At 37.0% G+C, this 72089-nt stretch overlaps 2 protein-coding genes and 1 pseudogene across 2 annotated transcripts; 1 reads left to right on the top strand and 2 right to left on the bottom strand.

Annotated features, from left to right (window-relative positions):
* Positions 1-3376: 3376 nt before the first annotated feature.
* LOC102136143 (olfactory receptor 10J1-like) lies at positions 3377-4448 on the bottom strand (annotated as a pseudogene).
* A 20427-nt stretch (positions 4449-24875) lies between these two features.
* Positions 24876-30158, top strand: FCER1A (Fc epsilon receptor Ia). Its single transcript, XM_005541313.5, has 5 exons — positions 24876-24959; positions 25098-25118; positions 26165-26419; positions 27912-28169; positions 29680-30158. Exons 1-5 carry the CDS (start codon positions 24896-24898, stop codon positions 29862-29864), a joined length of 783 nt encoding a protein of 260 aa, XP_005541370.2. The 5' UTR covers positions 24876-24895; the 3' UTR covers positions 29865-30158.
* A 5308-nt stretch (positions 30159-35466) lies between these two features.
* On the bottom strand, positions 35467-50991 carry LOC102135750 (olfactory receptor 10J3-like). Its single transcript, XM_045385089.2, is given in 4 exon segments — positions 35467-35722; positions 35725-36101; positions 36104-36578; positions 50938-50991. Coding segments are annotated over 4 exon segments (1083 nt in total). The 3' UTR covers positions 35467-35545.
* Positions 50992-72089: the final 21098 nt, after the last annotated feature.

Genomic DNA, 72089 nt, shown 5'->3' with positions numbered 1-72089 from the left:
TTCATGCTGTTTTTCCATTTCCTGCAATGAAGCAAAACTAACTCAATTCAAGACTGCATAGTGCTTCTAGGTTTTGTCTCCCTTAATTCAGTTAGTCATTTTTCTCTAATTTATTTTCTAGACCATAGTGTTTGTTAAATTTGCTTTCCTAAGCAAGAAAAAAATAGTTGATTTTACAATGATTAAACCTTTCTCTTCTCTTATGGATCTTAAGAGGAAATAAGTAAATGATAAGTAATTCTATGATCCTAGTGTTGCGGGGGCAGGTAAACAAACAGTGGAAAACCGGTACTGCCTGAATTGGCATACTCGAGCACATGGAATGGAGAAGAAGGCAAGGATACTATCATGGTCTGGGCCATGTGGTTTGCACACTATTCTATTCCTCAGACTTTGCACTGACCACAAGTGTTGGTTCATCATTGCCAAGCCAGGGATCAAGATGAGCCATTAAAAGTCTGTCTAACTTCAGCCACAGCTGTGCCATGGGAGAATCTCAGAATCTGATCAGTGGTGGGAGAATGGAATACTACCCATGACACTCAATGAGTTAGGTATGTTTCGTTTTCTGTGACTGGTGTTTGCTATTTTATCCTGATGAAATCTTCAAGTAAGGTGGAACTGGGAGTTGATACAGAACATCTTTAACTTATCCTTCTAAGAGGACAAGTGGACCAAAATACGACTTTTTAACACTGGTATTTTGCTTACACAAAATATTGGCATAATGCACTTACAGGCACTTTGCAAACTCTAGCATGCTAACCACTGTTAGGAGCCAGCCTAAGGTCCACAGTGAGAGCAAATCCGAGTTCACTAAATTTTTTTACATTATCTTTTCCCCCACAGACATGTGAGGGAAGGCATTTATTTTCCCTCAAGAATCAGTTACAGTCTATGTGTCCCTGTCCGCAAGGTGAAGAAGGCCCTGCAGAACTTCACGCTGTGCCTGAAAACCTTCACAGACTTCACCTGCCCGTCCAGCCTCTTCTACGGCACTCGGTCCCGGGACAATGAGCTGCTTCTCCTTGTCAACAAAACGGGAATGTATCTGCTGTACATTGGAAATGCCATGGTCACTTTCAATGCTCCCACTCCCTGCCCTTGATCTCCTTGTGCTCCAACCCATGTTAGTGTGAGCTGGGAGTTTGCCTCTGGAATTGCTCTGGGTAAATGGGAAGCTGGTGGGAAGGAAGAGTGTATGGAAGGGGTACTCTGTGGCGGCAGAGGCTAAGATAATCCTGGGACGAGAGCAGGATTCCTTTGGGGGACATTTTGATGAAAATCAATCCTTTGTTGGGCAGATATGGGATGTGTTTTTGTGGGATCATGTGCTCCCTCTAAAGGAGATGTGTGACTCCTGTTACAGTGGCAGACTCCTGAATCCACACACCCTGACTCATGATGATAATGGATATGTGGTAACTAAGCCCAAGGTGTAGGCTTAAGTCTCATTCTCTTTGGTCATGATTTGTGTTTTATGATAATCACATACTCTTCGAAATTAAATGCATTGATTTTGTTTTCTGTTTCTGGCTCTGTTACGATAGTGTAAATTATACTTTAAAAAGACAAGGGATAAGTAGGATTTCAATATACATGATTTATTGTCGCAAAAATTATTTTGGGTGAATTGCACCATAATTTTCTGCAGTGCCAAACTACAGGAACTCAGGGGAACACACTACTTTCAGTACTGGGCACCAATCTTACAGAGCCCTGTACCACTGTGGGAGGTCCTATGGGGTTCTGTGCACTCACATTCAGCAATCTATAAAACTGATGTTATTACGGGGAGAGGCTTTCAGAAGTGGGATAATGTAGTGAGCAGGAACCCCAAAGAGGGAGTCTCAAAAGGGGTTTTCACAGGAGCAGGGTTGTGAGAGTATTTCCTTGGTACTCACTGCAGAAAGGACTCAGAGGTGTCCCCGGAAAACACCTAGATAAAGGCAAAGATAAGCTGCCCTGGAGGTTTCTCATTATACCCACTCGGCTTGCTCTCCTGCAGGTAGTGCTCTGAAGGAGCAAATCTTTTACTGTTTCAGGCAATGTTTCATAAACATGAAGGTTTCCCTTCTTGGGCCTTCCACCCTTAGGGATTCCCAGGTCCTTTGTTTTACAGGCACTTTCAATGCATTTTCAATGGGGACACTTGGACAGTTTTGGTAGGTGACAGATACAGTTTGATTCTTTTTTCATCAGCCCTTTATGGACCAGAAGGCATATGGCAAGTTCTGTCTTTTTTTTTTTTTCTCCAGGCCAAATAATTCTAAAATCTTAATCCTTTTCACAGATCAAAATAACTTTTTCCTTTAGAAGGCAATAAACTCCCAGACTCTTGTTTAGAACTGTATTTAAACTTAGAGTTTAAACTAGGTACCTAACTATACACAGAAAATAAGTTCATCCATGTAGAAATGACAAGGGTAAAGGCAAGGCATATATTGCCTTGTAGCATGGATTTCCATGAAAAGGGTAAAGGCAAGGCATGGACTTCCATGTAGAAATGAAAAGGGTAAAGGCAAGGCGTGGATCAGATTATGTTCTATACAGAGAAGAATGAAAATCATGGGCTAATTTCCAGATCTAAGTCAGCAAGAGTTAGCTGGAAGGTGATAAAAATAAACTCAATTACAAAAAAATCCTCAGATATCAGATATCCCCATACTTGTGAATTCAGTATAGCATGTGTTACTCCCACAGAAAGCATATATAAGCGCAGCAAAATTCAGAGACTGGATGTGACCATGTTGCTTACTAGTAACAGAGGCTCACCGACGAAGTAATTCTAATGTGAACCTCAACAAAATTGGAAAACAATTTCATGGGTCTCCAAGGCAGATGAGAATATTTAAAGCCTATAATATTTTTTCTGGAATGTCAAGATCTGCTACTGTTGTCAATGCTCAAAGTAGAAAGTGATGATAAGTGGGAAAGTGGTTTCGACCGTGTTTTGAACACATCCTGTGCACCAACTATGTCCTCTTTAAAGTTTTAGAGCTCAATATCTACATGACATTTAGGTTGACCTGTCAACCTAGTACTTCAAATAGGTGTTATGCAACCACCCTTTTTTCTGCTTTCAACAAACTGATAGCAATCAGCTACTCCTTGCTTGCAATTCCCTACAGCTTTGCACCTGTGAGCAGCAACTGACCACTCCCCTGGTGGTAACTCCCTGTGCAGTTAGTAGAAGGTATAGGAGAATGATGGTGAAAACAAAGTCAAATCATGGGGACTCTTGGTTTCTTAATGCCGCATTACCACCAAATTTCGCAACTCTCTTTGGCTAGAGGATGAATGATAGGATTCAATTTTCATGAGCTTACAAAAATACCCAGGCTATGATTGACTATATGTCAAACTGACAAGGATTCTAGGCAAAAGGTTTTTTGCCAATAGCACGGTGAAGGGCATTCTTGAACTCCTTGTTCCTCAAAGTGTACACAACAGGATTAAGTAGTGGAGTAAAGACGGTGTATGTCACTGAAATTAGCTGGTCCTGATCCCTTCTCTGACTTGGGCTTGAGGTAGGCAATGGAGGCACAGCCATAGTGGATGATGACCACAGTGAGGTGGGAGGCACAAGTTGCAAAAGCCTTTTTCCGGCCCTCAGGAGAGGTGACCTTGAGGATGGTAGAGATGATGAGGATGTAGGAGATGAAGACCAAACCCAGGGGCACCACAATAACCAGGGAACTAACAACAAAATTAATTAGGTCATGTAGAGTGGTATCAACACAGGAAAGTTTCATAACTGGGTGGATATCACAGAAATAATGGGCCACCTCTTTATCACAAAAAGGCAGCCTGAACACAGATGAAATCTGAACTATGGCCATGAGCAGCCCAACGCTGCAGGCCCCACATACCTGCTGGGCACACATTTTCTTGTTCATGATGATCTTGTACCTCAAAGGGTTACAGATGGCCACATAGCGATCATATCCCATGGCTGTGAGCAGAAAGCAGTTGTTGATGGCCAAGGTAATAAAAAAAAACATCTGGGTGGCACAGCCAGCCAAAGAGATAGGTTTGCTTCGACTTAAGAGACTGGAGAGCATCCATGGTACAATGACTAACGTGTAGACAGTCTCTGAAGCGGAAAGCACACTAAGAAAGAAGTACATGGGGGTGTGAAGGTGACGATCAATGCTGATAATTGTCACAATTATGGCATTGCCAGCCAGGGTTAACAGATACAAGGTAAGAAATACCACAAAGAGGGTGAGCTTGTGTTCATGAAAGCGGGAGAAACCCTGGAAAACAAACTCCCTTACCACTGTGTGGTTCTCTCTCTTCATTGGATAAATAAATGGATCGAAAATACAGAGACTTAGGTCAATTAGTCAGAAGACATCAGTGCCCAATGCTTTCAGCAGGTGAATCCTCTAAGAAGATAATAAGGATTCTGTTCGTGGACAGATGCCAAGTTATTGGGGATGACTGTTCACCTATAGATATAGATAGAAAAACACAATAAGAAAACAATTTCATGCATGGCAGTGAGTCTATAAATATATAATATAAATATAAATATATACATTAAATATAAATATATATTATATATAATAAATATATATTATTAAATATAAATATATATACATGTACACACACACACATATATACACGACTAAATAGGGATGAAAAAAATGGAAGAAAAGACACCTGGGATAAGTTTGAAAAAGATTTCCTAGTGACCTAGCACGTAAGTGTTAGAGAAAAACTAGGCTAAAGAAATAGGAAATGCATAGTTAAATTTGAAAGGAATTTTCTTTTAGATTACAGTTTCAGATTTTGTTTACCTGAAACAAATTTTTCAACCTCTTCCACTTTGTTTAAACCACAGTTTCGATTGTCTCTTTAAAGACCTTTCTTTCTGGGTTGCCAAACAAGACAATGCTCTCTGCTCCAACGTAACATAAGTGTTTACTTTCTCCCTGTTGCTCTTGTCTGCATGTTTCACGAACTCTTTTCACAAGTCATCAAACAGCTTCAAACCTGACTGTCCCCCCACATTTTTTTTAGAACAAGAGATGTTCCTCTCTTTTTTCAGTGCTTGACTTGAGTCTCCTCCTCCTCAGAAAGTCTTCTCAGGACTAAATACAACCTGTCAATCCAATTCCCCGTAGTGTTGCTAAGTGTTTCCCAGTAGCTTGTTTCCGTGGACTTTGTTTATTTCTATGCATTTTCTACCTTGTACTTAGATGAGAATTTTCCCAGGTACTCTGCCTCACTAGAGTAAACTGTCTTTTACAATTTCTTCAGAATTTTAAACTTTAGAGAAATCAGTTTACACGTTTCTCTCTCTGTCCCCTATTTGGGGAGTTATTGGTCATCAAAAAGCTCTCATTTTCAAAAAGAGTATAACAATAATAAATAGTTCCTATGGCACTTTTAGTTTATAGAGTTTTTACATGTATTATGTAACGTCATAATAATCCTGTGTTTTAAGTAATTATTATCCCTCTCTTGGCAAGACACCCAGGGTTAGATGATTGCAAAAATTAACTCCATCTTTTAATTCTAAGACTAGTGTGATCTGCCCTATACCACAAGTGCCTAAGCAGCATCATAATCACAAAATAAATGAGAAAGAAGATACTTTTTGTTGTTTTTATGGAAAACAATTAATGCATTTCCCTTGTTCTGAGAATGAGATTACACTAGGAAAAAAAATGAAAAACTGGAGAATCTTAGAATGTTTCCTCTAGATAAATAAATATTATTATATCAGTGACAATCCATGTCCGTTCTTCTTGGCTTGATATTTTCACTTCCAATTTTTATTTTAAGGAAATAATCAGAGATACATATTAGGATGTATATCTAAAGACATTTTTATATTATTTATTGGTGAAGTCTAGAAGCAATGTAAATGAATAAAGGAATAATTGAATTAATTATAAAATATCCATCTGATCAGAATTATGCAGCCATTAAGAATCTACAAAGTGCTGACCTGAAAAAATACACTACATAAGTAGATTGATTGATTGATTGATTGAGAAATAAATTATAGACTACAAGTTTGTAAAAATAAAAAGAACCAGAAAAGAGAAGAAAGGGCAAGAAAGGAAAAACATTCAATGGCACACATGCCATTAAAAAAGTAAATATAACAAAATGCTAAAATTATATTTTTCGAGTAGTATATGGAGAATCTATCATCTATATATCAATCTATCTAATATCTTCTCTATTACAAATAATATAAATATTTTTAATACATACTGATATATTATGAAACTAATATTTAATGAAATATTTAAACATTAAATATTAATGGAAAATTAATAATAAACCATATTGTAAGAAAGGATTAATGCTGACTATTAATTACTACAGTGGGATGAAAGTACTTGAGTGAAGCAAATTTTGGAGTTTTCTTAGTAAAGATTTTGAAGAACCAAAAAATATTTAATAGTTTCAAAATACTGAGAAAAATATGAAGCAAAATATGTGTTAATTTTCCTTGACGATGTAGAAATGGGCCAGTTCTTAACCATTCTTATGTAACTGTAAATGCATTACTGAGCAAGATAAACGTCAAATGTCTACGTAACTAGAAAGTCAATCCTACCTACACTAAGGAGAATGAAAAAAACAGGTGATAGAAGAGAAAAGTTTGCACTAAGCTTGTGCATTCCTGCAATTGCAACTCCTTTCTCATCATCCCCTTAGGAAAACAATGACTCACCAAGATAGCAAAGGTCCCCATGAGTGATAACACTAGATTAGTAGATCATGATAGCCGAAACAAAATGCCAACTTCCTTCTGTGGAATCCTGGTCACTGAGAAAAACAGCATTTTGCAACACTTTCTGTTCCCTTGTATTTTGGATTGTTAGCTAAAAATATCTCTCTACCCCTAAAAATTTTTTTTAAATGTTCTTCTAGAGAAATCATTTTCTGCCTAGACCTGACAATGAATTCTGGGCCAGAGGTTAAAATTATTCATTTCATTTTTCAAGTCTTTCCAATTGGAAGCAAGCTGGAAAAGCCCAGGTGCTTCGTAGTTTTCAGTCCTTTAAATATAACTGAATCATAGGACCTTAGTGTTAGGTGGTAATTTTAAAAGCACAGCATTTCTCATGAACAGCCCCTCAAATTCTGCTTCAGTGCTTCCAATGATTGGAAATTCATTACCTTGTAAATAAGCATTTCCCTTCTTTTTTTTTTTTTTTTAAAAAAAAAAAAAAAAAAAGATACAAACTCTTCTTGAAAAATAAAACCAGGCTTTTTAAATTATAAAAGTGCTCATAGGGGAAAAAACTTGGGTACAGAAGGATATAAATGGACAAGTTCATTTTCTCCTCTACATTTTCTTGGCCAGAGGTAAAGATGATTCATGGGGTTTTGTTGTTGGTATTGCTGTTTATTTCTGTCCAGAAATATTTTATGTACAATCATGCATATTTTCATATCATTTCAATTTTACGCAAATGGAATTAGGCAGTACATACCAATTCACAACTAGGTTTTTCCATATATTATATCTTGACTACTTTCCATAATAGTATCGTGATCTATCTCACTCTATTTCCAATGGTGCATACTATTTCATTATATAGATTAATATAGCTGTACTATCATCAATTCTATTTTTGATTGACTTTAATTCTTAGAAAATATTAATTCCTATCAACTTGATATTTATCTTCTTGCAACTTACCACCTCCCGCATCATTCCACTTTCTATTTTCTCTTCAATATGATAGTATTTCAAATATTTGAAGATCATTATTATGTCTTTGCTAAATTTCATGTCATTCAATCCATTACCACAGTAAGACAAGCATGAAGAAATATAATATTAATGGACATGAGATTCAATATAACGAATCAAATACTGAAAACCATACAGGAAAAATAGTAAGATTTTGAAAAATGCACATGGTATTTCATTTTCATTTACTTCCACTAATGGCACTCACTGTTTCTGACCTTGGCAATAGAAAGGAAAAGGAAGCACTTTCCAGATAGTGATCTTTAAAAGGCATGAAAGGACTGAGTCTACTCAGAGCAAGCAGGTGAACAAACCTTGTATTCAAGAGGCATTTACAAGGGAAGCAAAAATACACAAAATGAGAAAAATCCAGTTCTCTGTAATATCAAAGAGAGCCTCAAATTGTTGCTGTGTTCCTTGAGGCTGGGGGCATTGGCTCATTTGGCCTGAGAATTGGCCCGGGAGAATAATACAGTCTCTTAAACTGCAGATTTCAAGAGCTGTGTATATTTATTTTCCCCAAGGAAAGGAGAATCCCTCTGCCCCAAGTCTCCTGAGGCTATCCTTTTGAGAACTCCTCCAGGCTACTAAGAGGTAAGGAAGATAGAACCTGAAGGCTGGTCTCAAGGGTTTCATTAGAAATGTGGGTCGCTGAGGAAGGAGATGTTTTCATTTGCCTACTGACTGTTGGGGATTGTTGGAGTGTAGAAACTAATACTGCACTGAGTTTTAATAAAGTAAACCACGTGAATACTGGGTAAGTGTACAAAGGGAGGACATGAAATTTCAGTTTCTCAGTGTTGGATAGCAGTTAGCTTCCTGAAACTTATTTATATAAATAAGATCAGGGTAATCAAAAGGTTATAGGGGCTGGGACAGCTCTCGTCCCACTTCAGCCTACAGCAAATTTCCTTGAGTCTCACTGACATACATCTCAGCCCTGCTTTTCCATTTAGGGAGATCCATCACCCACACCACACTGGGAAAGGGCAGAAGACACTGTGCTCCCTTTGGTTCATTCTCTGATCCTGCTGGAGGGAGAATGAAACAGCCATGAACTTCCAATAAGTTTAATTTCTGGCTCAGCACATCCTTCTCCATTCATACAGTCTCTGCACCCATGGGAGATGTTTGAGTAACGTTTCAGCCACTCTGTAAAAGGGGATTGCCACAAGAGCCTTCAACCCAAACTAATAATTTTTTTTATTCTGAATTGGCCCTATTTTCTCTCTGATTACAAACATAATGCTTGTTCATTACAGAAAAAAGAGAAAATGAAAAATAATTAATGTAAATCACTTGTGATTTCCAATTTAGAAATCAACACCATTAACGTTTTGATGAATAGGTTTCGAATCTTTTATGCATTCATATGTGTGCACCTGTCTATACACACACATATTTATGTTTATGGTAAAAATGGGATGATTATTACTTTTGTAGCCTTTCTTCTTTTTAATAATATGAGATCCTGCTATACAAACTTCCTTATATTCAGTTTATTTTTTTTCTTAAAAGTGCATTTTGAACCTTTCCCGTATCAATAAACATTTTCCTACATTATAATTTTTAAATAGTTGCCTTGCTTTTTATTACAGGAATGCTCTTTATAATAATATGATTTGTTTGAATCAAGATTCAGACGAGCACTGCTCACTGCATTTGATTGTAACTCGTTAAAGTTTTGAGTCTAGACCAGGGTTTCCCAACAGTGGCGCTGTTGACACTTTGAACCTGCTAATTTTTGTTGTGGGTGGGTGTGGGGTGAGTTAGGAGGAGAGATAGTCTTCTGTGTTACGAGATGTTTAGCAGGATCACTGGCCTCCACCCACCCAGAGGACAGATGCCAGTAGCATCCTTCTCCCTTTTCCTGCTGTATTGGAGAAAATAAAAAATGCCTCTAAACATTACCAAATATTGCCTGGAGGGCAAGTGTATTTCAACATCCCATTGCCCCAATGTTTTAAAAAGTCTCATTTACACATGAAAAAGCCAGGTCAAAACTTTACTTTCTAGATGGCATTTACTCATGGCATCATTAAATTTGTTATACCTTCTGTACTTCTTATAAATTGGAAATTAGTTCTAAAGGCTTAATTAGATTCAGGTTCAACTTATTAAATTATATTAGCCATATTAGCCTGGATATTCTATAACCTGCAATATAGTATATGAAACTATGGACTATATTAAACTGTATGTAAAAACACATAAAAATTGGCATATATATCAGTTTTATATATATATAATTTATAAATCTGATAATCAAGTTCTTGTCTGATTTAACAAAAATACAGGACATCCAGTTAAATGTTAATTTTAAATAAATAGTATAATTTTTAGGATAAGTATATTACAAATATTACATGGGATATACAAAATAAATTACCGGTTTTTGAAATTCAAATGTAGTGCAGCATTCTGTATTTTATCTGGGAACTCTAACCAGGAGACACACACTGTTTTGTTGTCTTACTCTAAGCGAAGGTGATTTCAAAATACTACATCGTACCTCATAAATAAAAGCAATTATTATGTATCAATTAAAAAATAAAATTTAGGCCAAGCAAGGTGGCTCATGCCTGTAATCCCACACTTTGGGAGGCCAAGGCAGCCAGATCACTTGAGATCAGGAGTGCAAGACCAGTCTGGCCAACATGGTGAGACACAATGTCTACCAAATATACAAAAATTAGCAGGACGAGGTGGTGCGCGCCTGTATTTCCTGCTACTCAGGAGGCTGAGGCAGGAGGATAGCTTGAACCCGGGAGGCAGAAGTTTTGATGAGCCTAGATCATGCCACTGCACTCCAGCCTGGGCGACAGAGTGAGCCCCTGCCACAAAAATAAATAAGTAAACAAATAAATAAATAAATAAAATTTAAATACATGCAAAAAAGCTAATTGATCAATCTTTCAGGTGGCAACAGCTTGTTCCTCCATTCAAATGGATCCCGTCAACCTTTATCATTTAATTTATTGATAACTTTTGTCTAAATCATTTTTTAAAATTAGCAGTTGCAAAACAGTGCTTTCTTAATCATGTCATTTCTTTTACATTTAGTCAATGGAATTATTTTATATAGAAGAAGTTTCTTTCATCATTTAGCTTGGGGTGCAAGTTAAAAATGAGTAAAATTGGAACTTAAGCTTCAATCTTCTAATTCTGATCTAGCGTGTATTCTATTACATCCAGTGAAAGAAGCTATTCTGACTACAAATAGTCATAATTCAGCAAGCCTATGTCCTATAATTAGCAGATACGTGAGATGGCAGGAATATATTATAGGGGGAAGAGGCAGTACCTGCAAACTGAAACAAGTTTATAAGTGATTTCCTAAGTAGAAAAGATTAATTCTCTAGAAATAAGGGGAAAACGATGGTGCCCAAAAGAGAAAAGAATGATGCACATTTGAAAAATCTAGGGCATTTTTTCATTTCCCTCTATTCTGGCCACAAATTCTGAATAACACATTTCAAAACAACCCATGCTTCCAACTACATAGCCATGGATGTGCCATGTAAAACCAAATTGCTTGTGGCTTCTGAGAGGACAAGAGTTTTGGTTCACAAACACACTGTAAAAGGCAGAGGCAGGGCAAAGAAGACTCGCTTTTCTTTAGCCATGTGACTAAGGCGGCACAAAGAATTTCAGCTTCCTTTTTACTCATTGACTTTATTATACTGTATTTCTAGTTAATTAAATTTGCAGTCAAATATCCCGTGGTTAGAATTGTAGAAAGAGTATTAGAAGTCCATCTCTTTCCCATACTTTACATATTCTCATGAGGACTGGCAGGCCATCGGTCATAAAAGAAAATATTCTGTGATACTAATTACCATAGAAATTAACTAAAGAGTGTGTCCTGGATGCTGGTTTTCCTAAGCACAGATGCAAAGACAAGATTGGTGGTTTCCACAAAGGATGAATAATTGGAGATAAAGAGTTGTCCAGAATTCTCTAGCGCTCTTTTAGAAATATATATATAAAAAATGTATATGTAGATATACATATTTATAGAGGTCTATATATACATAGTTATATGTATTATTTCATATATTATATATAAATCTATAATTATATTATATATATGCATATTTATATATGCATGTATATTTATATATAAATATATGATTATATATTATATATATGTGTTACATATGTGTATGCATACAGATAGATAAAGACTTACATCCGAGGAAAGAAAGGATGATTTATTAAGTTGTAACATCTTGATATAATAATCAATGAGTTAATTGCTCATTTGCCTGTCTAATAAATACATATTAAAAGTCTAAGCATGCTCTCCACTGCGCTAAGTATCAGATAAAGAGCAATGAACTAAACTAATATAGTCATTGACTTCAATGAGGATGTGATAAGGAGCTAGACCAGGAAAGATGCAATTCTCATATATTGTGATACACGCTATGATGAGGTAAGAATGGAGTAATATGGGAACAATAAGTAATCTCTGGGCATGCATTTTAATATATGAATTGCTTACATTCACCAGAAAGTGGAAGCCTTATGGAAATGACTGGTCTGGTACATTTACTGTTAAAAATGAATGCATTCACATTCTAAGTTATTTTGTAAGTTTGAGTAATGTCTCAGAGACTGGTCAGCTCCAGTGAGTTTACCATTGAGATCTAGGGCTTGCATGGTAGAGACACAGAATCTGGATCGTGGGGGCTACACCAAGATTTTTCTAATTACCAAATTCATCAGACTGTTCTTGGTGGTTTTCCTGCTTCATAACTGAAACACTTAACCCTATTAATCACTCTCCCTCTTGAAATGCTCTTCAGCCTTGGTTTTCTGACACTACTATCTCCTGGTGTTTCTATTAGAGTTTACTAGATGTGGTCATTTAGCGTGTAGTGTGCATCTGTCCGTCTGCGCTGCAGAGGATATGGTGAATGTCATTTACTCTGGTGATTCAGTTAACCTGGGTTGTCAACAGAGCTCTACTGCACTCTTATCATTTCAGTATGTGATTAACCTAATTATTTTAACCATCCACTCACTGTATCACATCATTATAAGTTAATTCTGTCTGTGTTACTACATGGTATAATTTTTTAATCATTTGTTCACTTTTTACTTGACTTTCTTCCCATGTTGTACTATACTAATCCTTGAGGGCACCTGTTCTCTCATCCTTTCCTGTATCTTCAACTAAAGCAGAAGCAGAAACAACAACAGGAGCCTTATAATTTGGTACTGCATTTTCCACTAATTAATTGCTTAGATATATAATTCTCACAAAGCATTCTGAGGGGTTCGGACTTCTCAATCCCTAAAATGAAGAAATTCAAATCAATTATATCTATGGTCCTTTCCTTTTTAACATTTTTCCTATACTTTAAGACTTATGATGAAAACTGATCAGGAAACTGGAAATAACATGTCTTCCCCAAGTCACTTCTAAAAAATATCCCATGGTTATCATCAGTCCTGCCATTTTTCCACTATTCTGCTTCCAACTCCTTTCTTTCTTCGACTTCCACTTTCAAATCTATCACCACCTCCTGCTGCTCTTTCTTTTCTGCCAGCTCAGAGTCAGAGTCACAGAAGACAAGGTTACTATAGATCTTGAACTGTCAACCTGGCAGGCCAGATAGGAGAATGAAGGACTCATCAACTAGCCAGTAGCAGTCACTGTTCTTTGGAAGCCACCTTAGGACCAAATTGTTCAAGTAACTGAACTGTTATCTTTCCGAACTCCTGCAATTCCAATTGCCAGAAAACATCTAGATGTTGGACCTGCAGAGGACCTTAGCACACTTGTAGTACAACCTTTCCATTTCATACACACAATTGTGTTGAAAGAAGTCTCAACTTGTGAGGTGTAAACATGAAATCATCAATTTTTAAAATTGCTACTACTGCTGTGAACCCATTCTTCTTGGGTAGGAGGCTCCCTTAATGACTTCTTAGACTAATTCTGTAACCTTTTAATCACTTTATGTTACTAAAACAGTCTCATTGGAGTTATTAGACACAATCAAATCTAATTAATTTTGATTTTATAAAATTAATCAATTTAATTTTATCTTCTATTCAAAATTCTTTTCGGTCTCCAGAATCCTCCACCTGTCTACCACTGAGCATAGGTTAAGTTTATGACTCCAGTGGCTTGTTATGTGTTGGGAGGTAACGGGTTATGGCCATGGCCACACTACTCACATCTCTCCCTCTTCCCAAAATCAGCCCCTTCCTTGAGAGTATGAAGAAAGCAACTCTCCATGCTGTGTCGGCTCCCTGTTTTGTTTTAACTGCTATTCCTGTGTGAACACTACCTCAAAAGTGGAGGTCAGATTGTGGTAGTGTAACCTTTTTGCCAGTTGTCACCATTTCTCTAGCATTATTCATTGTTCTTTCTCATTTGCAGTGATTCAAATGTAGGTGCTTTCATGGGAATACCTTTATAAGTTCTCCAGAAGAACTTATGTCCTATGCATCTGCACAGCAAAAAGAATGACCTATTCACTTATGGTTCAATAAATTCTACTTTCCTCTGGTCTCATTGCAGGCCACCCACTCCAGAGCCTCTTGTTATTAGAGTGTCCTCTTTGAAGGAGAGGGACAATATGGCTTAAGTTCTTGTCACTTTCTTTTATGCCCACCTAACTCAGGCATACTTAAGTAAGTGGCACACAATGGAGGCTAACTCCTGGCACCCTCTCTCTCAGGTCCTTCACTTTGCCTTTTTCTGCAAACCCTAGCAGTGTCAGATTCTCTATCAGTACCTTGCCTCACAAAGTTTAAGTCAAAAGATGACCACAAACTCTCAACTTATTGGAGGGAATAATTAAGTAATCCCAAATGTTGTGGCTAAAGTGCTGGAGCACCTTGCTAAATGCCTTTCTTCCCGATGTTTAAGATCCCTACCATTCAGACCTCTAAGCTTCAAATCCTGGCTTTGCCATTCACTAGTTGTATAATCTAAACCTCTCTACCTCGTTAAAAACAAGGATGCTGATAGTACCTATTTCATAGGATTCCTGTGAGTATTAAATAGGATAAAGCCCAATGCCTGAATACAGACAGTGTTCAAAAAATATTAACAATTACCTGTGCTTATTTTGTTATTAGAAGACATCTTAGTTTCTCCATTATTATTCCTGCTTATGGAAATCAAGTTTTTAATCAAGTCATTGTGGTTTGGAGGAAATTCCTTTTTCTGCATTTTTGTATTCTATACAGTATTCCATATATTGTTATGCATATGGCTACTGCTTAAAAAATCAAGAAATACATTGCAGTCTCTCTGATATAATGCATTTTTCTGAAATGCAAATTAGCCTATATGCTATTGGCAAGCCAAGGAATAATGTCAATACAACATTGAAGTTGATTGAAACAAGATTCTTTTCTAGCAAGTTAATATTTTGGACTACCAAGGAACAGCTAACACAAATCTTACTAGCACAGTGGAACATGGCAAGGAATAGAATATTCTACATGGTAACTATTCACTTCAAAGTTTTCTCTTGGCTTAGTTTTACCACAAGTGTATCTTGAGCATGTTTATTCTCTGGTTTCCCCCTGTCTTTGTGTATTTTCTCTTTGTCATCTTCTTCCACCAACCTTTGAAAATGATCAAGTCCTAGATTTATTGTTAATTTTATTTATTACAAATTTAACATATTTTTTAACTGCATAGTTCATTTAGTAGAAATACTAATGTTTATGTTAGTGCTCTGGTTATAGGTTTTGCATGATCTGTAACAGTATTTTTTTCTCTCAAAGGCTTGTTATTTTTAGTGTACTTTTGCAGAATGCAAAACAATTTTAAAAAATAAATATGTGTTACATGTTATGGCAGAAACACCCGTGTTATGTCCAAGAAAGATTTAAATTGAATGAGTGAAAGCCACTTCTCTCTTCTTGATTATGCAAGGGCTTAACTTCTTCAATTATTTAACTTATACTTCCCTTATTCCCTCTCTGCTTACTGAATTATTCCTGTTAGCTAACAAATGCAATCCAGCATCTTATATAAAACAAGAATCCCCCCTTAACTCCACATCTTCTATACCACCATCCCATAGCAAAACTTCTCAGAACATTGTCTGCACATGTTGCCTATACTTCCTCACTTCCTATTCACTTTTCTAAGCCCACTTCAGTTCGGTTTTTATACATATTACTCCACTGAAATTGCCATTGTTAAAGTCCCAAAAACTTCCATATTGCTAGATTCAGAGGATAATTGTATTCTCTATTTTACTTCACCTCTCAGCAAGATTCAATATGACTGACCATTTCCTCTAGAATTGTACTCTCTTCTTAGCTTTAGTGACATAATTCCCTTAGAGTTTTCTTACCTTACCAGCTATTTTCTCTAGTCTCTGTTCTGGGTCTTCTGATGCCCATCTTCAAGATATTTAAATTTCCTAGAGTTCTGCTCTGAGACTTTCTCTGTTGCTTAATTTCTTTTTATCTGTCTTCAGCTGACCTCATCTTACTCAGTGGCTTTAACCTATGCCAGTGATTCTCTACTTTCTCTACTTTGTATATCTAATATAGACATTTCTACTGGTCTCCCAACTTTTTTTGGTAACTGTCTATTTAGCACAAACTCTTAGATACAATAAAGATGCTTCAAACTAAAACACTTCCAAACCGGAACACTTGGTTGATTTCTCCCCCAATTCTAGTACTTCCCTTAAATCTAGTACTTCCTCAGTCTTCACCATGTAATTACTGTCTAGCCAGTAATTACAACCAGAAATTTAGGAATCATACTTTATACTTTCTGTGCCCTCCAATCTGCCAATAAGTCCCATTGATACCACCCCAGTATATACCTGAAACCCATCAACTTTTCTTTATACTACCACTTCTCTAGACCATATGTCATATTTTGACTCTTAACCGTTTCCCAATATCTGCTTAAAAACCTATAGATTACATGACGACATACCTATCTATATATAGATAGATCAGTAGACGTTGAGAGAATGTGTGTGTACACACATATACTATACATACACATGTCTATGGTTTGAGTGTTTATCCCCTCCAAACTTCGTGTTGAAACTTAATTTCCAATATGGCAGTATTGAGAAGGGGGACCTGTAAGAGGTAATTGGTTCACAAAGATTCTACCCTCATGAATGGATTAACCTATTTATGAATTAATAGATTTATTGAATAATGGGTTATCATGGGAGTGAGACTGGTGACTCTAAAAGAAGAGGAAGAGAGTCTACAGCTTACATGCTCAGGCCCCGCCTTGCCATGTGATGCCCTGTGCCACCTACTAAGAAAGAAGTTCCTCACCAGTTAGGCCACTTGACCTTGGACTTCACAGTCTCCAGAACTTTAAGAAAGAAATTTATTTTCTTTATAAATTTCAGTCTCAGGTATTCAGTTATAGCCACAGAAAATAGACTAAGACATACATGAAAAGCCATCAAACTATATTAAGCAGAGGAATAGATAGATGATAGATAGATGATAGAGATATAGATATACATACACACTGTGTGTGTGTGCGCGCGCGCTTTCTTTTGCTTCACACAGTCTGGTGGCCCTTCCTTAGCTTTCAAATAAAATCCCAACACATTTTCCATGTTCTGCCAGGCCCTCATGATCTGGCACTCATGAGTATCTCCAATCTCATGGTATGCCATTGGCCTTCTACTCTCTATGCTTCAACCCTACTGTCCTTCTCTTAATTTCTACAATTCTCAAAAGTCTTTCTTTTTATGGGGACTTTCAACTTTCCACTGCTTGAAAATTCTTATCAAGATAGCCCTTGATAATTCTGAAGTTATCTTTTTCTTTTAAAGATAAATTGGCATCATGAGATTATTGAAATATATAGTTGATTGGTACAAATTCAATTTAGGAATTGAGAATATAAAAAATTTTTACTTTACGTTCTCTACTACAGACTTCTACTTAACTGTTGCCTCTTGGGTCATGCAGAAAAGATTTTCTTCATATATCTTTCTGGAACGTGACTGTGCTATTACCTGTGATAAAGAGGGCTGTTTTGTGTTTGGCAGCCTATTCTAGGGTGGGCCTTGTGTCAGTTCCTTCTTTTGTCCACCTGTCTCTATTTGAACAACATAAAACCCTCATTCATAGGTGCAGCATGACTTAACATGTCAGTCACTAGATGCAGTTGTAAATTGCAAACAAAAAAAAAATGGAAATGTAGATGTTGAAATAAAGATGCAATTTTTGGTTATGAAATGGTCATCTGAATGATCCATATTTATATTCATTTATTTATCATCAGTGAAAAATGTACAAATTTTCTAATTAAAAAACTTATAAATTCCTAATTATAATAAACTCTGCTCTATGGGAATGGCCACCAAAATGTCCCAAATTTTATGTCACTGCATCTATTTCTAATACTCAGTCTAATATTCTAATCACAGATACTCAATATCCATTTGTTGTCTTGAACCTCTATGATAATCTGCAAATGTTTCCTGTTTTGGATGAGACAAAGGAAAAACTGTGATGAATATCACTGGAAACTGCCTATCAGGGCCCCCTATTCCATGTTTCTCTGGACCTTTTTTCTTCTTCAGAATTTAGCAGTAGTTCTCAATCCTATCAGATCACATTTGATAGCATGCATTTATTCCTGTGTTTGTAAGGCATAAACCTGTAACCGTACTACAAACAGTGAGAATATTGCTGTGACACTGCATACTCTATGCACTCCCAACAATCAATAATAGAAAATAAATGGTGACCAATGATGCTGGAGAAAAGAATAAATTATATTTCTAGTTTCTCTGTAAAAATGATATTACAATATCTCTGTCTGATGAAGGGAGATCAAATAGCATGTAACAACAATATTTTGAAAAAGAAGAGGATAGTGGAATATCTATTTACTTTTTATGAGTTTTATAATGTTTATGTCATTTGTCAACTGGTATATTTTGTAATCTTTTGTGATTAATTTTCTTGTCCTAAATAGTAATTCTAATATCTAATATTGTATTCAAAAATTTCTACTGGATTTTTTAAGGAGGGCCTCTTAAATTGTTTAAGTTGCAGGGCCTCAAACTGGATCTATCTCTGCTACCTACACACACATATATTTTTTAAATCAGTAAAATTCCCAGTTTTAAAATAAAGAAGAAATAAAGTGAAATAACTTTATAATAAGAAAATATGTCCTTGATGAATATGAGTGCTACGAAAACAGACCGACGCGAGAATGAGGTATTGGTGACACAAATATCATGAACAGTGTAGCTACAGGTGATCTGGTTTCGTGAAACAGTGAAATATTCAAGGATGTTTTTCCAGTAAAAGCCAAGAATAATCTTTCCTCAATATACATGGTAGTTTCTTTTCTGTAAAATATAGTATATATGAGAAGTGCCAAAGATGATTTTGTGTTTATTTTTTACAGTCGTGTTTAAGGCTTAGATAATTATAAAATATCTGGCTGCACATTGAAAAGATGTGCAGAATCAGGCCAATTATTTAGGATGCAAGTCTGCCTTCAGTATTGCAGAGCATTTGTTTGCCTGCTGATGCTACAAATGTCTCCTGTATACCCATCATTGAAACAAGCAACCCTCAATACACATACACACATTCTCACGTATAAACTCACATTTCCTAAAGGCCTTTTGTAGGTAGTAACACAGAGTATGATTAGAAAGGTTCAGAATGCCTCCTGCCCCTCCCACTGTTCCCACGCTCACTCGTACCCTCTCTCACCCACTAGAAACACACGGGTCACAGAACTGTTTAGCCAGGGTCCTGAAAAATTAGGTCTTCAAAAGTTGCTTATTAAAATGCAGATGTCCTGGTCTGGGCTAAGAGCTCTCATCTTTATCTGCTAACAGCCTAAAAGGATTCCTTTAAGAGATTTCTGTTTCCATTTTGTAACTGTGTAATTCTGTAAGGAAGCATAAAATAAACCTGGCCTACACTACAGTTGGCTTGAGGGCTGACTGCACAATGGGGATTTCTCTGTCTAGTACCACACCTGGAAATGATCTTCAAACTTCCTAACTCCACTTCTGCAGCCATGCGTGCATTGGAGGTGTGGGTGTGGGTATGTGTGTGATGATGTCTGTCTCATTGACATGACTACTGCTGTGTGATCCTGGCTGCATCCTGTGAGAACACGGTTTTGCCTTCTGGACCCACCAGTGGCCTTCCGGGTTCTTCATCCTAAGGACAGACCAGGAGGATGGGAAAGGCTCTCTCTCTCTGCTGTTCTCAAGTTTAACTAAAGGCTTCTTGCAAAATATTTATAATATTCGTGAAAACTAATATATGCTCTGTTCTAACCACTTCACCACATTAACTCATTTTGTGCTGACAACTACCCTTAAGGTAAGTACCATTACTATTTCCATTTTACTGACTCAAACTTGAGAGCTTATTCCTAGCCTGGACTCTTAATTAATCTTGCACTTAATTTCTTTAAATTATCTGTGGGTAAATTTTTATTTTTATTCTTTTAATTTTTAAAAATTTAGTATAATATTACGATATTTCTTTAAAACTTTTTTAACTGGGTATGGTGGCACATCCTTGTAATCCCAGCTTCTTGGGAGGTTGAGGTGGGAGGATCACTTGAGCCTGGCAGTCAGAGACCACCTTGGGCAGCATAGTAAAACCCAGTCTCAAAAAAATGTTTTTTTACAAAAGGAAAACTTTTTTATACTACGACTTTCCTTAAGGATCTTCCTCAGAGGGTTTATAATATTGTTCTTCCCATTCTGAAGAAAATGTCAGCTCACTTAACATCTGTATCCGTTGGAAGACATGAAGGTAAGTTTGAAGCCCTTTGGGCTTCTTGGCTGGACTATACTATTTATAAGGCAGAGGTCATGATCCATTTGTTTGAGCCCACCTTATGGTTCAGATTGTACCCTTAACTACAAACACCACAAAGATGCTTCATCAGCAAAGTGTGAGTGGCTGATTACATATCTTGAAGGCAAGCAACTTGATATCTAGATGCCCACACCTATGCATTATAAAAGAGTGTACATTATGCTCAGTGATATACCTTGGATGTTCTGTGCCCTCCAAATCTCATGTTGAAATGTGGTCCCCAGTGTTGGAGGTGGGGCCTAGTTGGAAGTGTTTCGGTCATGGAGGAAGATCTCTTATGAATGGCTTGGTGCCTTCCCCATGGTAATGAGTTCACATGAGAGCTGGTTGTTTAAAGGAAACTAGAAGCTCCTTTTTCACTCTCTTTTTTAGTAGTCCTGAGATTTTCCATTTATTTCCTTTGGATTTTTTACTTTTAGACCCATTCAGGTCAAGAAAAGAAGTAAAAAAATATTAAAGCCACTGACTTTCTTGTGAAAATCTAACAGGCAGTCAGCATCTGCTATCGATGCTCTCTCTTGAGCAGAAACTCCTGTTCAGGGTGGCAAAAGAAAGTAAATGCAGCTGATATCCTCCTGGCCCTAATAACATAGAGGAAAAAGGAAAGAATCCCTCTCTCCTTTCTTCTTTTTAGGCATGTCTATGAAATATACATAGCTAACATGCCAACAGTACCAACATTGTGTGGCTGTGAGTTGAGATGTCAGGGCCTGAATCAAGAAAGGGAACTTACAGAACAGAAAGTTGGTTTACATCAGTGATTTCTTATTTGTGGGTTATGGAACCTGGGAATCCAAGGAATTTCTGCATGAGGACTATTAATCCATGTGCACTTAATCACAAAGTGAAGACTCAATGAATAAAGATATCTTTATCTATCTGTCTATCTGTCTATCTATCTATCTATCTATTTATCTATCTATCTATATATCTATCATCTATCTGGTCATGAGCATGGGTTCTTAAGCCATATTGCCAAGTTCAAATTCTAATTCTTTACATAGCAACTGTGTGCCCTGGGACAAGGTACTTAACCTCTTCATGTTTTGATTTCCTTATTCTTAACTACATAGAGTTGGTAGGAGGACGAAAATAGCTAAGACATGTTGCATAGTTAGCCTTGTATTTGATCCTCAGGGAGCGATCAGCATTTATTAGGCACATAAACATCATGAGCAGACAGACATTCTGCACTTTCATCATTTCATATTCAATTTCGTATGAACCTCACCTAGTTTTAGAGAACTTTGAGAATGAGAAAGAAGTCAGCAGATTGATTTGGTTTTTCTGCTTCCCAATTTTGGAGAAGGGCACACAGGCCAACACACTGTATAGGCTGAGCCTTGATCCTCCTTCTGCCAGCCATGTCCCAAAACACAAAAGTTCCTGCCAAAAGCCTCTCACACTGGATCCAGATGCAGGGGCACCTCACAGTCCTCAAGCCCTGTAGCTCATGCACATCCATTTGTTTCATTTTTCCACTGCTGCAAAGTGAAATATAGATTAAAGTTTCCAACATCAAATAACAAGTCCACATTTGGGGATAGTGATGTTCTTTATGTATTGAGCATGCCTGTACCCAGAATCAGAAGCAAGAAGTGAAATTTAGACACACCCTACTGATTTCAGCGAACACATGTTCCTGATGTGGACAGGCTGGGTATGAGATATCAACAGCACACTCCACCCACATAATGGATATGAAACTTGAAGGACATTTTTTTGATATAGAAGATAAAAAACCTGTGGAATTCAACTATGTATCAGCCCGTTCTTCCAGGGAGGAATAGAACTCTTGTTTAATCTTAGTGTTAATGTGTTCCTTCTGAGTTCTTGTTCTGTTCTTTTGGGTATCTGTAGTTTTATGCTATGGAAATTAGGGTATGGCTTTTTCTTTCTGACTTTGTTAATGGTTTGCTTTTTTTGGGGTGGGGGGTGTGCTGGGAAGATGGGTAGTTTGGTTTGCTTTTTAGGCTTTAATGAGCTGCTTTTATTGGACTGCTACATTTTTGCTGTTACTGCTACCAAAGCACTTCCTTTATTTCAATACTGGTCACTTAAGCAAAAGTTTTAGAATGATAAAGCCAAAGCTTCAGAAAGCTTTAGAAATGAAAGTGGCCTCTCTAACTCCAAAGCTGATACTCTCCGAACTAGGAATAGTACCTCTCGGTGAGCCCTGCTCCTTCTCCCATCTAAATAGGAGCTATTTAGACAACGACTTCAGAGGAAGCCTTTAAATAGACTATTTGAATCATGGTAAAATGACTATCTCTGAGAGACAATTTGATTATAGGTTCCATGTCCTAGGAAAAAGGAAACCAAAATATCCCCTGGACAAAGTCTCAACAAAGTGGTAAAGTAGAATCTTTCCCCATCTCTTCCAGGGCTTAGGGCTTCAAATATTGCCCGCTGACAGCACCTCAAAAACTGCATCTTCCCTATTTCCTCCTCCTTCTCTTCTCCAATCCTATCCAACAACTTTCTGCATTCTGTTCTTTCCTGATTATGCTCTCTTCTTCGTGACCATGGAGAGGATTGAGATTGTGTAGCTATATTAAACTAGCATAAGATGCTGTTTATCAAATAAAACATACTATGTAGTTTTATTTATACTATGACAATAACTTTAATCCAGTCAAAATTAATACTTCTCCTACAAGTCTTTAATAAATAATGGTAATAAAGAAGGCAGAAATGTGTTTATTGACCATCTTTTACATGCCAGATGCTGTACGATGCATTTTATTTCTTTTTTGTCTTATTAAATCCCATAATATAACCATGACCTGGATACCATTATTGTCCCTATTTTACAGGTAACCTTCAATCACATAAAGATTAGGAGCATTTGAATTCAGAACTTTAAACACAAACAACTTGTACTTTTCATAGTAACTTGCTGTTCCCTTTAAGGTCTGTCACTAAAACATAGCATGTCCTGGGCTCAGTACCTAACCTTTCTTATCTGAAACTTAAATTCCTATTTATTAACCTTTTTAGCCCTATATTTTCTAATTCCACAGAAAGCTAAAGGTTTTGGTTAGATCCTCATGTGGAATGACTGGTTTCATCCAATAGACTTAATTCAGCAGTCTGTGAGGAAAATCAGGGTATTTGGTTCCTCAAATACCCGGGAATGGTTCCTCAAGTGCTTCAGATGTGAAGTGGGTATAAGTCCGTTGTCCCTGTCTTCTTCAGAGTTTTGGTAAAGATAAAATAGAACACTCATGTAAAAGCAATCTTTGCAAATGACAAACCACTATAGGACATTAATAGAGTTTTCATCTCCAGTATCATCATTGATACCAGATCCTAGAAGAAAGTTCAGCCTTGACCTAGAGCCAAAAAACAGAAGTAGTAGTAAAGGAATCCTGCAGAAAGGCCCTGCTGTGTATTTAAAGGAGAAAGGGTGATAGTGTTGGAAAATTACAATATTAAAAGTAAACAAAAGCTAGGAAGTAAAATAAAATAAATTGTATGGCCTAGATCCCTGTAAGTAATGGTTTAACGTCTGCCTTCCTGTGTTCTGAGCCAGATTAGGGCACAGTAGAGAAAAAAGGAGTCTCTGAAAATGATTCCAATTTGGCTGGTCAGATAGCGGATCATCAGTGAATCAGATGAAAATTTGTGGATTTGTGGACTAACTGATCAGCAGGAAATTAAACAAGAAAAGTGTTGGTAACTCTGGTGAATCCCAAAAGAAATCAGCAGTTGCTAGCCATGCTCCTGAATAATAGTACATCATATGACTAAGAATTTGACTTAGGGGTTAGATTTTATGTGTTTGAACATTTAATAGCTGGCACCCCAAGAAAAGTTACTTAACCTCACTAAGATTCAGTTTTCCCATTTATAAAATACACATAGTGATGGTACATACTTTGTAGGATTATTATGAAAAATAAATGAAATATCAAATTTATTTAGGATAACACCTGGCATATGTTTGGTATTCAGTAATTAGTTGCTGCTGTTTTATTCTGCCCTCCCTTGCAACCCACTTTTCTAAGTTGTAAACTAAATAGTTGTATACTGATTGACAGATTTAAAAAAGCTTGTGATTGTGCTATACCCATGCCTCTCTCTCACCAGATTCCAGGTGTATATGTGGAGGGGGGATAGGGAGTGGAGTAAGGGGGTAAATATTAAAATTGCCCAGTTTGGCACCATCCTGAATATTATCTCTAAAGAAAGAAGCAAAACCAGGCACAGATGATGGGTTAACCAGATATGATACAGAAAACATTTCCTTCTGCTTTTTGGTTTTAAGCCTATATTTGAAGTCCTAGATCTCTCCAGCACAATCAGCACCAGGAGCTCATGAAGAAGATGGCTCCTGCCATGGAATCCCCTACTCTACTGTGTGTAGCCTTACTGTTCTTTGGTAAGTAGAGATTCGATTACCCCTCCCGGGGTCCTTAAAATTTCATGTATGTAGATCTCATCCCCACATCCAGATTCTAGTCCTCTGGCAATAAAGAAGACTGCTGGACACTAACTTATCCTTTCTGAACTTTTGCAGCTCCAGATGGCGTGTTAGCAGGTGAGTCCTCTGTTCTTGTTCCCTTGGTGTTTCAACATGTCTGGGCATTGCTTTTCTCTCACTATTTTCTTCGTCCCATCACTTCTGCTTTCTAATGAGTATGAATCTGTTCCTTGGCCAACCTACTTTCCCTCTCCACCTTACCTTGTCTTTCTTCTTTTCCCTGATTCATTGCATTCTCTCAAGTCATTCTCTCCTATGTCTGTTGCACATATACATGTCTCATTCTCTCTCCTAGACACTTTGACATAATCTCACTCCATAACTGCATTATTATTATTGCCATTTTATAATTGAATATGCTGAAACTCAGTGATTTTGTGGTGGTTACCTGGCTAAGGAACTGGATTCCAACATAAGTTCCTTGGATCTAAGTCCAGTTCTCTTCTGACTATATCACCCTTTTGTTATCACCATTTATCTACTTCTTTGGTCTCTGTTCAAATTTGCACTACATCCTCTTGTTCCAGGAAGCCATTCAAGACTGACTTTCTTAGTGCCTCTCACTACTTTCTGGAACTGACATATGTTTTTCACTCTGTGTATACTTACAATTAAATCGTCATAAATATTCAGAACTTGGAGAAACCTTATATTTCATCTAGTCCAATAACTTTACCCATCCAGAATTCACTCATTCATTCACATAATAAACATTTAATGTAGCAATGGTTGAACATGGCAGATAGTGTTTCTACCTCAAAAGAGATTGCAGTCCTCATTTACAGATACTGAATTGAAATGAACAGAGAAGTAGAGTGAGTCAGCTCAAATCACATAGCGAATTGGTTTCTTTGTTTTTAAATCTCCTGCATATGTGTCCTGCCTTTCTCCCTGTGTTGGGCATTCCCTGGGGCCACAATACTATTTTCTCAGTTCTTTAATCCTTCCCCTAGAAATTAAAACAAGGTATTATCACCAACAGTACAAGTACATGTTGACCACTGATTGTCAGAATATTGCTACATTTGTACTTTTAAGCCTGGACAGTTTTCAATGACTTTTTTCCTCTCTACATCTCTTTTCCTATTTTTATCTTCTTGAAGTCCCTCAGAAACCTACGGTCTCCTTGAATCCCCCATGGAATAGAATATTTAAAGGAGAGAATGTGACTCTTACATGTAATGGGAGCAATTTCTTTGAAGTCAGTTCCATGAAATGGTTCCACAATGGCAGCCTTTCAGAAGTGGCAAATTCAAGTTGGAATATTGTGAATGCCGACTTTGAGGACAGTGGAGAATACAAATGTCAGCACCAACAATTTGATGACAGTGAACCTGTGCACCTGGAAGTCTTCAGTGGTAAGTTCCAGGGATATGGAAATACAGATCTCTCATGTGAGTGTTGGCCCATCTGAAGACGGAAAAAAACAGGTTATTCCGAGAGTTAGGACACCAGAGTGGGATTCAAGGTCTCTCATTTAAGACCCCTGCATGTCTCTTCTACCCCCTTTCCTTTTGATTACTCGTACGCCTTCTTTCAATATTCTAGTCATCTCTCGCTATTATTCCGCCACCCTATTTTCCTCTGTTTTTTCTACCTAGATTCAGGTACATATTATGTGGTCAAACAGCATGACATATATGTGAACATTTCAAAGAGTTGTGTGTCTGGAATAGGACCAAAAGGTTTGACTTAAAGTTTTGCTCTGCATAATCCATATGTCATGACCTGAATATTATGTTGTACTCTTCATTATGAAACATATTTGGGTACATTTACTCATGTCCTCTATTGTTACTTAAGAACACATATTTCATGCTTGTTTCATCTTTATCACTCTCCTACTACCAACAATTAGCATAGCATGCTTAGGCACATGTGGCTTAATCAGCAAATGTTGAATAAACAAGCTAATAATTTTGAATAGTGACCAATAGGTCTCTTTTATACTCTATATTTTTCTCTTGAGTGAAAAAAAATGTTTCAACCTCCATATATAAATTCCAAACACAAACTAAAGCAATGTAGAATAGCTTATTTCCTTGAGTAGGTTCTAGAGAAGTCCTTAAGGATTGGTCCTAAATTAAATATGCTTATTATGCTAGCGATATTTCCTTCCAAAATTCTCCTTTAATTAATGCCTTTTAATTTTTACAAAAACATTAACCATAGAATGTGATTCTTGTCTTTCACTGACTCATTAGTGACAAATATTCGTTGAGTACTTACCAACTCCTAAGTATTGCTACCAATGCCTAAGTATTGCTACCAAGTCCTAAGTATTATGTTGGACATTCAGAATAGAATGTAGAACCAGATAGGACCCCTGACTTCTTGGAGCATAGAGCTATATGGGAAGAGGACATTAAACAAAAAATTACACAAGTAATTAATTTAAATTGTACGTGTTTTGAAGAAGTTTTTGTGACAACTATAATTAACACTAGAACTGGGAAGTTTCTGTAAGGTAAGAGAGAACAAAATAGATACTCTCCCAAGCTAAAATTCCTAAGAAAGACTGTTTATTTTCCCCTAACTAACTAGAACTAGCAACAGAATATCTGAAAGCAATTCTGGCTTTCAAGTATTCCATGTATGGACTCAGCAGGGAGGTCCGAGAGGCTTTGTGGCCCCAGACTGACTTTTCAGAAGGAGAAAGAATTTATCAGTACAGAAGACAGGCTCTAAGCATTATTTTGTGCCCTTGAAAAATCCACTTTATGAGCCAAAAAGTGGGTTAATGACAATTCATAGTTTCTGACACATGTTCTATGCATGACTGTCTTTTATCTATTCATTCTCTCCCTCTTCATTTATTGTTAAATAAATAACATAATGAATGTTCTTCAGACTGGCTGCTCCTTCAGGCTTCTGCTGAGGTGGTGATGGAGGGTCAGCCCCTCTTCCTCAGGTGCCATAGTTGGAGGAACTGGGATGTGTACAAGGTGATCTATTACAAGGATGGTGAAGCTCTCAAGTACTGGTATGAGAACCACAACATCTCCATTACAAATGCCACAGTTGAAGACAGTGGCACCTACTACTGTACGGGCAAACTGTGGCAGCTGGACTGTGAGTCTGAGCCCCTCAACATTACTGTAATAAAAGGTGAGTTGGTAAAGGAAAGGAAAAGCATCCACAGCAGGGGAAGGAAGAGAGGACATCTGAGCCTGAGTGGGTGCAGTTTGTAGAAGGGGGGCACCTGTGATACACTGGAAAGCCTACTAGACTTGCAATGAGGAGACCTGGGTGATAGTATATATCTCAATCTCTGTTTCAAAGTCTTGACTTGTTAAATGGTGATAGTAATACCTGCTCACACTATGAAATTTGTATGAAGATTAATGTAGTGATGTTTGTGAAATGACTTTGTAAACTGTTAAGCACTACCCAAGCATAACAGATTGTGATTACTATTTTGATCTCAAAGTCATCTGTTGCTCCTGGGGAGAACACTTATATTTATCAAATTGAAAAAAAGTTTCAAAGTTGAATGAAAAAAAGATGTAAAGAGCTTGAGGAGCCCATTCCAGCTTAGGAGGGCTGGGAAAGGAAACCAGCAAGTCAGTAAGTTGTGTGCCTGTATATTGAGGGAGAAGGGAATGGACTTGATATGGAGAGGGTAGGCAGGTGGACTACCTCTATGGCCTGCAAGCAAAACTGCTCTCTCCAAACTCTGTATAAGAGAGGGAGCCTGTGAAGTATTCACTTTCAAAGGAGAAAATTAGACTTTTCCTTCACACTGTACATACTAATGTCTAAAAAAGCATGAGGTCAAAATACAGAATTAAGCCCTAACAGTTCTATGTTAACTAAATTGAGATCTAAGTGCTATGTACTTGCCTCTAGGCTTCCAGTATCTTCATCTGTAAAACAGAAGATTTGGTCTAGACTCCATTAGAATCATTTGATGACTTAAAAAAATATATTGATGCTCATGTCTCATTTCTTGAGATTCTGATTTAACTGGCTTGGAGTGCAACCTGGGTATCTGTATTTTTCAAAGGTCTTTCACATAATGGCAATGTGTAGTCAATACTGAGAATCACTTGTCTAGGTGATCTTTAAATGATTTCTGGATGTATTGGATTCTGGATGTATTCTGAGGCTCTATAACTTGAGAATAATCACAAAAATCAATGCAGTTTATAAACAGACTAACAGAACCACAAAATAATAGAACTGGAAGGCAATTTAACTAGTGCAATTTCTTCATTTTGCCTAACAGGCATGTAAGAAATGATGACTGATAATTGAATAATAGGCATTGATGACTCCTGCCCTCACTTTGTCTCCTTTCCACCCCTTAATTATATGTGAATTCTGGTCTTGTCATTTCCAAGAAGGGGTTTATCATTCCTATAATCTTCCCCACTGGGCACACTGGCTACTGGAATTATGAGGAAATGCTCAGGACTCCCTATGGCTCCAGGGAGCACCAACAGAGCAACTCAACCTAGTGCTAATCTGAGTGTTTTCTCTATGCTCTGGATGCCACATCATGCTAAAAATGAAGGACAAAGCTTGGTCTTTCTCTTAGGGAGGATGAACCTCTGAACCTCATTCTTCAGTTCCCAATATGAATTATGTTTCTCATTGCATCTGTTTTCCACTACAGCTCAGCATGACAAGTACTGGCTACAATTTCTTATCCCATTGTTGGTGGCGATTCTGTTTGCTGTGGACACAGGATTATTTATCTCGACTCAGCAGCAGGTCACATTTCTCTTGAAGATTAAGAGAACCAGGAAAGGCTTCAAACTTCTGAACCCACATCCTAAGCCAAACCCCAAAAGCAACTGATATAATTACTCCAGAAATATTTGCAACATTACTTTTTTTTCCAGCACCAGCAATTACTACTCAATTGTCAAACACAGCTTGCAATATACATAGAAACGTCTGTGCTCAAGGATTTATAGAGATGTTTCATTAAACTGAGTGAAACTGGTTAAGTGGCATGTAATAGTAAGTGCTCAATTAACATTGGTTGAATAAATGAAGAATGAATAGATTCAATTTATTAGCATTTGTAAAAGAGAAGTTCAATTTCAATAAAATAAATATAAAGCCATGTAACGGAATGCTTCTAAGTATTCAAGGCTTCCTAGTTTGTTTTCTTCTAAAGGCAAGAACCATGCAGTTCTAGATTGGAAATATCCTTTCTTGACTATTGTAAGTGTGATCTAGGAATGAAAAGGCATAGGAGGATGCCAGTGAGGTGGATCATTTTTATGCTTCTTCATCAGTTTACTATATATAAACTTTCAGTTCTTGGCAGAATCAGGGACAGTCTCAAGACATAAGACTCTCAGGATGAAGTTCAGTCCAGGATTCCTCTGTGATTGTTTTGCCCCTCCCAAATTTATATCTTGAACTTATATCTTGTATCTTTATACAGCATCTGAACCAAGCATTTTGGAGAAATTCCAGCATATAATAATAACCAAAACCCTCAGCTGTGAAAACAGTCCAGGACTGAATAAGATTTTGGGCAAAAGAACTAGACAGTTTTGGTTTATTTTCCTTTTCATTTTATGTCTTCATCATATTCTTTGGAGGCTCATTCTTCTGTCATAGAGTAAATGGGATTAAGTTTTTACCTACGATTTATTTTTTAAATTTTTTGTAGAGATGGATTCTTGCTATTTTGCCCAGGCTGGTCTCAAACTCTTGGCCTCAAGCGATCCTCCCACCTCAGCCTCACAAAGTGTGGGATTACAGGTGTGAGCCACTGCACCTGGCCAAGTTTCTGCTTATTATAAAGCTATCCATTAGAAAGAGACTAAACCATACAGAAAAAGACATCAATTCAAATCCTGACTCTTCTACTTTCTAGATTTGTGATCTGGGAAAATCTTCTTATACCTCCATGGACTTCAGTATTTCATTTGTGAAAAAAAAAAACATAATAATCATCCTGTCTACCTCTTAGAGTTCTTCTGAGAATCAAATAAGAGTCTGTATTTGAAAGTTATTTGTAAATTGCAAAAATTTATACAAATTTAGGAACTTTTAGCACCTACATGAGACCCAGTCTTTGCCACCACTACCCCCTACCCCCATGACCCTGACCATAGAAATGTTTATACTCAGGGCTTAGAGAAAGCAGTAGGGAAGATGGGCAACATATTGCTGGTGCTGGCTGTGGATTCATGGAAATCAGTGAAAGATCAGAGTGCCTGTAGCTTGTCCATGCCTTAGAACAATTAAAGTATGAGGAAGTGTGGCTGGGGAGAAAACTTTTAAATATCCATGAGACCTACAAGTCCCATTTTTTCCAAGGAATGTTTTTGGGCCAGAAAGAACAGGGAAATTACTAAAACATTTTTTTCTTTTTTTTTAAACTTTGGATAAGGATCTGGTGTTGCCTTTCTTCACACTCTCCTCCACTTAAAAAAAAAAAAAAAAAAAAAAGTCTGGCCAATGGAGAAGAGATTTCTCCTCAGCAACAGGCCAGGCAAAGTTTCCCTGGGAGACTCCCTGATGTTGCTTCAGAATGCTTCCTCTGCCACCTCCCCAAGGTCTATCTTATGTTTTAGCCTTGGGACCAGGCTTTCCACCACATTCATTAACCACACCTTTCTCCCCAGTGCTCTACATAGCACATCAGCATTTCAGGCATCAGGCTAAACAGCAATTTACCCCTTTATTTCAGACAAGGGATTGAGGCCAGTGATGCAGAGTTCAAAACTGAGAGATTTGATATGGATAAGAAAGTCCGGGCTTGATCAGCTTGAGATACATTTTCTGAGAGATTTTCTAGGTTCTTGAGTACCACATTTCACTTTTATCTTCCCTTTACCCTCACTGCAAGATTAAGGGGACTATGGATAGAACACAGGTCTGGATATCCAATCTGTTAACTAGCTGTGATTGGGCCAAGTTACTTGCCAGTCTCTGAGATTCTATTTTTTCTTTGTTAAAACTAGGAGTCTGGTGGAGGTGGTCTCTAAGGTACCTTAGAGCTCAGATATTTTGTAATTTATTACTTTAAGTTCATATGTAGTAATTATCCAGGCACTAAGGCTCAGAATGCATTCCCCAAGAAGCTCCAGTGTAAAATTTTCCTTCGTCCTCCATACATTGGTCTTTTCTTTCACTGTGCTCTTCCGTGTACAGTATCTAAATTCCACATTTGTGCCAGACCTGTCTGGGTTTCTACTCATTTATTTCTACCCATTTTCTTCTCGATAGTCATACATGTCTTGCTCCAGAGGGAATGTGGAACATAGGGTCAGGGCTTGAGTATTTTGTGGACCCCTAAAATATGGCACTTATAAAGATGTCTTTACCCATGAAACACTTTTTACTATGCCAGAGATGGAGTACATGTGTTATAAAGATGATTGGAATAGAAATAATTCACTCTAGATTCACCCTTGTCACCCCCTTTATCACTTCCTTTCTCTTACCAAATTGGTCAAGCCCAGTTCATAGGGCAAAATTTGCTACCCCATGAATTGCTGTTCCAAATTGGCAGACAAAAAATCATCATGAATTCACAATAGTTAGGGGCTGATTTTCTGAAAAGCAAGTCAGTAGCTTCCCACTGGTGGCCAATGGAAGACAAACTCCTGTGACCACCTTCAGAGTGGAGACTCAGACAAATGGTACACCTTGTCAGTATATTGGGGAGTTGAGTACTTGAAGAAGGACTCTGATCTTTCCCTCTTCTCATTAAATGGGAAATGGTGACAACCTGGAGATGGAAGTTTTATGCTGAGGATGGCAGAGGCACCTGCCAGCCTGGGACTCTAGATAATCTCAGAGAGTCGGGCTGTCTTCCTGCCATAGCTGATCTGCCCAGCTCTGGACAGCTACTTACCAAGCAAGCCCAAGTCTCTATCTGGAACTTCATCAATCGCTACAACATTCCCACCACAAACCTTTTACTCTATCAATGTGCTCACCACAACAATTCACTTATATATTTCACTTATGACAATGACACTCTTCCCCTTTTTGAAAATTAAATGGTGTAAGTCCACTTTCAGTCTTTCCTGTTATTTCCAATTTTCAAATATCATTGACAATGGTCAGCAAGTTCTCTGCAAGGTACTAGCATCAGGCTGCAATGAAATGGTGACTGCTCACAGATAATTTTTTGAAAAGAAAAGAATGACTTCCTGTGGATTCTGAGAAAAGTTCAGATTTTAATTTTTTAACTAGTTTCCAAGAAGATAATACTGCACTGCTGCCAACCAAATTGAATCACAGTAAATATAGTTCAATAAATGGAATAAAATTATTTTAAATTAAAATACAGGAGCCACTGATCTGCATTTGCTAGAATATATCAGGGCTGAAAGTTTGAATTCTACACTTACGTTAATGGCTGTTTTAGAAATGAGATCCTAAAATGTTGCAGGTTGAGGTCCCCGGAAAACAGACACTGAGACAGAGATTTGAACACAGCATGTTTGTTAGCTCTCAGCATGTACACTTGTGAAGAAGTGAAGAAAGCAATATTGGACAAAAACAAAAAAGTTGAAATGTGATGTAGTCAAGAAAAACCTCTGGAGCTGGGAGAGCCCTTCCTACTTATCTTAAGGCGAAGCAATACCCTAAATAGACAAACCACTGGAGGTAGTATATCCCTGGGAAGGGAGCATGACCTTGGAACAAGCAGCTGTTTAACAAGGACAATTCTTGAAGAGGAACTCAGCTGAGAGCCATTAGCCCAAGGCACTCCCAGCAGCTGCAGGAATGCTTGTGTGGGTCCTGAAGGAGTGCAATCCAGGTGATGTGCCACAGCATTCACCAAATACAACTTCAGACAGCAGACAGTGTGACATTGGCCAGCAGACCTTTACCCAATGGCTTCTAATCAGACTCAGCAGAACTACTAAGCAAAGATTTAAAAATTGTCTCTTGACCAACCTCACAGCAACGAACTATATCATTTCTAGAAATCTGGACACTAAAACAAAGATATCTTTTATCACCAGTCAGACTTCACATGACAATTTGTGGCAAAGCAAGACAACGTAAACTTGACTTAAATAACTTATTTCCAATGAATTGTCCCATTTTCAGCATCCAGCAGACTTTACGACACTATCAGAAGTGTTGTCTTGCCTCTACGGGATCACCCCACTGGATTGGATGGATTCTGGATACTGTAGGACTGTATTTGAAACTCAGGGTATGCTTGTTCCTCAGTATAGAAGGCCAGAGTGCAATGGAAAGATGAGAGAGAGAATATCCTTCCTGGCACCAGTACATATATTTTCACCTCCTGTGATGCTCAGGCATAAAATGCTGTTTATAACTCAGGTTTAAAGTTGGGAGTATAGAAGAAGAAACTTCTGAAAATTTACCCCTGCAGGCTTAGGAGCTCACTGGAAAATTTTTAAGTCATGCATCAGATTTCTGTTCTTTAATAATTCTTTTCAGAAATTGTAGTTAAAGTGCTTATGTTTATAAAACTATTTCAGAGAGTTTAATGTCAACCTGGCAAGAGGAACTATACTTTTGCTGATCCTTTCAACCTGCATCCTTTTTACTCTTGTGCTGAGTGTATGAAAAGTCTTAACCTTTTCAGCATGTTCTTCTTTTCAATCTGAGTTTTCTGATCTGGGCATCTCAGGAATGTGGACAGTTCATGTCTGTGTTCTCAGTAGCTGATACTTTTTTTGCTTTCCCACATCTGTACTCTTTCCTAGGTTAGTTAGAGCAGTTCCATCAACTTGGAAGGTCTGCCTCTAGCTTTTTTTTTTTCTTTTTTTTCTTCTTTTACAAGAAAACTTGCAGTGTCCACAGAAATTCATATATGTGTGTAGTATCTTCTAACTTATTTGCTTAAAATGTGGCACAAATTATTCTGACACCCTTAACAGTCAACTGGAAAATCTTTCTGAGGTGGTTTCCAAACATTTTGCTCATTAGCTTTTTAGAACCCTGCTGGACTTTATGTTTTTTTGTTTTGTTTTGTTTCCGAGTCTAGCTCTGTCGCCCAGTCTGGAGTGCAGTGGTGCAATCTCGGCTCACTGCAACCTCCACCTCCCAGGTTCACGTGATTCTTCTGCCTCAGCCTCCTGAGTAGCTGGGATTACAGGCGTGCACCACCATGCCCGACTAATTTTTGTATTTGTAGTAGAGACGGGGTTTTACTATGTTGGTCAAGCTGATCTCGAACTCCTGACCTCGTGATCCGCCCACCTCAGCCTCCCAAAGTGCTGGGATGACAGGCGTGAGCCAGCGCGCCTGGCCAGACTTTATGTTTTAATGGAGTTGTATAACTCAAAATATTCTCAGGGTGTGTGTAGCTGTGTGCATGTGTATGTGAGTGCATAATTCAGGCGTGCATTTTTTTTCCTACATTCATAACCATATGCTAAGCTATTTTGTAAATGTTCTGGAGCAGAGCATAGACGATCACAACAAGCTCAAACAGAAACCTCCAGTTTTAGTACTCAGTTCAATTTAGTCTAGTCTTCTTGATCCCATACAAAAGGGCATTATTGAAAGAGCATTAAAAATTAATACATATTTATAAACTCAAAGAAAAAGGCTTCACAACCTCTCTTCGTAAAGGAGACAGGGGCTTTTGCCCCATGGCTCTGCACAGAGCATCTCCTTGTTTGCCCCATGGCTCTGCGCAGAGCATCTCCTTGTTCCTCAGGCTGTACACAACAGTGTTCAGTAGGGGAGTGATGACAGTGTAGATCACTGCGATGAGTCTGTCCTGTCCCAGGGAACTCTGGGACTTAGGCTTCAGGTAGATGATGGAGGCACAGCCATAGTGGATGATGACCACCGTGAGGTGGGAGGCGCAGGTGGCAAAGGCCTTCTTCCGACCTTCAGCTGAGGCAATCGTAAGAATGGTGGAGATGATGAGGACATAGGAGACAAAGACCAGGTCCATAGGTAGGACAAGGACACAGACACTGACAACAAAGTTGATGATCTCATTGACAGTGGTGTCTGTGCAGGCCAGCTTCAGCAGGGGTCTCACATCACCGAAGAAGTGGGAGATGACAAAGGCATCACAGAACAGCAGGCCAAACACAGATGTTACTTGGACAATGGCCATGCTAGGCCAATCCCCAGTGACACAGAGGCCAGTTGGATACAGGCCCTTTTACTCATGATGACTGAACACCTTAGGGGGTTGCAGATGGCCACATAGCGGTCATATCCCATGACTGTGAGCAGGAAGCAGTTGTTGATGCCAAAGGTGAGATAGAAGAAGAGCTGAGTGGCACAGCTGTGGGTGGCAACGGGCTGGTGAGGATTCAAGAGACCAGAAAGCATATAGGGAACGATGGCCACAGTGTAGCAGGTCTCAAAGATGGATAGCATGCTCAGGAAGAAGTACATGGGGTGGGGAGTGTGGAGATGATGGTCCAGGCGAACAATGGTCATGATAATCACATTGCCAGAGAGAGTCAGCAGGTACAAAGTTAGAAAAACAACAAAAAAGACAAGTCTGTACTGCCACCTGAAGCTGGAGAAACCTTCAAAGAGGAACTCAGTCACAAAAGTGGAATTGGCTTTGGCATCAAGGTAGGTCTAGGTTTGAAAGGGCTGGGCAGAGGAAAGGAAGATGTGATGAGTTAATCATGAGAGTAAGCTGGACCAAGGCTTTCTGTGAAAAGCATGTCCATCCTCTGAGCAATGCCCTAGACCTGTTGTCTACTTGCTCAGAATAATCACCTGTCCTCACCCCCTTCTTTGGAAGCGTAGAAGGGTACCCTAGGACTCTGGGATTGAGAGCAGAGATAGTGATCAGAAGGTGGTAACAAACTGAAAGAGATCTGTAGAAATAACTCCCTGGTTCTTTTTTTATTATTATTATTATATACCCAGAGGTATATGATCCAGAGGTGTGCTTGCTGGATCATATGGAGGTCAGAGGAACATCCATACTCTTTTCCACAGTGGCTACATCATTTTACGTTCCCACCCACAGTGCACAATTTCTCAACATCCTCTCCAACACTTGTTATCTTTTGATTATAGATTAAAAAAAAATACTAGCCTCCCTAACTGTTATGAGGTGATATTGCACTGTGGTTATGATTTGCATTTCCCTGATGGTTAGTGACACTGAACATGTTTTCTACACCTGAATTAAAATAAAAATCTAGAAGAGATATTTGCATTCCCATGTTCATTACAGCACCATTCACAATAGCCAAATTGTGGAAACAACCCAACTGTCCGTTGACAGATGAATGAATAAAGACAATGTGGTATGTACATAGAATGTAATGTTGTTAAGCCTTTTTTAAAAAAGGAAATCCTGCCCTTTGCAACAACTGGAGGACATTGTGCTAAATGGTATAAGCCAGTCACAGGAGGACAAATATTGCATGATTCCACTTAGATGAGGTATTTAAAACAGTCAAAGTCATAGAAGCAGGGAATAGAATGGTGATTACTGGGGAACAAGAAAGAGGAAGTGGGGAGTTGTTGTTCAATTCATGTAAAGTTTCAATTATGCAAGATAATTAGTTCTAGAGAGCTGCTGTACAGCATAATTCTTAAACAATACTGTAATATGCACTTAAAATTTTTTAAGATGGTATATCTCGTGTTATGTGCCTTACCACAAAAAACAAAAAGCAAAGGGACACAAGGAAGTGTTTAAAGGTGATAAATATATTTGTTACCTTAATTATGATGATGATTTCACAGGTGTATGTATATGGCCAAACTCCCTAAATTGTACACTTTAAATGTATGTAGCATATTATATATCCATTGTACTTCAATAAAGCTGTTTAAAGAAAGAAAGAAACAACTACCTGGCCATTGAAGGAGTGGGCCTACGTCAAGGAAGAAGCGGGTGGTACATCAAATGTGCCTAGCTCTAGAGTTCCTTCTCAACACACTCCTGAATTACTTCCCAAGGATCCAGTGAGGAATAGTGAAGAATAGAAGATGTGAGACTGATTGATATCCTTTTCACACTGTCAGCAGTTTTCTATGCCAAAGGCCCTGTGAGAGTCCTGAGAATGCTTCTCTTCCTCAGAACCCTAGGTCCTGATCTTCACTTATCTAAGCCCTGCATCTAAAATCCTCAGTGACCATTGAAGAGTAGAAAAGGGAACACTTCTACCGATGACTTTTTCTAGAGACCTTGCAATAAATATCACCTAGGATCATAAAAAATGGTTTGATATGGTGTTGCAATATTTAGATTGTCTCCTTGAATTCTAAGGAGAATTTTGCCATCATAAGATGGCAAAATGAATCTGAGGGTCATTCTTTAAGTAGGAAATAGATTTTTCTAGTATGAGAGCAAAGATAATATTCATTTAATCAGAGAAACAGGAAGCATCCTATTTTTTTACTTCAATTTTGCATATTCCAAGCTATGTTGTGGATACAAATAAGCTGATCCACCTTCCTTTTGTCTTACCTCAAGTAGACCCAACATGAGAGATTGTACTGGCGCAGATGAACCTTGCTCCTTATACCCACATCTACTCCTGATAAATTCTCACCATGTTTAACCATTATCTCCATTCAGAAAGCTGAGGACTGTCCTGACTACCACCCTTCCCTTTTCCACACAAAGATAGTGCCTCCTGGAATTCTCTCTTCCTGTCCCCTCCACTTCATGCTTTCTACCAATGCCCAACTACTGACTGCCATCACCTTCCTCTATGATCACCACAAGGCCTCCTAACAAATCTGTCTTCTTTTGGTTGATCTTAGTCTAAGTCTTCCTCCTGGATGTTACCATTAACTTTTTTCAAAAACCTGTTCATGGAGCTCTCCTGCATAAATTCCTCAATAGCTCCTCGGAATCTTAACCGTCATATTTAACTCATTTGTAAGTTGAGTATGTTAATATTTCATAGAATTGCCATGAAAATTAAATGGGTTACTTGTATGAAGAGTTTGACCTAGCATTTGACATATAGGAAACCCTTAATAAATGCTAGTGTTATCAGATGTTACAGTTATTTCTTTTTCATTTTCCCCAAATTAGCAAGTTTAAATTTCTAAGAGGATCAGGGGTAGGGGTGGAGGGGCTTCAATCTAATATTTCTGGATTTGTAAACAAGTATGCGATTATCCTAACGTTAACTTTGTAAGTGTTGTAACTTCCCTTCCAGTTGTTCAAATGGACTTTTTAAATGCTCTTTTAAAATCTTTCTTGAAGTGCATTGACCAAATCCATGCACTGCTGCATGTATTATACTAACACAGGTGTGGATTAAGTTGAGTATAATTTTCGGTTTTGCCTCTAATCCTCTAATCCCTTTCCTGAAGATGCTCAATATTTTACTTCTCTCTTGGGTCATAGTCGCTCATCCAACTAATATATCTAGAAACAATCTGCAGTGACATCTAGATCCCTTGCCTGGGTTATAATTGATAGTGTGGAGCCCATTGTTGTAAGACCACAGTTTCCTTTACACATGCATACATTAAAATTAATTCACATTATTTTCATAATGTAATTTTATTTTATTAACCAGAAGATCTTATTCAGGTCTGTGGCCTTGAATATTTGCCTCCCTCTCTTCCAGATAGTTATTTAAACTGGTAACCCTCCCCCAAAAATGTTATCCCAGCTCCATCTAAAAGAATAATCAGTAAGGGGATGCAGAGTGGAATGGGGAAATTTAAAATGTAGGCAAGGATAGGATTACTCATCTAAAGTCTAGGAAGTATAGGTGAGGAGGGAAAAATGCGAGATAAAAAAGTGGAGAGGGTACAGACAGACAGAAACCTCAAAATTCAGGTAATGTCTTTGACTTTGGAGTTTGTATTGCCTTTCCTTGCTTTCAAATAAATTACAAAAAATGTGACACAGGCCTGTTCCTGGCCCAATCCTAGATGAGCGTAGTGTTTACAATTTTTCCCTGGAGAAGAAAACTTACTTATCCTTTTGTCTCCTGAATCTTTAAAAATCTCCTGTGCATTTTCATTTTCTGCATGGACCGAAACATCACATGTGCCCTGTAAATATGTACAACTATTATGTATAAATTTTTAAAACGAAATAAGCCAGGCACAGAAAGAAAAATATCATATGTTCTCACTTACATGTGAGAGCTTAAAAAGTTGATCTCAGGGAGGTAGAGAGGAGAATGATGGTTACAAGAGGCTGGAAATGGTGAGGTTGTGGATGAAGAGAGGCTGGTTAACAGGTACAAACATATAGTTACAAGGAATCCATTCTGGTGCTCGATAGTACAGGAGGTAACTAGAATTTATTTTATATTTCAAAATTTCTAAAAGAGAAGATGTGAAGTGTTCCCACCACAAAGAAATAATAAATGTTTGAGATGATGGATATTCTAATTACTTCAATTTTATCATTACACGTTGTATTAATGTATCGAAAATCACATGCACCACATAAATATGCAGAATTATATATTAATAAAGCAACCTTTGAAATCTAAAACAAAAAGTCTCCTGTGAATTTCAATTTGCTTAAACTACAGTTGTGCTTGATTTTACCAACAACTTCTTCAAGAGTTCAATGCATTGGGAAGTCACAAAGTATAAGTACTGGCGCTAGTGCTAAGAAAATAAAGATGACCCAATTGGTCTTTTTTCTCCTGGAGCTTAGATTCTTGGACAGCATTAGGTATAGGATCCAATTACAGTCTTCCAAGTACTTTATGGCCCTTTTCTCTACATTAGTCTATTCATCTACATTTCCAACTTCTTAGAAATCACATTCTTTCTTATGAGAACCCATGTTCCCCCTTCCATAGACTATCACTGGCTATGCAATAACAGTATATACTATCAGAAACATTCCCCATCCCAGCAGTTAAGGAAGTGAAACTCATCAAGTAGCATGTTTTTTGAGTCTTCTAGGGAGTTGTGCTTATGCCTGAATTATATCCACCACTCTGGAAATTTGACTGCCTACAATCATGTATTATAGATTTCTTTCTTTCTTTTTTTTTTTTTTTTTACTGATAGTTATACAATGTTTCCCAGATTTTTGTCAATGCCTTTTCTAAGATTATTTAAAACACATCAGTTATTTAACTAACAATCACTTTATGGAACTAAGGTATTTTACTGAAGAGCCTATGAATTTCCTTAACAGAAGGTCACTAATGCCATACTGAGCAGAGCTATAGTTTTTCCCCCTTTTCTGGCTAATCTTTAGATAGCACCAAGAATGTGATAACTAAAGGAGCTATTTAGAGAGGAAGGAAATAATGCCTGTCTCAGTCTTCCTGTGTCTGACACCAGAAGTGAAGCCACACTAAGTTCCCCTAGATTCTCACATGCCCGTCCACTGGAAGGATTTCAACTTTGGGTCACAAAGCATTAACTTTGGCTTAGGTGTTTTTTAATAAGGTACAAATTGTCTGTCCCCAGTACTAGATGTCTCTGTCTCCAAAACAACACTTACTACTCCCAAGTGATAATGGCAGAAGACACAATCCAAACAGCAGAGCATCTGGAGAACTCATTACTAATGCAGCTCGTTTCCTAATCCTGAGAATAACACTTTGGAGAACAGAGTTGGCTTGGCTATTACGGACAATCTCTGGGATGAAAAGGCTTATTTCCCTTATTAGCATGGGTAATAGTCCTGCTAAAATCCATGTCAGATTTTCTGTCCATTTCTCTGGTGCCAAGGGAGGGAAGCTTAAGGCCTTATAGAGTAACTCTTCATACATGAGAGAATAGAAGCGACAATTATTAAGCAGGGTTTATGCATGGGGCCCTCATACAGAGGGCTGACCTTCAGATACTCTGACATTTGAAGCACTTTAAAGTCTCTGGAAAGAATCAACAACCCTGTTCCTGAATTCTATTGTATGAGCTTTCATACTTTTAAACTGAGCTTTCTCATCTCTCAGCTTCTTGCCACACACCCTATGTTTCATTTTGGAGCCCTCAGCTCAGTTTGTCTCAAGGCCTCAGCCTTGCCAGGGAACCTTCTGCATATTAAATCCATCTCATTATCCATAGCCCAAACATATGGTAATGAGTGTCTATAGTTGAAAGATATGTAAAAGTTGGCACTCAATTGTCACACATTTTTAACTAATTATTTCTTTGCGTTGGTCTTGATTGCTAACTCAATTGTCAGCTCCTTAGATATAGAGACTCTCTGTCATCCATCTTTTGTTCTCTCAGTGAACTTAGAGCTGCTACTTCTAAAAAAAATACCTATTACATGCTCTTATTATATGCTAGGTACTAAACTATGCAATGCACACATATTAACTCATTTAATCTTAAGAATGAAACTACAAGATAGCACAATTGTACCGCTTTTTAGGAGAAAACAGACACAGAGATGTTATATAATTTCCCATAGGACACTGAACTGATAAATGGGAAACTAAGACTTAAACAAAGGAAATCCAGCCTTATAATTTGGGCTATATTGGTAATATTGAATTTAATTTGAATTTGTGTTCAATAGTGGTACTGCTAATGGTAGCAACCTAAAAAGACATCTTGGCAGTGGTGAAAAAAGCATTAGATTAGAGATTTGGTTTACCTAGGTTTTAGTTCCATAGTTGTGACTAACTTGTCAAGTATTTAGACTGACATGTATGTGGGCCTTGGTGTGTTCATCCATGAGTGATGATATAATAATATGGTAGTGGTGATGCTGCTGCTGATGACTTTGCCTCCTACTCTGCATCCATCACCTTATTTTATGTTACCTCACAATAACATGATAAAGTAGACATATACATCCACACTGTTATCCCTAGTTTACAAATGAAAAAACTGAAGACAAGTGAGAGAACTGGAATAAGTGACTCCTTACCAGGATTCTTTTCACCCTGCTACTATTCATACACAAAATTGAAGGGTACAATTAGTTCTCCTACACCTCTAGAATGATGCTATAGTGACCGTAATATATGGATATAGCTACTAAGTCAGTGAATGGTTGAGAAGCCAAGATTCTAGAAAGAAAGAATATGCAGATGTGTTAGCTTGACCCTCAATTCTTTGCAGTTTCCTTGAAGAATTGTAATTTGCTGTTTGTGGTCTTTGGTCAAAACAACTAATATACTGAGCAGAGTATCTAGAAATTTCCATATGCTTAAGGGTTATACTCTCTGTGAAAGGGTAAAGTGGAAATAAATGAACCCTTCACAAAGACTAAAACTTCAAATTAATTTAATTTCCAGTTAGATTAATATGATCTTGCCCCTAGTCTAACTACATGTGGAGAAGCAAAATAAAATATTCTCTAGAGGAAGATAATAGAATCTAGAGTACCAATTTGTCTTTATAATTTTTTCTTATAGTACTGGAGTAGGAAAACTACAGCCCATGAGCCCACTACATGTTTTTGCATAGGCTGCAAGGGATATACTAGTTTTTACAATTTTAAATAATTGAAAACAAATTTAAAATCTACTTTGTGACATGTGAAAACTATGTAAAATCAAATATCGGTAAGCACACACAAAAAAATGAAATTTTTTGAACCACAACCCCACTCATTCACTTATGTATCATCTATGGCTTCTTTTGTGTGACTATGGCAGAATTTAATAGTTGGAACAGGGACTTATGTATGATCCACAAACCTTAAATTATTTATTACCTAGCCCTTTTCAGGAAAGTGTGAGGATTTCTGATAGAGAGTGTCCAAGATGTAATAAAAATGCACCAGACATACCAGGATAAAAAAACAAAGATGAAAGACTCAAGAAATTTCTTTAAAAAAACACTCAATGCAAACAAACCCATAAAATAATCATATTAAAGTTACAAGATACAAATTTAAGATAAACATGACTGTGGCAGACACATTCTAAGGTGACTTATAATGAGTCACACCCATGTATTCCCTTTCTTTGAGTGTGGGCAGAACTGTGACTTGCCTCTGTTCAATAGAATATGGCAAAGATGATGATACGTCTCATTCCCATGCTTATATAACATTATATAAGAATTTATCATAACAGAATGGAGCAAGAATACTAACTTGCTGACTTTAAAGAATTAAGCGGCCATGTTTTAAGAGGATTTGTAACAGGGTCATGTAGCAAGGAATATAGGCAACATCTAGGAACTAACAGTGTCAGCTGAAAGCCAGAGAGAAAACACAACCTCAGTTCTATAACCACAAGGGGCTAAGTTCTGCTAACAACCACATGAGTTTGGAAGTGGAGGCCAAACTCCAGGAAGGAATACAGCTCTGCTGATGCTGATTGCTGGTGTGTGAGATCCTGAGCAGAGAACCCAGCTAAGCCATGCCTAGAACACCTGTCCAGTGGAAATGTTGTGGCATTTTAAGCTACTAAACATGTTAATTTGTTATGCAGCAATAAAAACTATTATAATTATTACTATGTTGAAAAAATAATATACAACAAATTTTCAAATCACAGCAGAGAATGAGAAATAGTATTTAAAAATAAAGTGAAAACACCAGAAGTATAAAATATAAGAGAAACTAAGAACTTAATAGATGTTTTAACACCACATTAAAAATAACTGGAGATAAAATCAGTGAATTGGAAGATGTGTCAGTAAAAAATATCTAGATTGAAGCATAGAGAAAAAAAAGTAGTGTAATATGTATAAAAGAGTGTAAGAAGCATATAGAACCCTGGAAAAAGATCTAGCACAAGTGTAATTAGACTACCAGATTAACAGGAGAGATAGAATGTATCAGAAGCAATATACGAAGAAATAGTGGCCATGAATTTTTCAAACTTGAGGAAAACATTAAGACACAAATTTAAGAATCACCCTGAGTTACCTACCAACAGGATAAATACATATTCACTGATACATAAAATACATGTAGACATATCAAATAAAACAACAGAAAAAAGAAAGAAAGAAAAAGCCTTAAAAAGAGTTAGAGTAAAAAGACATTATTTTCAAAGACTAACAATAAAGCTAATAATTGACCCCTTAACAGCAGGAAAACAGAAATTAACGGAATGACATTTTCAACATACTGAAAGAAAACAACTGCCAAGCTAGAATTCTATCATCAGGGAAAATATGCTTTCAAAAGGAAGACAAAAACAATAATAGCTTTAGATATGCAAGAAAAAAAAAAAGAGAGAGAGAATTTGTCACCAGCAAACCCAAATTAAAAGAAACATGAAAAGGAGTTAGGTAGAAGGGAAATTCACCCTAGATGGAAACAGAAATTTAAACAAACAAAAATGACTTTTAAAAAATCAGAAAAGATAAAAATATGGGTAAGTAAATTAATAATTTATATTGTATACACTAGCAACCATAATGCCTTGTGTATTTAAAAATATTTATAAGTTAAAATACATAACAATAAAAGCATTGAAATGAAGATAAATTAAAATTTTTTACAGTCTTTACATTTTCTTTGAACTGTAACCTCTGAAATAATCATTAAGACAATGTATACATAACAAATTGACAAAAGAGAAACAAAAAATAAAAAACAATCTAAAATAAAGCAAAAAGAGAAGGGAGGTATACAAAAAATGGGAAAAAAATAAAACAAATTCTAACATAATATATTTAAACTCAAATATATTAGTAATTTCATTAAATGCAATGAATGTAAAAGAAATAATAGGCCAATTAGTAAACAGAGTTTCAGATTGAATAGGAAAAAGGATTGTTTACAACAGACACATTAACTATCAGCATACAGAAAGGTTAAAAGAAGAATGGAAGTTAGTTTTTTGAAAAAAATTAATAAAACAGATAGACCACTAACTAAACTAAAAAAGAAGAGAGAAGAATCAAATAGACACAATAAAAAAAAGATAAAGGGAATATCACCACTGATCTCAGAAATACAAACAACCATCAGAGTGTACTATAGACACCTCTATGCACATAAACTGGTAAATCTAGAGGAAATGGATAAATTCCTGGACATATACACTATCCCAAGCTTGAAACAGGAAAAAAGTTGAATCCCTGAATAAACCAAAAACAAAACCTGAAATTGAGGCAGTAATAAATAGCCTACCAACCAAAAGAAGTCCAGGACCATCCGATTTACAGCTGAATTTTACCAGAGGTACAAAGAGGAGTTGGTACCATTTTTTTCTGCAACTATTCCAAACACTTGAAAAGGAGGGACTCCCTCGAACTCATTTTATGAGGCCAGGGTCATCCTGATACCAAAACCTGGCAGAAATACTACAACAAAAGAAAACTTCAGGCCAATATCCCTGATGAACATTGAGGCAAAAATCCTTAATAAAATACTGGAAAACTGAATCAGCAGCAAATCAAAAAGCTTATTCACCATGATAAGGTCGGCTTCATCTCTGGGATGCCAGGCTTGTTCAACATATGCAAACCAATAAATGTAATTCATCATATAAATAGGACTAAGCACAAAAACCACACAATTATCTCAATAACTGCAGAAAAGGGCTTCAATAAAATTCAACATCCCTTCATGTTAAAAACTCTTAATAAACTAGGTGTTGATGGAACACACCTCAAAATAATCATATACTTTTATGAAAAACCCACAGGCAATATCATGCTGAATGGGCACAAGCTGGAAGCATTCCCCTTGAAAGCCAGCACCATACAAGGATGCCCTCTCTCATCACTCCTATTCAACATAGCATTGGAAGTTCTGGCCAGGGTGAAGTGGAGGATCTCTTCAAGGAGAACTACAAACCACTGTTCAACGAAATCAGAGAGGACACAAGTGGAAAAACATTCCATGCTCATGAATAGGAAGAATCAATATTGTAAAAATGGCCACACTGCCCAAGGTAGTTTATAGATTCAATCCTATTCCCATTAAATTACCATTGCAATTCTTCACAAAATTAAAAAAAAAAACTACTTTAAAATCCATATGAAACCAGAAAAGAGCCCGTATAGCCAAGACAATCCTAAGCAAGAAGAGCAAACCTGGAGGCATCACACTACCTGACTTCAAATCATACTACAAGCCTACAGTAACCAAAACAGCATGGTATTGGTACAAAAACAGACACATGGACCAATAGAACAGAATAGAGAACTCAGAAATAAGACCACACATCTACAACCATCTGATCTGCAACAAACCTGACAAAAACAAACAATGGGGAAAGGATTCCCTGTTTAATAAATGGGTCTGGGAGAACTGGCTAGCCATATGCAGAAAACTGAAACTGGACCCCTTCCTTACACCTTGTACAAAAATTAACTCAATATGGCTTAAAGACTTAAATGTAAATCCCAAAATTATAAAAACCCTAGAAGAAAAGCTAGGCAATACCATTCAGGACATAGGCATGGGCGATAATTTCATGATGAAAACATCGAAAGCAATTGCAATAAAAGCAAAAATTGACAAATTGGATCTGATTAAACTAAAGAGCTTCTGCACAACAAAACAAACTATCATCAGAGTGAACAGACAACCTACAGAATGGGGGAAAGTTTTTGCAATCTACCCATCTGACAAAGGTCTAATATTCAGAAACTACAAGGAACTTAAACAAATTTACAAGAAAGAAACCAAACAACCCCATTAAAAAGTGGGCAAAGGACATGAACAGGCACTTCTCAAAAGAAGACATTTATGTGGCCAATAAACATATGAAAAAAAGCTCAACATCACTGATCATTAGAGAAATGCAAATCAAAACCACAATGAGATGCCATCTCACATCAGTCAGAATGGTAATTATTAAAAAGTTAAAACAGGACAGGCGCAGTGGCTCACGTCTGTAATCCCAGCACTTTGGGAGGCTGAGGCAGGTGGATCACTTGAGGTCAGGAGTTTCAGACCAGCCTCCCAACATGGTGAAACCCTGTCTCTACTAAAACTACAAAAAAATTAGCCAGGTGTGGTGGTGGGTGCCTGTGATCCCAGACAATTGGGAGGCTGAGGCAGGAGAATTGCTTGAATCCAGGAAGTGGAGGTTGCAGTGAGCCAAGACCATGCCATTGCACTCCAGCCCAGGCAATAAGAACGAAACTCCATTCCCCCAACAGAGTCAAGAAGCAAAAGATGCTGGCAAGCCTGTGGAGAAATAGGAATGCTTTTACACTGCTGGTGGGAATGTAAATTCGTTCAAACACTGTGGAAGACAGTGTGGCAATTCTTCAAAGACCTAGAATCAGAAATATCATTTGACCCAGCAATCCCATTACCGAGTATATATGCCAAAGAATGTAAATCATTCTATTATATAACCAGTCATGCACACATATGTTTATTGCAGCACTATTCACAATAGCAAACACATGAAATCAACCCAAATGTCCATCAGTGATAGACTGGACAAAGAAAATGTGGTACATATACACCATAGAATACTATGCAGCCATAAAAAGGAATGAGATCATGTCTTTTGCAGGGGTATGGATGGAGCTGAAAGCCACTCTCCTCAGCAAACTAATACAAGAACAGAAAACCAAATACTGCATGTTCTCACTTGTAAGTGGTAGCTGAACAATGAGAACACATGGGCACAGGGAGGGGAAAAACACACACTGGGGCCTGTTGGGAGGTAGGGTGTGGGGGGAGGGAGAGCATCAGGAATTACAGCTAATGCATGCTAGAATTAATACCTAGGTGACGGGTTGATAGTACAGCAAATCACTATGGCACATGTTTACCTATGTAACAGACCTGCACATCCTACACATGTATCCTGGAATTTAAATAAAATAAAATAAAATAAAAATAAAATAAAATTTTAAAATAGCAAAGGATGGAAAAATATATCATGTGAATACTAACCAAAAGAAGGCTGATGTTTTATGTTAAAATAAGGCAAAAAGATAAAAATGTATTTAGGCTTATTTTGTGGCCTGACATATGGTATTGCCTGGAGAATACTCAAAAAATACTTGTAAAGAGAATGTATTCTCTCTTATTTTAATGGAGTCTTTCATAAATATCAGATCTGGATGGTTCGTAGTGTTTGTTCAAGTTTTCTATATCCTTACAGATTTTTTTTTGTTCTACAAATTACTGAAATAGAATCACTGAAATCTTTAATTGTTGACTTGTCTATTTCTCCTTCCTAATCTATATTTTTTTCCTTCAGGAATTTGGGGAACTGTTCTCATGTGTATATACACTTATAATTGTTTATTTTTCTAACATGTTGACTCTTTTATCACATCAAAATATATTTCTTTGTTTTTCTTTTTCCAAAAAAAACCCATAAATCTTTACTAAAATTATCAAGCATTGTCACAGTGGTAATTGTCCTTGGCTAGTACTTAACCACACTTTTGTTTTTATTTCTTTTTTTTTAATTATTATACTTTAAGTTCTAGGGTACATGTGCACAATGTGCAGGTTTGTTACATACGTATACATGTGCCATGTTGCTGTGCTGCACCCATCAACTCATAATTTACATTAGGAGTTTCTCCTAATGCTATTCCTCCCCCAGCTCCCCACCCCCAGACAGGCCGAAATATATGATGCCGCCCTGTGTCCATGTGTTCTCGTTGTTCAACTCCCACCTGTGAGTGAGAACATGCAGTGTCTGGTTTTCTGTCCTTGTGATACTTTGCTTAGAAAGATGGTTTCCAGCTTCATTCATGTCCCTGCAAAAGACAGGAATTCATCCTGTTTTTATGGCTGCATAGTATTCCATGGTGTATATGTGCCACATTTTCTTAATTAAGTCTATCATTGATGGACATTTGGGTTGATTCCAAGTCTTTGCTATTGTGAATAGTGCCACAATAAACATATGTGTGCATGTGTCCTTACAGCAGCATGATTTATAATCCTTTGGGTATATCCCCAGTAATGGGATGGCTGGGTCTAATGGTATTTCTAGTTCTAGATCCTTGAGGAATCGCCACATTGTCTTCCACAATGGTTGAGCTAGTTTACAGTCCCACCAGCAGTGTAAAAGTGTTCCTATTTCTCCACATCCTCTCCAGCACCTGTTGTTTCCTGACTTTTTAATGATTGCCATTCTAACTGGTGTGAGATGGTATCTCATTGTAGTTTTGATTTTTTTTTTTTTTTTTTTTTTTTCCCGCAATGGAGTGTCTCTCTGTCTCCCAGGCTGGAGTGCAGTGGCATGATCTGCCCTCACTGCAACCTCTACCTCCTAGGTTCAAGGGATTCTCCTGCCTCAGCCTCCCAAATAGCTGGGACTACAGGCACCCACCACCATCCCTGGCTAATTTATATATTTTTAGTAGAAATTGGGTTTCACCATGTTGGCCAAGCTGGTCTCAAACTCCTGACCTCAAGTGATCCACCCACCTTGGCCTCCCAAAGTGCTGGGATTATAGGCATGAGCCACCACACCTAGCCTTATATCTTTGTCTTGTAATATTCCATGTCTGAAAGTCTATTTTTGTTTGATGTTAATACAGTTGACCCTTGAGCAATGTGAGGAGTAGGGGCATTGATCCCCGCACAGTCAGAAATTTGAGTATAACTTTTGACTAACCCAAAGCTTAACTGCTAATAGCCTAGTGCGGACCGGAAGCTTTACCAATAACATAAACATCTGATTAATACATATTTTTGATTTTATGTGTATTACATACTATATTTTCACAACAGGGTAAGCTAGAAAAAAGACAATATTAAGAAAATCATAAGGAAGAGAAAATATATTTATTATTTATTAAGTGGAAGTGGATCATCATTAAGGTCTTCACCTTTGTCTTCATGTTGATTAGGCTGAGGAGGAGAGGAGGGATTGGTCTTATTGTCTCAGGGGTGGCAGAGGCAAAAGAGGTGCATGAAATAGAAGGAAAGGCAAGAGAGACAGGCACACACTGTAACTTAACAGAAATACACTGTAATTTATCTCTGAATCTTCCACTTTATTTCTCTAAAAATGTTTTTATATGGTATCAATTCCTCTTCCACCTTTGCTTTAATTTCAAATCTCCTATTATCCATGTTGTTTAAAAAAAAAAAAAAGGCAACCTTGAATCATCAGAACCCTTCTGCCAGATTGTCTAATGTCAATATGTTTTCTGGCACTAATTCCTTTACATCTTCTTCCACGTCTTCTTCCTCACTGTCTGGCACTGGTTCAGAAACACTCATCTCCATTAAGTCATCTTCTTAATGGAAGACATTAATTCCGTTAATTCCTCTGATATGATGTCTATTATTTCTTGAATTTCTCCGAGATCTGTACCTTGAAACCCTTTACCCTCTACCTTTTTAGTTTTTCCATATCCACAATCCCTTTCAATGATTTTCTTGATTGGCTCTGTCATAAATCATGTGAAGTCATGCACATCATCTGGACACAATTTTCTCCTGCAAAAATTTATTGTTTCAGTCTTGATGGGCTTTCATGACTTTTTCTGTAATAATGATGGTATCTTCAATGATGTAAGCCTTCCAGACTTTCATGATGTACTCTATATTGTGGTTCTCTCCCATAGCATTGAAAATCTTTTTCATAGAGTACCACATGTAGTGAGCCTTAAATGTTCTTATGATCCCCTGATTTAGAGACTAGATGCTGAATTAGAGATGTTGTGTTTGGGTGCAAGTTGACCACTTCTATGCCTTTTGTGTTGAAGTCATGGCATTCTGGGTGGCTAGGGAAATTGTCCAAAATCAAAGAATTTCAAAAGGCAGTTCCTTACTGGCGAGGTACTTACTGACTTCAGAGACAAAGCATCAATGGAACCAATCCAGGAAAAGGGTTCTCGTCCAGACCTTCTTGTTATACAATCCGATGACTGGCAGCTGGTATTTATATTTTCCCCAAGTCTCAGAAGCTAGCAAGCTTTATAGATAAGGGCAGTCTTGATTATAAACTCAACTGCATCTGCACAAAAAATTAGAGTATGCCAAATTCTTCCTGCTGTAAAAATCTGGTGTTCACTTCTCTTTCTTACTAATAAATATAATTTGTGACCTGTTTACAGAATAGGGTACTTTTGCCTATATTAAAAACATCTTCAGGAAGGTATCCTTTCTACTCAATAATTTCCTTAATGGCATCTGGGAAATTGCTGCTTCTTTGTTAGCAGAAGCTGTTTTTCCTATTGTCTTGATATTTTTTAAGCAAAACTTTTTTTGTTTTGTTTTGGTTTTTTTTTTTTTTTGAGAGGGAGTTCTTGCTCTGTCGCCAGGTCAGAGTACAGTGGCGTGATCTCGGCTCACTGTAACCTCTGCCTCCTGGGTTCGAGAGAGTCTCATGCCTCAGCCTCCTGAGTAGCTGGGATTACAGGCACTCGCCACCACACCCAGTTAATTTATTGTATTTTTACTTGAGACGGGGTTTCAACGTGTTGATCAGGATGGTCTCAATCTCCTGGCCTTGTGATCTGCCTGCCTCGTCCTCCCCAAGTGCTGGGATTACATGGGGGAGCCACCATGCCCAGCCCCAAACTTCTTTCTAAAAGTATCATACCATCCTTTGCTGGCATTAAATTCTTCAACTTTAGATCTTCACCTTCCTTTTACTTTAAGTTGTCATATAATGACTTTGCTTTTTCTCAAATAGTATTAGAGTACATAGGTATGCCTTGATTATAATAGCAAATCCTGCCATTTCATGAAATGAAAAGCTGCATTTTCAATATGAGATTAAAAAATATTTTATGAAATGTGCAAGATTTTCACACCTGCTGGTGCAGCTGTAGCAATGGTTTCACTAATTTCCTTTTCTTACAACGGTCCTTACACTGGATTCATTTATCTCAAAATGGTGGGCAACCACAGCTGCAGACCTCGATCTATGGTACACAGCAAACAGTTAAACTTTTTCTTTAATGCTATGGCTTTTCTCTGTTTCTTGAGAGCACATATAGCGTTGCTAGTGTCACTTTGTATGGGTCCCATGATTAACTATATTACTCTAAATATGATGAAAAATACATAAGAACCATGAGATTTTACTCTTTACTGTGTTATACAGTTTACTGGAGAAATAAACTGCTCACATGGATATGATTAGTGTCACAGGGCATTTTAAGCAGATACTGGTAACACTTGAGCTCACCACAAAAGCAACAGGAGGTGGCTATGAAATTATTACAATAGTACGGTATATACTATGGTTAATTTTATACAGTTATGACTTAATACTGCATATTTTCATTTGTTTATATTTCTTTCAACTGCAAATTGCAGTTTGTGTGCATAAGTTTTGATGCATTTTAACTTTTTATAATAGGTTCATGTATATTTTATGGTAGTAAATGATAAAATAAACTAGCATTTGCATATGTTTTATGCATTGATGACATAATTAACTTTTTCTTAGTTATTGTGATATTTGTAGGTCACATGGTTGGTGTGCTTTATGAAGTTGCCACTAATCTCCAAATAATTTTACAATATTTTTATGGGAATACAGAAAAATTCCATGTATAAGTGGACCCACAGAGTTTGAACTCATTTTGTTCAAGTGTAAATTGAATAGCCACTTCAGCTCTCTTATGCTTACTGTTTGTATGATTTATTTATTTACAATCTTTCACCATAAAAGTATTTATGTCTTTGATTCTAAAATGTATCTCCTATAAACAAAATATAGCTGGATACTGTTGTTTATGTAATCCAATCTGGTAATCTCTCTCTTTTAATCAGACTATTTAGTCCACTCACTTTTAATTTAATTACTGATATGATTGAATCAATATCTTCCATTTTGTTATTTGTTTTCCATGTTTTGTATATTTTCTATTCCTCTGTTCCCCTTTTACTGCTTTCTTTTCTGTTAAGCATATGATTTTTAAATTAAATTAAAGAAAAAATAACAATGCAATACATACACATACATTTCTTTATAATTACCTACTTATGTTACATAGGTAGTGTGGTGTTAAATTTTATGTGTCAACCTGGCTGAGGTAAGAGATGCCCAGATAGCTGGTAAAACATTATTTCTGGGTGTGTCTGTGAGAGTGTTTCTGGAAGGGATTAGCACTGGAATCAGCAGACTAAATAAAGAAGATCACCCTCACCAATGTGAGTAGGCATCATCCAATCCATTGAAGGCCTGAAAAGAACAAAAATGTGTAGGAAGTCCAAATTTCCCCTCTGCTTGTACTGGGACATCCACCTTCTCCTGCCCTTAGGCATGAGTGATCCTTGTTCTCAGACTCAGACCACAACTTTCATTTTGGCTTCTCAGATCAGAGGCCTTAGGACTTGGACTGCATTACACCACCAGCTTTCCTGGTGGTGCGGCTTGTAGACAGCAGATCATGGAACTTCTTTGCCTCCATAATGTGTGTGCCAACTTTTGCAATATATGTCATCTTACTTTATACATGTAAATACATAAAGTACACACACACAAATACACACACATATATATTATATTGCTTCCACTTCTTTGAAGAAAACTTACTAATATAGTTAGAATTTCTGTTTGTTGTTGTTTTTCATTCTTCTTGTAGATATGAATTGATGCCAGTTTTCACTTCCTTTCAGCCCGAAGAATTCCTTTAGTATTTGTGGTAAGGTAGGTCTGCTAACAACAAATGCTCTCAGTCTTTGTTTATCTGGGAACATCTCTATTTTGCCTTCATTTTTGAAGGATATTGTTGCTAAATGTAGAATTATTTTTAAAAATGTTTTATTTTTTCCTTCAACAACTTGAATGCCATTTACTTATCTTCTGCTGTTAATGTTTTGTGTGTTCAAACATCAGCTGTTAATTATATTGCTTTTTCTCTGTACATGATGAGTCTGTTTCTCAGGTTGTTTTCAAGATTTTATCTTTGTATTTAGCTTTCAGTGGCTTGACTGTGATGTGTCTATATGTGATTCTCTTTGCATCAGGATTTTTGGAGCTTCTTGAATCTATGTTTTTTCATTAAATTAGGAAGTTTTCAGGCATTATTTTCAAATATTTTTCTACCCCTTTATTCATTTTCTGGGAATCCTTCTACATCTATGTTGGTATGTTTTAGTTTGGCTTACGAATCTCTGAGACACTTCATTTTTCTTCATTCTTGTGTTTGCCTGTGTTTTTGGACTAAATAATTTATATTGATTAATCTTCAAGTTCATCATTCTTTCTTCTGCCATGTCATATTTGCTGTTGATACCATGAAATAAAATTTTCACTTCAGTTAATTTATTTTTTAAGTGTAGAATTTGTATTTGCTTCCTTTTGTAGCTTCTATTTGTTTTTTAAAAGTACAGGCCGGGCGCGGTGGCTCACGCCTGTAATCCCAGCACCTTGGGAGGCTGAGGCGGGCGGATCACAAGCTCAGGAGATCGAGACCATCCTGGTGAACATGGTGAAACCCCGTTTCTACTAAAAATACAAAAAATTAGCTGGGTGTAGTGGCGGGCACCTGTAGTCCCAGCTACTTGAGAGGCTCAGGCAGGAGAATGGTGTGAACCCGGAGGGCAGAGGTTGCAGTGAGCCGAGATCGTGCCACTGCACTCCAGCTTGGGCGACAGAGCCAGACTTTGTCTCAAAAAAAAAAAAAAGTCCAAAATTTCTGGATCATTGTCATGATATTTTTCTTTTAATTCGTTGAACATAGTTTCATTTAATTCTCTAAACATTTTATAAAATCTATTTTCATATCTCTGCCTGCTAAATCAACATATGGGGTCATTCAAAACAATTTCTATTGACTGTTTTTGTCCCCTGAGTTTGACTCTCACTTTTCTGTGTCTTTACATGATTTATAATATATGGTTAATAACAGAACATTTTGTAGCAACTCTGGATTTTGTTTTATGTTTTCAAATATCACTCTTGTTGTTTGCCTTTTTTAGTTACTTTCTCCAACTTAAATGCAGAATCTGCTGACTGTGGATGCTAGTGTAGTCTTGGTTTTTAATTAAGTTTTTAGCCTAGAATTCTAGGATTTTCCCTTTGACTATATTGCTTAATGGTTAACTATGGGACAGAGATTATAAACAAACACCTAGAGCCCCTGAGGTTGCACCCCCTGTTGATCAACTTGTGTCCAAGCTGTGAATGTGGCCAAAGTTCCAGCCAGTTCTCAGGTCTCACCTGGCTTTCATTTTTAATGAGGCTTTCTCAGGTGGTCTCTTTTGTTTGAAGCTGGACTTTCTCACCCAACCCCTGCTGCAAATATAGATTGACTTTTCTGACACCAAAGCTGCTGTTTTTTTACAACCAACTTCAATCAGATAAAACCAAAGTTTCTACCCACTGACCTGGGGGCATGAGGAAGACTTTGGGAGCATCCCCAGACTAAAAAAACAAAAACAACATCGAAAACAGAAACAACAACAACAAAAAGCAAAAAAACAGACTCTTGCTATTCTTATCTGAGGCTCTAGTTATTTTTTGAGCATAAATGTTTCTTAATTTCTTATCTGCCTTTCATCAATTTCCAGTGTCCTGAAATGGTTGTTTATGATAATTCCATCCATTTTATATTTGTTTTGTAAAAGGGAATTGATGACCTTTTCTGGCCACCATTACTAGAAACTCTGTCCACTTCACTCTCTCTATGGCTCCATTGCCTCCTAATCCAAAACTAGTGTCAAGTCTCAGAAGACCCCTAATTCACAGTATCAGAAACCTGGGAAACGTGTGTAAGAATTGATTCTAAATTTGTTAGACAGAAGAGGAAGAAACACAATATTGATATAGGCAACGTGTATGGACGTGTGTACTTAGCCAGAGATTCCAGGCCCAATACATCTGATCAAGGAGATTAGAATAGCTGTTGCTGTTCGCTCAGTTGCTGAAATGTGGACTCAACCAGGGGAAATCTTAACAGTGACTATTTTCTACCAACTATAATTGAATATGTGAGACGTTGCCATTGAATGGTTCACTGATTTCAATAGGAAGAATGAAATTCCATTAAGAACAAAGTGTCACCATGTACCTACTGGATAATAAAGAGTATATGTGATTAATAAAATGGGTAGCAGTAGTCTTTAGAACTGTTTGCTTGCAGAACTCTTTGGTGCTACATAATTGACTATGGCATTCCTGAGACTGAAATAGAATGAAAAATAGATCCATATAATAGTAATAATGTTTTTAAAATCTCTGGGACTGACGAGCATAATCCTGACTTGAGTCACCATAATGAAGAATTATACCTCTCATCTAATTTCCAGACTAGCTCAAGTTTATCTTCCCAGGACCTCTTGAATGGTGATACCCTTTTGAGGATGCACCCTATGACATTGCTGTACATACATAATATAAATTCTTTTTGTGATCTTGCCTAAAGGAACCTGCATTCATTCACCAAGGTAACTGATTATAAAGAATATATTCACACTTTGGAGAGATTAGTAGACACTGCCTCTGAACTGACACTTATCCATGGATACCAAACACAATTGTCTTAGTCCATTTTCTGTTGCTATAACAGAATACCACAGAATGGATAATTTTATAAATAACAGAAGTTTGACCCACTGTTCTGGAGCCGAAGCCCATGAGAATGGCACTGGCATCTGATGAGGGTCAGCCCATGGTAGAATGAGGAAGCAAGCATGCATGTGAGGCAGAGAGAAAATTGGGCCACATTCATCCTTTTTATCAAGAACCCATTCCCGTAATAACTAATGCACTTTGCTGATAACAGTATTAGCCCATTCATGGGAGTAGAGTCCTCATGACCTAGTCACCTGTTAAAAGTCCTACCTCTCAACATTGTTACAATTACAATTAAATTTCAACATGAGTTTTGGCAGAAACATTCAGACCATAGCAACGATGTAGCATAGAGGCTCAGGAAGGTCAACTAAAATTAGCAAAGTTTGTTCTGAATTTATTTCATAACATGTCCAGCCATTCCCAAATACACCTTATTTATTTCCCTATTTCTAAATGTATTATTTGAAATAGATACATTTTGCAGTATATTACACATCAGCTACTTCAAACCTTTTCCTAAGTAATTCCTGATACCTTCAGTTTTGAGTAGGGCCCAAAACAAGAGAAGGCTCTGAAGTTAGTCAAGAATACAATGCAAGCAGCTCTACCATTTAAGCCTTACAACTCAGTAGATCCCACGTAATCAACCAGAGTTTATTTTTTATAGTGACTGGTATGTGTGTTTAAAATATTTATTTGTGGCAATATCACAGGGTCTGTTCTTAAAGGTACATGGCCAGCTCTTCATTCAAGGACTCTAGTCTGAAATTGGGTGAGAGGCTATAATGATTCTCCATGTAGAGAATTAAGTTGGTATTTTATGAAGCTACAACAGGAGTATTATAATGCAGGCCCTTCAGACTTCTTTAAAAAGTTGCACTTTCTCTAGAGAAACATCTTCTGATAAATGACTCAAATCACTGCTAGCATTGGTAAAGGCAGGTCTCTTGACCATGCATCGTAGGATGACTATTGTGAGCTGGTTCTATGTGTCCCAACAAGCCAAAATCATCTTCATGTCTACCACCCTAGTTCCAGCTCTCATCATGTTTCCATTGGAGAACTGCAGGATCTTCCTAATTAAATTTTCTGCTTCCAAATTTGCTTCTCCAATTCATTTTTCTCGTTCCAACTAGACTTTTTGAAATGCACATCTGATTGTGCTATTCATGGTTTTAAAAGCTTTGCTGGTTCCACATTGGCCTTACAAAGTGGCACAAGACTCTGTATGATCTCATCCCCTATTACCTTCTAACATCATCTCTCCCTCAGACGGTGTGTACAATTTTGCCTTCTATCACTTCTCAGAATGAGTTATTATCATTAATCTCTCAAGTCCTTCACTCATGTTTTTCTCTCTATCTTAAAATTTCTTTCCTGGTTGACCTGTATCTATCTTAAATATTCCTGCTTGAACATCATTCCTCAGAAAAGTATTTAAAGTCTTCCCAGGCTGGGACAACCTGCCTTGTCTGTTGTATACTCTCATAATGACTCATACCTTTCCTTATAGCATTTATTTTTGTTCATAATAATGCATTTACTTGTGAGATGATTTATTTGAAATATGCCTAGGTGCAAAGGCTATTCACTGGACAAGGACAAGGATACCTAATCAGAGAGAGAATGAGGGATAAAATCCAGCTCACAGTCCACTTGACAAGCCATGCATCCTGTTATAGATCTCCCTCTGTCTATAAGCAGGAGTGCCCTTTTACTAATTGTATAAATATAGTCTCTGCTCACCAAGGAGTGTGTACATTGGCTGCATCTACACGAAGAGTCTCCTTTTGCCAATTTGCACAAAGATAATGGATTAGCTATAGTTCTCTATGCCTCCCTCCTTGATAGTCTCTATGAGAGCAAACACTATGACTGTTTTTGTCATGCTTGTATCCTCAATACTCAGCATAATTCCTCTCACATAAGTAGATCTCCATTAATATTTATTGGTTTAATAAATGAAGAAATGATTCTCAAACAGATAATAAATAGACCATTTTATTTTGCAGGTTTCTTCTGGGTTCATTGGTTTGTTAACAAAATAGATTTTACATTCTAAGATGCAAGCTGCTTCCGTGAGTCAATAACCACAGGCAATGAGTTTTGTTTTACTAATTGCCCAAATTCCTAATCAGATTCCCGGGACAGAGTCACAAACTCTGCTTTCGTCTGTGCTCTGGAATGATTCTCAAGGGGAAGTCCTCAGAATTCTAGATCAGATGAAGTTGCTTCTTTTTCAGGAGTAAACAGAGTTCCTGGATTTGGGGTTGCAAGAGATTTCAACTCTACAGGAAGACTTTCCCAAGCCAGAGGAGTCAATGCTCTGGACCTTGAATTAGTCACCCTACTCAAAGTTTCCTTCTGACACTCAGGAAGTGCTGATCATCCAGGCTTGAAGCTTTCAGTTTCTCCTACTAGACCTTTTGGAGAGGGTCTAATCTCAGGGTTTGTTTTGTTTTGTTTATTTTATTTATTTATTTATTTTTCATGTTCAAATATACCAGCTAAAAGGAGAATTTCTCTCATTTCCTCTTCCAAGTTTGCAAAAAGTAAGTGGTTATGATAGAAAAAATAGCAGAGGAAACTTGATTTTAAATTTTCTGATATACTTCCTTTTTCTCTTCGGTTTTCTGATTATTTTTGTGATATTTGAGTTTCATAATTTCCTTGTGTCTTGTATGATGGCTGATTGAGACCTGATGACTTATAAAGTGAAATATAGTATTCTTATAAGTTTTATGTTTAAATAATAAAATCAGCTGCAGAAAATCGTGGACGGAAGAGTAAATAAGACAACTCTCGTAACTCCCAGAATTGTCATCAGTTCCTGATGTCCCTGGCATCTTTTGAGTCAATAAGGCTGAGAGTTAGGCATTTTTCATACAGCTGTTGTCTCCTTCTTCTCTTACCTGAACATCTTGCCTGAAAATTCATTCAGTACGGCATTGATTTGATGGAAATGCATGGGATTTGGGGTCAGAAATATCTTTGTTTTACACCTGCTACTGCCAATTACTAGATCTGTGAGTCCGACTTAAATAGCTTATCTGACTGAGCCTCAAATTCTCCACCTATCAAATGGGAATATTTTATTTCCTTGCAGAGCAATCACTAGCTTTTAGGCTGGTGTACGTTAACCAAATGTTAGTTTCTGCATTTTATTTTCTAACTCCTCAGCCATTTAGAGTATAAGGGTCACCTTCATTTTTCCATCAGCTTTGAGAGTCTCTATGCTAGGTTGACACCCCTTATCTATCATGTACAGTCCTGGTCAGATTACTGTTTCTGCCCCTTTTCGGCAACATTGCATGGGGGCATCAGGATCACTACTTTCAGAAAAATGTACTCAGCATAAGTGTGTGTGTGTGTGTGTATGTGTGTGTGTGTGAGAGAGATAGGTGGATGTGAATTAGAATGAGGCTAAGGATTCTAGGCAGATAGATACTAGACTTGCCACAGCAGAGAACAAATAAAAGTAACACCATTTTCCTCTGAGCCTCACCCTCCTATCAGATGTTAGTAGCTACGTCAGGAACTATGAGGAAATTGGGTAACACTTACACAGTCCATGTTCCTGCCGCTTCCCAGAGCCATCAAAAGCAACTCAGAATAAGATACAATGATTCCTTTTTTTAAAAAATGTCTTCCTAAAGAAGGTTCATTCACTTCTGTATATCAGTGTTTCATGTATCAGTATCTCAGCTGAGATAAAAATAATTTTTTCTTCCAGTAAGACATTTTTTAATAGCAAAGGACTCAGTGTTCAGGGTCAAGAGAGTCGAGTTTCCAAGATAGCTCTGCCATGAACTAAATGTGTGATATTCCTTTTTCCTTTTTGGAATTCAGTTTTCTCACATTTCTACCACATAGTTATTTCTGATAGATTTATTATGACTTTGAAGAATAAAGAAAACTGTAAAATGCAAAAAAAAACCATATATGTTTTTGCCATCTTTTTAGAAAAAAGAGCTAGTCACAAAAACTTAATTTAAGAATTGGAAAACTAACTCAGAATAATTGTTCATGTCCCTTCTTAATGGTTTGTCAGCATTCAGTTTATCTGTCCATCTTTTCCTACACTGCCGTTTCATGTCTTTTAGTTCTAGCAGTTTCTCAGCTTCTGCAACTTAATGAGCTCTGTGGATTTTATCCTTTCCTATCTATCTGTATGCCCGTTTCTCTGTCTTTCTTTTGCTTGGGTGCTTCATATGCTCCACATGCCTGCAGTTTCCCTAAAGGAAGAGACCATGTTCTCTACCTCTCACTGCTCTATAGCTCTGTAGTCGAGATTCTCACTTAAATACATTTCTTGATTTCTGTGAGCCCAAATAAGTATTTCTGTGTATATCTGGCAGAGGTGAGGGTCTCCTTCAGACTGGAACTATCTTAAGAGCATTCCCTTATTCATTAGTTCATTTAACACATACTTATCAAAAACTTAAAATACGTCAAAAATTAGGACAGCTTTAGCGATATGGAATTGAGAATGATCTCTGTAACAAGAAAGCTTAAAATCTAGTTGAAATGTCAGATAATAATTTCAATTGAAGGTGACAAGTGCTATAGTAGAAGGAATGAAATGCAAAGAGAACCAAGAAGGGAGGGATATCTAGATGGAAATATGGTTGAGAGAATGACCTCAAGAAAGGCTTAAAAAGTTGAACATATCCTCAAACCCACTGCATAAGTAATACATATTTATCATGGACACTTGGGAAAAATTAGGAGATGGTAGACACCCATAATTACACCATGCAGAACCATGTTCTACTAACATTTAGATGATTTCCATTCAGCCTTTCTCTATGTAGATATTCGTATAATTGAGATTATTCTGTATATACTATATCATATCCTGCTTTTTCACTTAGTGTTTTCCACTGAATTATAAAATTATCATGTGCATTATGTTTAAAGCTGCATAATACATATTTTAAAAATAATGTTGCATTACTTTTTGTTTATAAATGTTACATATATTTATTTATGAATCCTCTGAGTGTTTTTTCTATGTGCACATATTTACATATATATGGATATATATCTTTCTTTTGTTTACAGTATTGGGATCATATGACCTTTACTGCTTTGTAATATTTCTTACATTGAACAATATCATGAACACTTTTCTAGATGTGTAACATTATATGTTTTATTGTAAAAAATGATATGTGTATAAAAATGTATGCAAAAATGTACATTTTAAGAGGAATAACAAAATAAACACTTAGGTCCCCTCTACCCAGGCTGAGAATTAGAATATCATCATGAATCTAGAAGCCTCATAAATGCTTCTTTCAAAAGCTTTAAATATATGTCAACTAGTCACTGTCATGAACTTTAGGTTAAAGCATTTCCATATTTTTAAAAACTAGGGTATCCCTAAATAATACATTATATAATCCTGCCTTCCTTTGAATGTTAAATAAATGGGATACACACACATGATGCATGCACACACACGCACCATATATAATATATTGAATTTATATATAATTGCTCAATCATAATCTCTCTATATGATGTATAAATGATTTGCTTCCATTATTCAACACAATCATAATAACTTTGAGATTAATTCATGTTGATTTGAAAAAATGTTATTAGTTCCTTTAATTATCTTTAATATGAGTCAGCAAACTTCTTCTGTAAAGGACTAGTTAGTAATTATTTTAGTCTTTGCAGGCCATGCAGTCTCTGTTGCAGCCACTCAACTCTATTATAGTATGAAAGCAGCCATACACAATATATAAACAAATTGATGTGATTGTCCTCCAATAAAACTTTATTTATAAAAATATTTGACTGCTCTATAGGCTTTGGTGTGCCCACCCTTCCTCTATAGTAATTCATTCAATGCTCTATCACACTTCATTGTGAAATTTTATTTCAATTTAAATGTTGTTTCTACTTCTGAAGAACATTTGACTTGTTTCAGTTTTCCTTTTTTTCTTTTTGTTTAAACAAACACAACTGTAAACTTTGTGCATTTGTCTTTTAAGGTTTTCTGGATTAAATATCTAACAGTAGAATTCCTGGTTTATAGAACATGTTTGGTTTCAACTGTAGCAGGTAATATCATACCGTTTTCCAAAATGATTGTATCAATTTACTCTCCCACCAGTAGGAGACTGGAACTTCCCTTGCTCTATATTTGTCACAATTTTGACTATTGACCATCTTATGAGAATGAAATGGTCTATGGTCTTAATTTTTGGAGTGTGGTCTTATTTTTCCCTGGATACTAATGATGTTAAAGACCTGTTCACACGTTTATATGCATTTGTGCTTCCTCTCATATGAAATTCCAATTTATTCCTCTTATCTATCATTATATTAAACTGATTTTTTCTCTTTGATTTCAAATCTATTAGATACTCCAAATGCTAGTATTTTATCTGTTTTTTTGTTGCACATATCTTTTCTCTATTTTTACCTTGCTTTTTTTCTTTTTTGTGATTCTGGAAAATACAAATTAATTTTATATGATAAATGTTATCATTATTTTTTGCTGTTTTGTACCTTGTTTAAGAAATCATTTATCTTAAGTTTTAAAAATATTCTCACATAGTGTCTTCTAAATATTTAATAGGGTTTTTTGTTTCTTTATAGGTTTTTAGTACATTTGTGATTGAATTTTGTATGGTGTAAGCTACCCTAATTTCATTTTTTCCTCATATGAATGACCAACTGTTGCATTAATTGACTAGTCTGTGCTTTCCATCAGTCAGGAACGCTAGCCCCATTTGAATAATTTTAGAACTCCATTTTCTCCCAAAGGTTTGAATGCTTATTGCTGTGCCAAAACCATGCCTTCTTAATTACTACAGCTTTATTATAGGAAATGATATTTGAAGGACAAATTCTCTCCATTTGTTTCTCTTCTTCAAGAATGTTTGGCTATTCTTGGATGTTTGTGCTTCCATATGAAATTTAATATTAGTTGTCAATCCAAAACACAAATGATTCAAAACAATCTATTTAGGATTCTGATGGAATTGCATTGAACTCATGGGTCAATGGTGCACTGATTGTAATATCGTAATATTATATCTTCCAATTCATAAGCATAACCATTTATTTCTGTCTCTTTTAGTGTTTGCTAAAGTATTGTAATTCTTGATATAAAGGTCTTTATTCATGGATATTTTATATTTTTTGAACCTATTGTAAATAATAGTGGCTTCATACTTAATTTGCTATCATTTGTTGAAATACTGAAATACAGTGGATTTTTACATATAAATTTTGTACCAAAAAGTTTGTTAAACTTTCTTAACAATTCTAATAATTTATCAGAAATTTATTTTAGATTTTCTGTGTACACAGTCACATCATCTATAAAAAAAATGTGGCATTCTCTGTATTTCCTGAGAATACTATAAACACCTCTAAGCAAACAAACTAGAAAATCTAGAAGAAATGGATAAACTTGTGGACACATACACCCTCCTGAGACTAAACCAGGAAGAAGTCGAATCCCTGAATAGATCAATAACAGGTTCTGAAATTGAGGCATTAATTAATAGCCCACCAACCAAAAAAAGTCCAGGACTAGACGGATTCACAGCTGAATTCTACCAGAGGTCCAAAGAGGAGATGATACCATTCCTTCTGAAATTATTCCAAATCACAGAAAAAGAGGGAATACTCCCTAACTCATTGTGAGAGGCCAGCATCATTCTGATACCAAAATCTGGCAGAGACACACACAGAAAAAGAAAATTTCAGGCCAATATCCCTGATGAACATCAATGCAAAAATCCTCAATTAAATACTGCAAACTGAATCCAGCAGCACATCAAAAAGCTTATCCACCACAATCAAGTTGACTTCATCCTTGGGATGCAAGGCTGGTTCAACATATGCAAATCAATAAATGTAATTCACCACATAAACAGAAACAATGAAAAACCACATGATTATCTCAATAGATGCAGAAAAGACATTAGACAAAATTCAACAGCCCTTCATGCTAGAGACTCTCAATAAACTAGGTACTGACGGAATGTATCTCAAAATAATAAGAGCTATTTATGACAAACCCACAGCCAATATCATATTGAACAGGCAAAAACTGGAAGCATTCCCTTTGAAAACAGGCACAAGACAAGGATGCCCTCTCTCACCACTCCTATTTATCATAGTGTTGGAAGTTCTGGCCAGTGAAATCAGGCAAGAGAAAGAAATAAAGGGTATTCAATTAAGAAAAGAGGAAGTCAAATTGCCTCCATTTGCAGAAGACATGATAGTATATTCAGAAAACCCCATAGTATCAACCCCAAATCTCCTTAAGCTGATAAGCAACTTCAGCAAAGTCTCAGGATACAAACTTAATGTGCAAAAATCACAAGCATTCCTATACACCAATAACAGACAAAGAGAGAGCCAAATCATGAGTGAACTCCCATTCACTATTGCTACAAAGATAATAAAATACCTAGGAATCCAACTTACAAGGGATGTGAAGGACCTCTTCAAGGAGAACTACAAATCACTGCTCAGGGAAATAAGAGAGGACACAAACAAATGGAAAAACATTCCATGCTCATGGATAGGAAGAATCAGTATTATGAAAATGGCCATACTGCCCAAAGTAATTTATAGATTCAATGCTATCCCCATCAAACTACAAATGACTTTCTTCACAGAACTGGAAAAAAACTACTTTAAATTTCATATGGAACCAAACAAGAGCCTGCATAGCCAAGACAATCCTAAGCAAAAAGAATAAAGCTGGAAGCATTACGTTATCTGACTTCAAACTATACTACAAAGCTACAGTAACCAAAACAGCATGATACTGGTACCAAAACAGATATATAAACCAATGGAACAGAACAGAGACCTCAGAAATAACATTACACATTTACAACCATCAGATCTTTGACAAACCTGCCAAAAACAGGAAATGGGGAAAGGATTCCCTATTTAAAAAATGGTGTTGGGAAAACTGGCTAGCTATAGGCAGAAAGCTAAAACTGGATCCCTTCCTTACACCTTTTACAAAAAGTAACTCAAGATGGATTAAAGACTTAAATGTAAGACCTACAACCATAAAAACCCTAAAAGAAAATCTAGGCAATACCATTGAGGACATAGGCATGGGCAAAATCTTCATGACTAAAACACCAAAAACAATGGCAACAAAAGCCAAAATATCTTGACACCAAAATGGGATCTAATTAAACTAATGAGCTTCTGAAGGCAAAGGAAAGTATCATCAGAGTGAATAGGCAACTTACAGAATGGGAGAAAATTTTTACAATCTCTCCATCTGACAAAGAGCTAATATCCAGAATCTACAAAGAACTTAAACAATTTTGCAAGAAAAACACAAACAGCCCCATCAAAAAGTGGGTTAATGATACGAACAGACACTTCTCAAAAGAAGACATTTATGCAGCCAACAAACATGAAAAAATGCTCATCACCACTGGTGTCACTAGAGAAATGCAAATCAAAACCACAATTAGATACCATCTCATGTCAATTAGAATGGTGAAAAAGTCAGGAAACAACAGCTGCTGGAGAGGATGTGGAGAAATAGGAACGCTTTTACACTCTTGGTGGGAGTGTAAATTAGTTCAACCATTGTGGAAGACAGTGTGGCGATTTCTCAAGGATCTAGAACTAGAAATACCATTCGACCCAGCAATCCCATTACTGGGTATATACACAAAGGATTATAAATCATTCTACTATAAAGATGCATGCACATGAATCTCTATTGCATCACTATTCACAATAACAAAGACTTGGAACCAACTCAAATGCTTATCAATGATAGACTGGATAAAGAGAATGTGACACATAAACACCATGGAATACTACGCATCTGTAAAAAAGGATGAGTTCACGTCCTTTGCAGGGATATGGATGAAGCTAGAAACCATCATTCTCAGCAAACTAACACAAGAAGAGAAAACCAAACACCACATGTTCTCACGCATATGTGGGAGTTGAACGATGAGAACACATGGACACAGAGAGGGGAACATCACACACCTAGTAGGGAGGCTAGGTGAGGGATAACATTAGGAGAAATACCTAATGTAGATGATGGATTGATGGGTGCAGCAAACCGCCATGGCACATATATACCTATGTAACAAAAATGCATGTTTGCACATCTACCCTAGAACTTACAGTATAATAAAAAATAAAATAAAATGAAGCACCAAAAAAAGAAAAAAAAAAAGAAAGGGTAAAGGAATAAAATGTCCTGGAATCCCTAAAATAAAAAGAAAGTAAGTTTTCTTTCTTTTCAATCCTTATACCTTTAATGTCCTTTTATTGTTTTATTAGACTAGTATATTCAATACAATGACAAAGAGAAGTGGATAAAGCAGTCACCCTTGTCTTCTCTTGATCTTAAAGATACTAATTCAATATCTTACCATTAAGTTTGATGTTGGATGTAGAATTGCATACATATGCTTTACCAACTTAAAGAAAATATTTTATTCCTAGTTTACTAAGGGTTGTTCTCAAAGTAGACATTGATTTTTAAAAATGCTTTTGTAGCAGCTATTAAAATAATCATATTACTTTTTTGAGATTATTTGAGGAAACATATAATTGAACTGTTTAAATAGTAAACAAACTTTACATTCTGAAACAAAACCAACTTTGTCATGTATCCATTTTATTATACATTGCTGGATTTGGTTTGACAACATAGCTGTCTCTCAGTATCCGTGAGGGATTGGTTCCAGGACTTCTCATGGATGTCAAAATTCACAGATGTTCAAGTCCATGATACAAAATAGTGAAGTATTTACATGTAACCTATGCACATCCTCCTGTATACTTCAAATCACCTCTAGCTTATGTATAATACCGGATACAATGTAAATGTTATATAAACAGTTATTACAATGTATTGTTTAGGAAATAATGGGAAAAATGTCTGTACATGTTCAGTACAAATGCATTTTTCCCAATATTTTTGATCTGTGGTTGGTTTGAATCCAAGGATGCAGAACCCACAGATAGGAATGACCCACTGTGTTTTGTTGAAGAATTTTATGTCTGTATTTGTAAGTAAGATTAGCCTGTTAAGTTTGGTGTCAATATAATTCCAGCTTTGTAAAATGAGAAGGGAAGTACTTCTTTCTTTTCCATTTTCTAAAATAGTTTGTATAATACTGAAATTAATTTTTCTTTGAATATTTTGTAACAAAGTATATTGTCTTGATATGGAGGTTTATTTATTTATAGTTTTTAACTGCTTCTTAAAATAGCTACAGTGCTTTTCAGGTTTTCTGATTCTTGATTCAATATTAATTTTTTTCTATAAATGTATTAATTTTCTATGTACACAGTCACATCTACTGTAAAAATGTCAGTTTTATTTCTTCCTTCTCAATTCTTGTATCTTTAATGCCCTTTTCTTGCCTTACTGGGCTGGCTAGAAAATTCAACACAATGTATCCATTTCATTGATAAAGCTGTTTATAATGTTACTTTTCATCTTTTTGTGCCTAAAACGTCCATAATTGTGTGTTTTTATTTATAATAGAGTTTATTTATGTCTTCTCTCTTTTTTTCTTGCCCAGTTTCAATAGTACTTTACTTAAAGTTTACTAATTTATATCTTTGTGGATCTTCTCTATTTTACCCTACTTTTATATTATTAACATCTCTATCATCACTATTTTTTTCCTTCTACTTCCTTCATGGTCTTGCTTTTATAACTTCCTAGGATAACTGCTCAGCTTATTTTTGGCCTCTTCCTCTCTAATAAGCATTTTGTACTAGAATTTTCCTTCTAGTATGTTCTAAATGGATTGAACATATCTTGGTATGCATCTCTTTTATCTTTAATTATAATTTTTTAAATTATCATTATGAGTTCCTCTTTAAACCGTGGGTTACATTATCAAACATTTGCATTTTTTATGAATCTTTCTTTCTTTTTCTTTCCTTCCTTCCTTCCTTCCTTCCTTCCTTTCTTCCTTCCTTCCTTCCTTCCTTCCTTCCTTCCTTCCTTCCTTCTTCTTTCTTTCTTTCTTTCTTTCTTTCTTTCTTTCTTTCTTTCTTTCTTTCTTTCTTTCTTTCTTTCTTTCTCTCTCTCTCTCTCTCTCTCTCTCTCTCTCTCTTTCTTTCTTTCTTTCTTTCTTTCTTTCTTTCTTTCTTTCTTTCTTTCTTTCTTTCTTTCTTTCTTTCTTTTTCCTTCTTTCATGTCACTGTTGCCTAGGCTACAGTACAGTGCCACAATTTTAGCTCACTGCCACCTCTGCCTCCCAGGCTCAAGTGATCCCCCTGCCTCGCCTCCCAAGTAGCTAAAACTACAGGCATGTAGTGCCACCATGCCTAGCTATTTTTTTGTATCTTTTGAGATGGGGTTTCGCCATGTTGTCCAGGCTGGTCTTGAACACTTGGACTCAAGCGATCAGCCCAACATTGCCTCCAAAGTGCTGGGATTACAGGTGTGAGTCACTGCACCCAGATGAAATGTTCTATCTTAATTATACTGTAGTCTGGGAATGTGGTTATCTTTTAAGAAGATCCAGTTTTTTAAAAAAATTTTGAGACCAATTTCATGGGCCATTGATGATCATTTTAAAAAATGACCCAGGTGTACTTAAGAAGAATGCTTTATATCAAAATTTTAAATAATAATGCTCAAATTTTATTTTTCTTTATTTTCAGTCCGAGGACTTAGTCTGCCATGTCCCTAAAGAAGATTCACTGAGTTTTGAATTGAGTCTTTGCTGTGTTGCATCTTTGTTCTCCGTAGTGTACTCCAGAGCACAGTTATTTTTTGCTAAAAGATGGTGCAGACTTTCTTTTATTCTTTCAGACCTGAGATTCTCAATGAAGAGACTCAGTCACACAGAGTTAAGAGTTTGTTTTCCAAGGTTTCTCCAGTTTTCAAGAACATCAGCTCATACTTTTTGTGGTCTTTCTCACCCTCTATATCCTAACTCTGGCTGGAATATCATCATTCTGGCTATAATCTATGTTGACCATCACTTCCATACGCCAATGTACTTCTTTTTAAGTGTGTTATCCACTTCAGAGACTTTCTATTCCCTGGTCATTATCCCACGCATGCGTTCCAGCCTTGTAGGCCTGAGCCAATCCATTTCCCTGGAGGGCTATGGGACAGCTCTTTTTTTTCCTTGGCTTTGCCATCACCAACTGCCTCCTGCTAGCAGTGATGGGATATGATCACTATGTGGCCATCTGCAACCCACTTGGCTACTCAGTCGTCATGAATTGGAAGGTGTGTGCTATACTGGCATCCTCAGCCTGTGCCACAGGGTTCTCACTCTCACTGGTTCAGACTGTGGCCATTTTCAGACTGCCTTTTTGCTCCCCACTGATTGAGCATTTCTTCTGTGATATTTGGCCTGTGTTGGACCTAGCCTGTGCTACCCCAGTGACCAATGATATTCTGACCTTAATTATCAGCCTCCTTGCCATCACAGCCCCAGCCACCTTCCTCTTCAACTCTTATGTCCTTATTATTTCCACCATTCTCAAGATCGCCTCAGCTGGAGGCCAGAAGAAGACCTTCGCCACCTGTGCATCCCACCTCACTGTGGTCATTATCCACTATGGCGGTGCTTCCACTGCCTACTTCAAGCCCAAGTTGGAGAATACCAAAGATCAGGATCAGTTAATCTCAGTGACCCACACTGTCATAACACCTTTACTAAACTCTGTTGTGTATAGTCTGAGAAATAAAGAAGTCCAGGATGCTCTGCAGAGAGTGCTGGGTTGGAAATTCTTCCCCTAAGATGGTAATCTCTTCTTAAATAGTTGTGTGTGCCTTCCAGATGGAAGCCTATTGGTAAAGTCATAGAGCCAGAATTTTATGTAATCAGTGAAGCCTCATACATCACAGTCAGAGCCAAGGCAAAAGGGAAACTAGGAGCTACCCTGTAATAATTGAGGCTCATTTTCTGAACCCCTTTTGAAACAGAATAAAAACACAGGTCACTTGTCTGTAGACAGACATCTACTGGCCCTACTCAAGAAGATCATGACAAGGCCGAAGTATGATCTAGTGTTCATCTCAAACTTAAATTTAAAGATACCTGTCCATCTTGCTGAAGTGCAAACCACATGAAATTACTCAACTGAATCTTTTGTCATAAATTGGATGCTTGAACAAGTGGCTACTGAAAAGGATATGTGCAGAAATCTAATTGCCTTGTGTTTTAATGAGATAAGCAAAGCAAGAACGTAGCTATCTTTTAAGAGATGGGTTTAGAACTAGCTAAAACTTTTTAGAAAGAATATTTGCAGGCAATCCCCTGCACATTTTCTGTCACCCACATGGGGGACTCCAAATGAAGGGGAACTAGGTGGTGGTGAAAGTGGGGAGTAGTGGGAGATTGAGTGGAGAAGACTCCTAATCAGCATATGACAGCTACAAGACTTGGGACTTGTGAACAGAGCTCACATAACTTGGTCTGATTATTTGCTTCTTCTGGCTGAAGATAAACCACATGGAGGAGAAGGCCTTGTGGGACTGACAGAAATGCCTTCCTCATGAACAAGGTAAACAGGATCAGAAGAAGAGGAAATAGTTCAGGGAGCAGAATGCTATAAAATGTTATGAAATTGGCTAAGAAGAAAGAAACTTTAGAAGCAGATGCAGATGGGAGTGATAGATGACAAGGGAGGGACAAGGTGAGGGTCAAAAGGAGCAAAACTCATTTTTAAAATCACTTCAGATTGGGTCCTCTCTTTCCCTTTGTAGGCCAAGTCACAAATGCAAAGAAAGACAATTAAATGGAAACATGAAAGAATCAACATAACACCTTTCTGAAAAATTAGGTAATTTCATTACTCCCAAAAAACTGAACAAAGTCAACAG

Source organism: Macaca fascicularis, chromosome 1, assembly GCF_037993035.2.
Source record: "Macaca fascicularis isolate 582-1 chromosome 1, T2T-MFA8v1.1".
NCBI lineage: Eukaryota > Metazoa > Chordata > Mammalia > Primates > Cercopithecidae > Macaca > Macaca fascicularis.
Note: the sequence above shows the minus strand (reverse complement) of the source record. Positions and strands in the feature narration are given on the sequence as shown.

Excerpts from the sequence above, each read along its gene's own strand:
- FCER1A (XM_005541313.5), top strand. The coding sequence starts at position 24,896 with ATGAAGAAGATGGCTCCTGCCATGGAATCCCCTACTCTACTGTGTGTA. Across the intron at positions 24,960-25,097 it reads TGTAGCCTTACTGTTCTTTG|CTCCAGATGGCGTGTTAGCA; the intron begins GTAAGTAGAGAT and ends GAACTTTTGCAG. Across the intron at positions 26,420-27,911 it reads GCACCTGGAAGTCTTCAGTG|ACTGGCTGCTCCTTCAGGCT; the intron begins GTAAGTTCCAGG and ends AATGTTCTTCAG.